Here is a 62,823-nt window from a genome sequence, read left to right on the forward strand (position 1 = left end):
TTTTTATTTTTTTTTTAAATAGCTCACCACCCAAAGGACATTCATTCCATTACCCATAAGTCTATTTATAAACAGTATGTTTATGTTGAACATTTTCTGAAACTGACCAAACTAAAAATTAGACATGCATCTACCCCTGTAACTGACAATGAATCTGTAAGTCTATGTCGTTGTTTTTTTGTTTGACTTGTTTACGTGTTCGCTATGCGGGGGAAATGATAAGACAAGTGGAACTACGTGGCTAATAACTGTTGTAACGGGGATCATTATTGTAGCAACACATCTTTGGGGGTGAAGGCATTCCCGTGCGGTGTTAGCTAAGTTTTCATGTTACCGGATGTAGTTCGTAAAGGTTGATATATGCATGTTAGGATGAAGCGTGAATTCATGCCAGGAATAATAAGTGTGAAGTTTGATTTCCTCCCTTCTGTAATAAGCAGCCAATGAGGTATTTTTTCCTTTATTCGTGTGTTCAATCTGATACTGTTATAGCTCCGGCTAAACTGTTTATGTATGTAAGCACTTCAGAGTTATACCAAGCTAATAAGTCACTCATAAGACAAGGTGTAAGAGTGTGCTTAAACTGTATTTTCATTTACTTTATAGTACTCACGGAAAAGGTGATCATTCTGACTAAACTACAGAATAAAGCCGGCAGTTAAAAATCAAGGAACGGTTGTGCTCATGGTTACTGGAGGGAGCTACACCCCCAATGATGACTGGGATCGGAATGTTGGCGCAAATTTTAGTAGCAGGACAAGACACCCCCTTTGTGACTAATGACTGACATAAGGGCATGTACATAATATGTCCATCTAGCTTATATGATTACAATGGTCGTAATGCTTCTTGACTGTGTCATAAAGTGTATTTTCATAGTCCAGTAAAGTGACAGGATGCTCATATAATGCTTCTGGACAGTGTCAGTGTATTTTCTACAAGTTATTCAAAATATGATTTTAAAAAAACATGACTATAAAGACTTCATTACAATAAAGGATTTAACTCTAAATCTTACTATTGATTCAAATGTATTTTTTCCCCAGCCAAGAAGGTTGGTTTGAAAGTTTGTATCTGCAGCATCCCTCAAGGTATTCACCTCTACCCCTGGATGAAGCAGATGCATTACTGTCACTGAAAAATATAGAATAGACCAGAAATCAGAATACAAATATGCTACAATGCAGTGACACTGCCAAAGAAATCTGAAAACTAAAACTTCATACCAAATATTTTATGTCAATAGCAAAATTATGCCAAAACTCACTGTTTAGGTAACATTTATCTCTAGATAAAGGAAGAAACCATACTTATAAATGTTACAAACCTGAAAACAGGATGACTAAGGAGACATGGACAATCAACATTTTTCTGCGTCTTTCTTTTTCCCAACGCAGTTAAGCAAAAATACACACGGGGAATTCAGAGGGGCGTTCTACTACGCTCCCATTGGCTAGCTAGCATTGTCTCACTCACAGGCGATCAGCGCAGAGACAGTGACCTTCCATAACAAAGGGGTTGAATACTTGACTCAAGACATTTCAGCTTTTAATTTGTAACAATTTCTAAAAACATAATTCCACTTCGACATTATGGGTTATTGTGTCAAGGCCAGTGACAAACTCAATTGAATCCATTTTAAATTCAGGCTGTAACAACAATCTGGAAAAAGTCAAAGGGGTGAACTCTTAACATTGAGCCAGCATTCTAAGAAAAATCCACATACATTTTTCATACATCACATTCCCATTCCTTTGACACAGAACAGCATCATGATTGATGTTTGTGCATAAAATGGGGTTGATTCCTGAATTAAAAACAGAGGAAGACAAATACTCAGCCAAAAGATCCAGTGAGGTTGGTTCTGGTAATAATCTGGTGTGGTCTTCTGAGCATTGTAGTTGTCATAAGACACTGTTCTGAGTCGTGGGTTTGTCCCCCATACAGGGTTGTGTTCATTAGGTACCAAACAGAACAAAACAGACAAACAGAAGGACTACCTGGACTTGTCCAATAGCTAAAATGTTTTGTTAGGAAGTGAGGGTATTTGCACTAATGAATACGACCCAGGTGCTGTGTGTACCCCATCCAGGTGTATCAGGGGTACCTAGCTCAGATGGGCAGCAGGCCCGTCTCATTGGCCAGCCTCCAGTACCTCTCCCTCAGGAGGAAGGCGCCAGCTTTGGGGTGTCTGTGCCGACTGAAGATGCCCTTCTTGTTGCCCACCACACGGGTCACCGCTGCAGAGATGGGAAGAGAAAAGGTTAATTTCCTGAACAAAATGTGTATGTTTGTTTCAGCCGTCTAAAAGTATAAAGCCTATAGATCTGTACATTACTTTCTTACGGTCGTCAAATTCAACACCATTGTATTAAGTGGAAAAGGAACAGACCGCTTCTGCCTTCTCTTGGAGATTGTCTACATGGGATAAGGTCTTGCGTCAAACAGTACATTATTTTTCACTCCCCTGTATTCACATGGGGCCAGACCAGCATGTAAAGTGAGGAGTGGGTGGGTAATTTGTTTAAGACCAGCAGTGTCAACATGGTATTCTGGAATGTTTATGGTCATGAGTCTTGCCCTGGAAGCATAACTGATTGGTTTCCACTAGATGGGCCAGCTACAAAGTCAAAACTTACTATATAGTAAAAATTCATGAAAACAAAATAGCTTTTTGGTCCTCATTTAAGGTAATTTTTTATTTATTTAGCCAGGTAGGCAAGTTGAGAACAAGTTCTCATTTACAACTGCGACCTGGCTAAGAATAAAGCAAAGCAGTTCGACAGAGTTACACATGGAATAAACAAAACAGTCAATAATACAGTTAAAGAAAATCTATACACAGTGTGGGGGGAGTGGCCTGTCTAAGAGTAAGAATGAACCCTCCTGGTGTGCCACACCCACTCCTGCTGGCTGAACTTACCCAACACTGGGAGCTTTAAATACATTTCACATAAATACTAGCACCTTCTCTAGCACTCTATTACCCCACCATCACATTACTAACCATTTGTGCTACTGCACCCTTTTTCCTTACCTAGTCATGAAGAAACTCCTTCCTGTCATTTGTTCAATATACACAAAACTAAACAAGCAAAGGTATGATAACCAGCTTCAATTGTATATTTAACAAGAATGGTTGTTCTGACAATTTCAATAAACTCTAGTACTATAGATTTGTATTGATTCCTCCTTACTTTGTGCTGTCATGAAGTCTGCAAAGTTCCAGATGAGCTCTCCAATGACATACTCCTTCCTCTTTTGGTCAAACACATCATGGTAGTTCTGTAAGACCATCTTCTGGTACTCTTCAGTAAACATCATGGGAGGATCCTGTGGGGAACATAAAAATGTGGCTTTTCATTTAACTTTTGTTTCTACAGGTTCTCATTGAGACAAAGTATTTTACAAAAGAGATGTGGGTTGATCATTCAAGCTCAACCACTTAAGTTCCAACTTGTGTTCTAGCCTCAGTAGGTGTTTAACACATTTTTCAAGCATATTTGAAAAACTGGTATCCAGACCATTATTCGCCTCAGAGGCATTGAAATCTCAGCAAATACACACGTGTTTACCTTATACCTCACGTCCTTTTAAGTCTGTTTCTGTCCTGTGAGGACATGACATGGAAGCGGTTGTGCAAGAACAAAGAAGTTCTGGAACACTCACCGTGTGTAGCCCTGGAACCACGTCGGCTCCATATTCACTCTGGATGATGGGTTTCTGGTACTTCCCGTACCAGTTCTCAAACTGGGTGTTGAGCTGGAAGGGGATGACCTCCAGGTGACCTGGGTCGTGGTACCAGGAGAAGTAACTGTTAACACAGATCACATCCACATAGGGAGCCTGGGGAAAGACCGGGTTCAATGTGAGAAGAGCAGAAATACAAGGTAAACAGTGGTCAATACATTTTCATTGTAATGTATGACATTTAAATGTCATAGTTGTTGGAGCCTGGGTATGAAATCAGGTTTCAATGTGAGATGAAATAAACCTAAAAGGCTAGAACTACAGATACAATGTTGGTGTTACAAAATAGCTTTTAATTGAATTCCCATTGTAATGAATGGAATTTGAATGATAATTGATGTGCTTAGTGACTAAGCTAAGTGGCACAACTGATCAATTACTGTCTGGATAGTTGGAGTAGAACTTCCCCAGAAATTGTTACATTTATCTTAGACTTTGCAGCAGGGAGTCACTGTGGCTGCAGAGTCAGACCTCAGTAAGCAGTAAGACAATATTGAATCAGGGCCTAGGTATGCCTTCAAAATAGCCCTACATATATTCCAACAAGGGCTTTAGAATCAAGCACAGTCAAAAAGGGAGACTAAAGACTACTGACTTTTCAGTTGGTCTTTCATCAATTCCTTGCATCCTCTTCTCAAAGCGCATTGGAGGATAAGGTCCAAAATTCTCCCTCTGACCTCCTCGACTGCGTTTTGAGAAGGAAGTGAGAGAGGATACAAAGAAAAATGAATTGAGCCATAGTTTTATGAAGAAAGAATCCTTCATAAACATCACTGTTTCTCTGTTAAGTCTCACCCCTTTATCCCTGGCAAAGTTACTGTCTGTGATGAAGGTAACAGGTCGAGTTGGGTCCAGAGATTTGGTATGCGCCATCAGTGTCCTGAAAAGAAAACAACATAAGAGAGAAATTGTTTACTGTTCCAAGATGGGGTAAGGGATCAGAGGGTTGAGGTAGGGATACAGAGACTGATGAGTACAGGAGAAAGGACCAGGAAGAAAGAAATTATTTTAAACAAGTATAAAAATGACTCCGTCTCATAGTATCAGGCTCTCTTTGTTGACTATGACCACAAAACATGGTTAATAAGTATTGTAAATGGCAATGAACTGTATGAGGAAATTCCTGCTGTTGTGCCCATCCGTTTCTGCCAGTAACTCCCTGGCCTGAGCTACACCTGTTAATGCTCTGTTAAGTACTACTGACGCATTCCACAGGCCAGCATGGCACTCTACCAAGACATGCGCAGACTCAAAAATCCATCTCTACCATTTAATGAACAAGCATGCATAATGCACACATCCACCACCGACTTTGTTTACTTGGGTTTTCTAGATGTAAAGCAAATACCAATGCTGCTTGAAATACTTGGGGAATTGTAGCCTTCCCTCCATTCTAAAAGCTGCTCCACAATAAGAACACAGCCTACAATATATACATTATGCTCCTTTTCCCTTCACTATTAACCCTTTACACTCAGGGAAATTGGACCATGTTGAAATTTTTCTAACAGGAGAAATATGAGAAGCATATTCAAAACCATGGTAGCAATTGGAACACTGGAGATTATGGGTAAAGTATTAGACCAATGGTGAGGACAACAGTTCACCTGACAAGACTGAATCCAAACATTACTGTTGATTTTATGTGCATTTTACATTTACTGCACTTTGGTTTCATTGTGTTAGACAAACACCGCAAACTCTGGAAACATTCAGTAGAATAATAATTAATGGGAAATTTTGGGGTAGGTGCAACATAAGACGAAAAAAATGACAAGGGTTTGAGTAAGAAGTTTAACTGGTGTCTCCAAGTGGCCACACCTCTCCAAAGTGTGCACAGTTTAAGTCATTTTAATGCATGAAAGAGCCCGAAACGGTTGTGCTTCAATAAGCTCTCCTAGCTGTGCTGTTGAGGAACTGAAGCAAGAACACTTTGTTTGGAACCCAGCCCTGCATCCCCGCCATCACACAATTACTGTTGTTTACACAATCCAAAAACAGTCTAGTATAAATCGCAATCTGGGTCAGGTGGGCAAAATATGATAGCCTATTCTAAGCCAATATGGAATATGAAAGTTATGACATCTTATCTTACATGGTTTTCACAAGGCACGTCAGAGAATAAGATTGTAATTTTGATGCACATAAAATGGAGTTGAGTGTATTCAGGTGCGTGTTCCACTGCAAATGTCCTTCAGAATGGAGGAAGACACGTCATTGACACAAACCTGAGGCCCATTGCTTAGCATTCTAAGGTCCAAACACCTATTCCCCCTCAGGAGACTTAGATATGGTATGGTCCTCAGATCCTCCAAAGGTTCTACAGCGGCACCATCGAGATCATCCTGACTGGTTGTATAATCGCCTGGTATGGTAACTGCTCGGCGTACGGCCCAGTACATACAGTATCATAATATGGAAATGTGAAGAGCACATTTGGACTCACGGATGTGTGGTTCACTTGTATGACATGAAAGCGGTGTTTATTATAATCCTCAACATCTAATCTTTCAGAACAGTCTACTTGATTTACAGCACTCCTCACTCAGAATTCTTTTGCAAAAGTAACCCAATTAACAGGAGGGATGGGGCATCTCTGGTTGTGTGTGGTGCACACATTTAAAATGTATGTTAGTTGAATCCCATACAGTGCTGTAAAGCTGACACTGACATTTATAATACATTACTGTACATCCACTGTGTTCCAATTTAGGTCATTATTATTGACCAAATATGCAATTTTTATACTGTAAACAGGCTGGGCTGCAAGCGTAAAGGGCTACCTCGTTTGGAAATGTGAGAACTAAGAAGAGTTTCAGTGTAACTAACAGTCCTTGTTCCTTACGTCACTCTTGCATCCTTGTTACTTAAAATTAACATTCACGTCATGCACATTTATGGAATGTGAATGATTGCTAACATTCTCTTACTTGAAATAGAATCCAGCAGGGGGCATCTCAGCGGCCGGCTCATTGGCTACAGACCACATGACCACGGAGGCGTGGTTCTTGTCCCTCCTCACCAGTTCATCCATGACCGCCAGGTGATGCAACAGGGAGGCGTTCCCAAAACTACGGCTGGGGGACAAGAGACAGGATAGTGTTAGTGGATGTCCCAGAGACACAGAAGACCTGACGCTAGACTTTATTGATGATGTATTGGCAGAGCATTGATAATATTTTAAAAGTTCAATGCTGTATATAAACTTGCCAATAATGGTCAATTAAAAACTGAGTAGTTAATGGTTTAGACATGCAAGCAAAAAAGGACAGGCTAAGGACAGGCTTGCATGTCTAAACCATTAAAAGCATCTTAAAATGATTGGCACACTCATTGTGCGAAAGAACACCGAGGTTCTCAAACGTTGCTGACACCTGGTGACCGTGTAACCTTTAACTGACCCTTCAGAAAGGTCACAGGAACCGCAACTGTCACTATGACTTACATATCTTTGATGCCCACCCCGGGACACTCGTCAATGACCACGATGCCATGGCGGTCTGCCATCTGCAATATCTCCTCAGCGTAGGGGTAGTGGCTGGTCCTGAACGAGTTGGCCCCCAGCCACTTCAACAGGTTGAAATCCTTCACCATCAGGGCCCAGTCCAGGCCTTTGCCTCGGATCTGACACACAGCAAGCAATGAGAACAGAGTTGACAGACCAATTTCTATTGAATTACAGTCCCATATGCATAAAACCAGATCACAAAAAAAGTTCTAAACACTGAGAACCTAATCAGATGATAATAACTTAAATGCCACTTTAACCTTTATTGCTTAAATTCCTTGGCAAATATGACTGAACACTTGCTGGAAGTCAGTTGCATACACAATACAAAACTGACACTGCCCACTTTTCAGGTTCAGAGTTTTGCTGCCCTCTAATGGTACTACTCAGTACTCACATCAGCATCCTCATGTTTGTTGACTCCATGGAAATAGAAGGGTTTGTTGTTGATGAGGAATTGTGTGTTGGTGACCTGCACAGTGCGGATGCCCACAGGCAGAGCATACACATCCTCATAGACAGAACCCTCACCACTTGTCATGTGAACCTGGCAATGAGGGATGTACAGCGCATTTGGAAAATATTCTGACCTTGACTTTCTCCACATTTTGTTACAGCCTTATTTTTAAATGGATTAAATAGTCCCGTCCCCCCCTTAATCTACACACAATACCCCATAGTGAAAGCAAAAACACATTTAGACATTTTGGTAAATCTATTAAAAATAAAACTGAAATATCACATTTACATAAGTATTCAGACCCTTTACTCCATACTTTGTTGAAGCACCTCTCTCCAGAGATGTTCAACCAAGATCAAGTCCGGGCACTTGTCCTGAAGCCACTCCTGCGTTGTCTTGGCTGTGTGTTTAGGATAATTTTCCTGTTGGAAGGTGAACCTTCGCCTCAGTCGGAGGTCCTGAGCAGGTTTTCGTCAAGGATCTCTTGTACATCTTTCCCTCGATCCTGACTAGCCTCCCAGTCCCTGAAAGATATATCTCCACCGCATGATGCTGCCACCATCGTGGGATGGTGCCAGGTTTCCTCAAGACGTGACGCTTGGCATTCAGGACAAAGAGTTCAAGCTTGATTTCATCAGACCAGAGAATCTTGTTTCTCATGGTGTAATTGTTGCCAAAGGTGCTTCAACAAAGTATTGAGTAAAGGGTCCTTTAGGTAGCTTTTGGCAATCTCCAAGTGGGCTGTCATGTGCCTTTAATGAGGAGCGACTTCCGTCTGGCCACTACCATAAGTGCCTGATTGGTGGAGTGCTCCAGAGATGGTTGTCCTTCTGGAAGGTGCTCCCATCTCCACAGAGGAACTCTGGAGCTTGTCAGAGAGACAATCAGGTTCTTGGTAACCTCCCTGACCAAGGCCCTTCTCCCCCGATTGCTCTAGGAAGAGTCTTGTTAGAGACTTCCATTTAAGAATGATGGAGGCCACGGTTTTCCTGAGAATTTTTTGGTACCCTTCCCCAGATCTGTGGCTCGACACAATCCTGTCTCGGAGCTCTACGGACTATTCCGTCACCCTAATAATGGCTTGGTTTTTGCTCTGCCATGACTGTCAACTGTGGGACCTTTATATAGACAGGTGTGCCTTGCCAAATCATGTCCAATCAATAGAATTTACCACAGGTGGAGTCCAATCATGTTGTAGATACATCTCAAGGATGATCAATGGAAACAGGATGCACCTGAACTCAATTTCAAGTCTCATAGCAAAGCGTCTGAATACTTATTTATATTAAAAGGTATGCGTTTTTATTTTGAATAAATTAGCAAACATTTCTAAAAACCTGTTTTCCCTTTGTCATTATGGGGTATTGTGTATAGATTGATGAGGGGGTAAAAAACTATGTAATCAATTTGAGAATAAGGCTGTACTGTAACAGAATGTGGAAAAAGTCAAAGGGTCTGAATACACTAGTTAGGTGAAACGTTCAGATTCAGGACATTGCAAATAGAAATGTAATAGAGCTTACACAACTCAATTCTATGGGTCAGATTTATTTTACCAATCAGGTCAATTAAGAACAAATTCTTACTTACAATGACAGCCAGATAATTATATCTGCTGTACAAGACATTTGTAACATTCTGTAATTTTGCAACTTTCTGAAAAGGCTACAAAATAATTTGTGTAGCCTTTGTTACAAAGACACAGGAAGTGGATGTGTGTGGGTGGTGTGATTGAGTTGTCAAACTGATGCTGTGTTCATGTGAGCAGTGAATCAGTCATCACACGGATAGGGTGATACATGAGTAAAAACTGGGCAAATGCTTTTATTTCTGCGTATATTTTGATGTAGTTTGCATTGATAAAAGGTTTGACAAAAGAGACCGTAAAGGAACAGTAGACTCTAATTAAATAGAACTATGAATGCAGCCCAACTTACCCCCATAGAATACAGATACCCTGGATTCTCATGCATTAGATACGGCCACCACAGGTTGGCGTCCGTTATTTTGAGGACCCCAGAGGGTCCAGTGGAAGAGGCCACACAACGGCCATCTTTGTCCGAGAGAGTCACCGTCACCGTGGGGTTGGGACTGCCCAGCACCGACACCTGGTAGGAGAGCAGACCTAGGCCACATAACAGAACAGAAGAGACCAACACCTTAGTACACTAGTGCCATTTTCACACTACTCCATAGTTGATGGAATCATGCAGAAAAGGACAATGAAAAGGAAATATCCGTGTCAGTACAGTTTTAGTCAGCACGATAGTGTGAAAAGGGTATGGATGAACAGGCCTAAATAATTGAATGAGTGATCAAGTGAATGAGAAAATCTGTTTTCTTCTTTTGCACTCACCAATGTTGTCAGCAAAGGTTGTCAGCACTGTGATGTCATCCACATACGCCTTAGGAGTGGTATACAACATTACAGGCCGATGTAAACCAGCATAGTTGAAGAAATCAAAGTTTGTGTTTTGCACAACATAGTCAGCAGGATACCTGTAGACAATAGACATAGATTTTCCTCCATTTGTAATCCAAAACATGATTTCCCCTCCTAACACCAGAAAAGGAATCAAAAGCTAGTTAGCCTCAACCTGTCATTTTAGATTTGGTCTGTAGAAAATCTTAAAATGTGTGTCTGGCAATGTGAGATTAGTCCCAATTTAAAAATGATAACATAGCGCAGCGTTTGCCAGACTGTCCTGGGACGAGTGACAACTCATCCTGAATTTAATCCTGCTGCTCTATCGATCTCTCCATACATTGATTGTGGGGGGGGGGGGGGGGGGGGGGGGGGGGGGGGGAGCTAGTGGGTGTGGCTTTTGGCCGGAGCAATGTGGATCTACATTTTGTTTTTTGACATCGCATTACACAGCTGATACAAATATTCAACTCAAACTTATGATTTGATTCAGCTATGTAGTGTGAAGGCAAAAAACAAAATGTGCACCCCTTGGGGTCCCAAGGACCGAGTTCGGGAAACGCTGACAATGCTAAATGTATTTATATACTGCTCAAAAAAATAAAGGGAACACTTACCCAACACATCCTAGATCTGAATGAAAGAAATAATCTTATTAAATACTTTTTTCTTTACATAGTTGAATGTGCTGACAACAAAAATCACAAAAATAATCAATGGAAATCCAATTTATCAACCCATGGAGGTCTGGATTTGGATTCAAACTCAAAATTAAAGTGGAAAACCACACTACAGGCTGATCCAACTTTGATGTAATGTCCTTAAAACAAGTCAAAATGAGGCTCAGTAGTGTGTGTGGCCTCCACGTGCCTGTATGACCTCCCTACAACGCCTGGGCATGCTCCTGATGAGGTGGCGGATGGTCTCCTGAGGGATCTCCTCCCAGACCTGGACTAAAGCATCCGCCAACTCCTGGATAGTCTGTGGTGCAACGTGGCATTGGTGGATGGAGCGAGACATGATGTCCCAGATGTGCTCAATTGGATTCAGGTCTGGGGAACGGGCGGGCTAGTCCAGTGCTGACACACTCCAGCCACATGAGGTCTAGCATTGTCTTGCGTTAGGAGGAACCCAAGGCCAACCGCACCAGCATATGGTCTCACAAGGGGTCTGAGGATCTCATCTCGGTACCTAATGGCAGTCAGGCTACCTCTAGCGAGCACATGGAGGGCTGTGCGGCCCCCCAAAGAAATGCCACCCCACACCATGACTGACCCACCGCCAAACCGGTCATGCTGGAGGATGTTGCAGGCAGCAGAACGTTCTCCACGGCGTCTCCAGACTCTGTCACGTGCTCAGTGTGAACCTGCTTTCATCTGTGAAGAGCACAGGGCGCCAGTGGCGAATTTGCCAATCTTGGTGTTCTCTGGCAAATGCCAAACGTCCTGCACGGTGTTGGGCTGTAAGCACAACCCCCACCTGTGGACATCGGGCCCTCATACCACCCTCATGGAGTCTGTTTCTGACCGTTTGAGCAGACACATACACATGTGTGGCCTGCTGGAGGTCATTTTGCAGGGCTCTGGCAGTGCTTCTCCTGCTGCTCCTTGCACAAAGGCAGAGGTAGCGGTCCTGCTGCCCTCCTACGGCCTCCTCCACGTCTCCTGGTAGCGCCTCCATGCTCTGGACACTACGCTGACAGACACAGCAAACCTTCTTGCCACAGCTCGCATTGATGTGCCATCCTGGATGAGCTGCACTACCTGAGCCACTTGTGTGGGTTGTAGACTCCGTCTCATGCTACCACTAGAGTGAAAGCACCGCCAGCATTCAAAAGTGACCAAAACATCAGCCAGGAAGCATAGGAACTGAGAAGTGGTCTGTGGTCCCCACCTACAGAACCACTCCTTTATTGGGGGTGTCTTGCTAATTGCCTATAATTTCCACCTGTTGTCTATTCCATTTGCACAACAGCATGTGAAATTTATTGTCAGTGTTGCTTCTTAAGTGGACAGTTTGATTTCACAGAAGTGTGATTGACTTGGAGTTACATCGTGTTGTTTAAGTGTTCCCTTTATTTTTTTGAGCAGTGTATATATCAAATCTCTTCATGTCACCTGGTGGGGTCGTCTATATGTTGGATAGTCCCCGGGGGAAGGGTTTGGAGAGTCAGGGTGTTGTTGACAGCTATGGTGATCCTGCAGGCCCCACCTGGGTTGTTACGGAGGACCTCCACTATCTCAGCCTCAAAGGGAAGATGGCCGCCCTCGTGCTCCATCACTTTAATCCCATTCACCCACTGGCAGGGAAGGAAAAGAGAGAAGCAATACTGTTATTCCCATGTAGCCAGAGTGACAGTCTTTACACAATATACCTTTTTCAATGCATGTACATTGCAGATGAACTGATGCGAGGTGGTTGTGGAGTTATCCTACGAGCGAAACAGAATGGCAACTTAAGCAGAAGTGTTAGAAAATTTGTGAGATACTCACGACCACTGAGTAGTAGTGTGCACTCCCAACTCTCAGTACAACTCTGGTTCCCTCAGACACCCATCCAGAGGGTACCAACACTTCTCTCTCGTACCACACCCAGCCAATGAAGTCCCTCAGCCGTGGGTCCTGGGTGATGTCATTGTAGCTGGCGGGCACTGGCATGTCAATCACTGGACCACTCTAAATTAACAAATACAGGTAAAGAGCAAAAAAAAAAAAAAGAGGAATTGAGAGCAAATTATTTGAAACAGGCTATCCCTTTAAAATCATTGAGAGTTTACACAAAGCATTAGCTAATACTAGCTATACATTAAGCAGCGATATGTGAATTATTCCATAGTAGCCATATACTTTGGCTTGCAGAAAGGGTCGGTTTTTGCTGATATACTTTTCTGACTCGAGAACAAAAGTAGTATCTTAAAAATGTCCGTGTTCAGTTGCAGGTGGTTCACCCAAAACCAGAGAATATTCAGAAAAACAGTTCCATCGCCATTTTAGTTACCAGACATCTTGCATTTCTAGTCGTTTCTGTGAGACGCGGACACGTGTAGAAGTAAATGACAGCCATAGAGATTAGTGATGCACCAATATTTTCCATGCCAAAAAATAACCGATATTTCAAATTTTAGTGGCCTTTTAAACATTCTAGTACAGTCAAATAGTTCACACATATACACACACAGCGGTCTAAGGCACTGCATGAGGCGTCACTACAGTCCCTGTTTCGAATCCAGGCTGTATCACATCCGGCCGCGATTGGGAATTCAATAGGGTGGCACACAATTGGCCCAGCGTCGTCCGGGTATGGCCGGGGTAAGCTGTCATTGTAAATAAGAATTTAACTGACTTGCATAGTTAAATAAAAAAAGGTCGCGTGCACTCACACGTTATTTTGTTGGCATTTACGCATGTCCACATTACCAGTAAAACAATCAAAACCTATTTCTTTCACTTACTTGCTGTGCTGTTTCGTTGTTCAGTCATTTCATTCTTAACTACAATTCCATCATACATGTCAAGCAGTGAAGTTTCAGCTCTGTCTGTCCGTGGTCCCTCTTCCTGTGCGCACTGTCACCGTGTATGTAAAATTTCACGTAAACAATTTGTCTGCATCGAAGTAGCGGTCCTTGTATGGTGGCGACACATTAAAGAGAATGCCACCGAATCCCTTGTTCACAGCCTGTGTCGGCAGTTTTGTTGACCAGGTGTTTCAATGCCATGATAGAGGGTATCACATCTGCTGCAGGTGCAGTTGGTGAGCTTTTTTCTCAAGTCATTTCGAATGGCGCTAGCTAGTATGTTCATGTTTCCAAGTTTCAAACATGTTCTCAAATGCCATTGAAATGGCAGCAGCGGTATGACAACCAGCACATTCATGAGCATGCAATGTGACTTTCCTCAGTACGAAATCCTTGACTACCCACTGTGCTGTCAGAGTCCGCATGCTCATGGGGCTGATATTGCTGATCCAAATGTCAGTGGTGAAGCTAATAGCAGTGATGCTATTACTGTGCAACTCTGGTAATGCAAGATCTGAACAATAGCGCACTAGGTAGTGTGTACCAGTGCTCCACCAGTCGGCGAAAGCCAACATTACCCACGACAGAACGGGTAATGAATTCCATCATCTTGGCGTTAATGGATTTTGCCTTTGAGTTGTCTCACTGACATTTTCTTACTCCTTCAAATGACTGCTCGGTCCACACAGCAGACATTGTGGGTTAGGTTAGGAATGCAGTGTTGCACATGTAACGCAAAATTTTACTTTGCGTCATATAGGTATGCACGTCAGCTTTGACATCAGTTCTGCACATCGGCGTTAAACTAGACATCGGGCCGATGTCGGCATTTTTAACTAATATAGTCCGATTCCAATACGTTCACCGATATATCGTGCATCCCTAATAGAGATAGAGGACCCAACAATATATGTCCCATTATGGCATCTGAGAGCATGGGCAGCGCCATTGAGGCCATCTCCATTTTGAAGTAGGCCTGGTCAATTTTCTTCTACCAGTTTGTACACAAACTGAAATGTTTCATACTGCCACCTATAATGTGTCGTTTCAACAGGCATAAAGCCAAGGTTGGCAATTTACTGCCACCTGCAACTACAGAACGTTTTCTCACGAGTATAATTCATTGACTAATCCCTCCTGATGACCTGGATGGAATTATGTGATCCTTCCTTAACCCATAGGATGTCCCACCCTGTTGACTACTTCAAAAAGTCCAATGGCGCTGCCCATGCTAAAGTGGGCTTTTGGGCCCTCGAGTCATCTGTGATGACAGCGCGTCAGTGTGACCAAAACAAAGAACTACACACATGCAAGAATATACCATCTTTCTGAATATTCTCTGGTTTTTGGAGAACCGCCTGCAACTGAACACGGACATTTACAAGATACCTTCTTTGTTGTCGATTCGGTAGAAAGGTGTATCTGCAAGAACCAGGTTAGTTGAAAAATTGCCTGCACGACGGACGACCACAGAACTGCAGGAATTGTTAGCCCCTTATCGGGGATGGAGAATTTTTTATATTTGTGTTCAATCTTCAGGTATATTTTTTGGGGGGAGGGGGGTACTAACAACGTGCATGCCCCACCCACCTGAGGATCTGTCTTTTTCCAGCCACCCATTTTCTGAGTTTGAGGTATGCAAAATTCACTTAAATCTCTGGATTGATTGCTTTAATTTTAATGTCATACTCTTTCTGGTGCCTTTCGTTTCTCGTTTTAACATTACGACCGTGGAAATGTTTATAATGACCTGTCAAACATACCCCTGTAAAGGATTAAATGTTTTCAATGGAATACTTTGGCTTTCTGTTGAATCTATAAGAACGCTAATTAAAGCTCCAGTGGTGATTTAACGCAATTTGTGGAAGAAAAAAAAAAAAGTTATATTTAGAGCCAAGCGTGGTGATTTTTTATCCGAGGGTATCCTGCTATTGACACACACACACACACACACACACATGTTGAATTAGGAAACAGAACTTGACAAGACAGTGCAGGTGATTGCAGGTAGGCCTAGACGAGTAAGTGTTGTGTGGTTACAGCCCTGTTCCACCCCTTTAAGTTAATATACTCATATGGAAATAGGTTCAGTTTATTTATGCAAATGTACTTATTTTAAACAAAATATCTCATACAATAAGAAAATGTGATCTATAAATATCCCCTCTCTACATATAGTTTCTCGGGCAGGGCTGGCAAACTATTACGGACTACAAAGGGAAACCCAACCGCGAGCTACCAGACGGGCTAAATGCCTTCTATGCTCGCGTCGAGACAAGCAACACTGAAGCATACATGAGAGCACCAGCTGTTCCGGACAACTGTGTGATAACGCTCTCCGTAGCCGATGTGAGCAAGACCTTTAAAAACAGGTCAACATTCACAAGACAGATTACCAGGACGTGTACTTGGAACACACGTGGACCAACTGGCAAGTGTCTACACTGACATTTTCAACCTCTCCCTGACCGAATCTGTAATACCTACATGTTTCAAGCAGACCACCATAGTCCCTGCGCCAAAAAAAAGCAAAAGGTAACCTGCCTAAATGACAACCGCCCCACAGCACTCACGTCGGTAGCCATGAAGTGCTTTGAAAGGCTGGTCAAGGCTCACATCAACACCATCATCCCAGAAACCTTAGACCCACTCCAATTTGCATACCACCCCTACAGAGCCACAGATGATGCAATCTCAATCACACTCCACACTGCCCTTTCCCACCTGGACAAAAGGAACACCTGTGAGAATGCTGTTTATTGACTACAGCTCAGCGTTCAACACCATAGTGCCCACAAAGCGTATCATTAAGCTAAGAACCCTGGGACTAAACACCTCCCTCTGCAACTGGAACCTGAACTTCCAGACAGGCCACCCCCAGGAGGTAAGGGTAGGCAGCAACACATCTGCCACGCTGATCCTCAACACAGGGCCCCCTCAGGGGTGCGTGCTTAGTCTCCTGTACTCCCTTTTCACCCACGACTGCGTGGCGAAGCACAACTCCAACTTAATCATTACGTTTGCTGACAACAGTGGTAGGCCTGGTCACCGACAATGATGAGACTGACCTCCTCCCTATAGGCTGAGACCTGGCAGTGTGGTGCCAGGACAACAAGACAAAGGAGCCGATCGTGGACTACAGGAAAAGGAGGGCTGAACGCCCCCATTCACGTCAACAGGGCTGTAGTGGAGCGGATTGAGAGCTTCAAGTTCCTTGATCACCAAACTGTCATGGTCCAAGCACACCAAGACAGTCGTGAAGAGGGCACGACAACACCCTTTCCCCCCTCAGGAGACTGAAAAGATTTGGCATGGGTCCACAGATCCTCAAAAAGTTCTACAGCTGCACCATCGAGAGCATCCTGACCGGCTGCATCACCGCCTGGTATGGCAACTGCTCGGCAGGCGCTACAGAGGGTAGTGCGTACGGCCCATTCCATCACTGGGGCCAAGCTTCCTGCCATCCAGGACATGCATACAGCGGTGACAGAGGAAGGCCCCCCCCCCCCCCCCAAAATTGTCAAAGACTACAGTCAACGAAGTCATACTGTTCTCTCTGCTACAGCATGGCAAGCAGTACCAGAGTGCCAAGTCTAGGTCCAAAAGGCTCCTTAACAGCTTCTACCACCAAGCCATAAGACTTCTGAACGATTAATCCCCCGCTGTTTTTACACTGCTTCCATTAGCTGTTTATCATCTATGCATTGTCACTTTACCCCCTACCTACATGTAGAAATTACCTTGACTAACCTGTACCCCTGCACATTGACTTGGTACCGGTACCTCCTGTATATTGCCTCATTATTTTATTGTGTTACTAACTAAAGTAAAAATGTTCTTAACTCTTATTTTCTCAAAACTGCATTGTTGGTTAAGGGCTTGTAAGTAAGCATTTCACGGTAAGGTCTACACCTGTTGTATTCGGCGCATGTGACAAATAACATTGATTTCATCTCATCCATTATATATGAGTACATTCTAAGAAAAATTTTACATTTGACAAATTGGATAGCTGAATTCCCACCAAAATCCTTGAATTCATTATTTATCCTTGCCAATAAAATGTGCTATAATTAAGTCAATATCGGATGGATTATAAAAATTGAGTCGTCATCCATTATCCAAACAAGTGTTTTTTAAACTGAACAATTTCGATGACTGCTGCTAACGATAACAACAATTGCTTCTAATAGACCAGATGCATGTCCTTGAACTGATTATTTTAAAATCGTACACAGAATGATAATTTAGGTGCTAATGGCAGCCTGCAGTACACCAGTTACCTTTCAACTTGAGTTACTCAATGAGCGGGGGCAGCACTGAGCTAGCCTGCAAAGTCACTTCCTGGAGTGGCTCAAACAGCGCATGTTAGCTCGTGCTTAACTGGGAACTCGGAATAGTACGAGGTCGAATCGTGACGGCAGTGATCTTCACGTCAGAGCTCTAGCATGCCGAGATGGATGACCATTCAAAGCTATAATTTTTTTCACCCAGTTTGAGATTTACAAGTTCCCAGTTTTGAACACAGCATGTCTTCATGAGATGCCATCTGAAGTCTTCAATACGCTATTGAGTCGAATAATTTTATAACTAAACTAAGAGTACAAAACCAAGCTGTCGTTTCTAATTGGAACAATTTTGTCATAGTGGGCAAAACAAGCAAGTAGGGGTGTGTTCTTAAATTTCAGAGCACTCTCGTCAGTGTGCCAGAGTGCAGAATAACTGATTAATTTACAAACGCTTAACGCCTGTTACACATGTCCAGTGTCAGTAAACGTCGGCAGAAAAATGTGGTAGTGAGGGGAAAGGCCAAGCGGATGCTTCAAATGTATACATCCGGTGAAATATTTGTCTCATTGTTCTGTGATCGAGTCTTCACATAAGAATATAGCGTGTCACGTGATTGAGGGCTTAGTCCTAATGACGGGTTTGCGATTTTAAAATAGGTTCATGGACATCTGGTGTATTAAAAGCAATGATTGTTTTGAAATGTCTATTTATTTACACTAAGATTGACCACGAATATTTCCATTTTGGATTCAATTAGAAGGGGCAGTCAGTTCTCGGCTTTGTCCAGTCACCTTTAACTAGTCAAGTCAGTTAATAAGAACGAATTCTTATTTACAATGAAGGCCTTGTTAGTGGGTTAACTGCCTGCAGAATGACAGATTTGTACCTTGTCAGCTTGGTTCGATCAAGCAACCTTTCGATCAAGCAACCTGCCACACCATGTAGGATTACAGTCATTGCTTTTGACCCTTTCAAACTAGCCATGGTATATCGCCGTTGTAATGTATAACTACTCAAATACATGGCGAAACAAATAGTTCTAGATGTTTGTGAATGTCAATTTATTTATTGAACTTAAATGTATTTACTCTATGTAGTTGCAACAGACTAGTAAACTGTTTTTTGCAGACTAAAGATAGAGAATTCTGCAAATAAAAGTTTAATTCAAATTTCCCAAACAGACCACTCATTGAAGGGAGTTTATAGCGACCCATAACTAATTATGCACAAGCAAGACCCGTAATCCACCTGCACATACTTTTGAGCACGATTAACGACAATATCCATGTTACATAGTTATGGTCTATTTACACAATGGATGTTTACATACCTCTGCAAGGCGACTTTTGTACCATGCTTGTTCAAAGCCCAAGTTCCTGTTGAGCGAGAGGTCGGCCCTGAAGTTCCATAGTCCATTCAGCTCTTTGATCTCTCGCGACGACGACTCTCGAGGAAAGAGCATTCCACTGTCCTTGAAATCACCGACATTCCACACTGAAGATAGGGATAAAAAATACTTTACTAACCGTCTAAACCCCTCCATCTTTTATAGCTCCCACATTAGCGAACAACAAACAGCTTTATGCTTGAAGAAGAGAAGTCACGCGACCAGCCATAAGTCACGTGATCATAGTCTTTGATTAATTCAAATGTTCCCAAAACATGCTAACATTCTCAAACTATTTCTTTACCATTGTATTTTAATAAGCATTAATCCACAAATAATTTTTTATATGATTTTTTGTTGTTGTAACAATTCGATGCATCAACAATAATGCAATGCTTAGCTCTGGCCACTACGCAGAGCCTCACACAGGCAATGAATGATGCTCCTCATAAAGATCAAGACATTTGTGTGCAAAATGGAAAAGTCTAAACCGGGATCGTTGTGAAGGCAAACGTCACCCCCATTGAAGTTGAAATTGAAAACGGTTAAAGAATGTCTGCCCCTAAAAACTAACAAATCCCTTTGAAAACGGCCGATATGAGTCAGAAACATTTATTCTAAATTTACTAAGTGTAAATAGGATCATTTTGGTCATCAAGTCAGTCTCGTCTTAAACGGAGTTTGGATCCTAAGTGTATCACAACTAGTAAATGAAGGTTGGGTTTGGATAACTCCAGATGCAAAGAAATCGCCCCTCCGCTACCCTTCGTTGTTGCTTTATCGCCCCCAAGACATTCAAAGGATCACAGCCGTTTGAGACTGAAAAGCCCTATGTAGATTAACCATGCATGCTTCCAGGTATTTTATTTTAAACTTTATTTAACTAGGCAAGTCAGTTAAGTACAAATTCTTATTTCAACGTGGGTTAACTGCCTTGTTCAGGGACAGAAGGACAATATTATTATAATATTTTTTTTCTTCTTTTTTTTAACCTTGCCAGCGCGAGGATTCGTTCGATCTTGCAACCTTTCGTTACAAGTCCAACGCTCTAACCACTAGACTACCTGCCGCCCCTGTAAGCGCTATGGTATGCATGCCCTTCCTTACAGAATAGGTGGTTGGAGATCGTTGCTCCCCAGTGGTGGTGAGTATAACGGTAGCTAGACCGTAGACTGCTGGTTATGTATATTTTGAAAATCATTATCACTATTGTTAGGGCTGCGTCAATTCAATTCTGGTATCAGAACAAAATTTAACACTAGGCTACTGAATATATTTTCAGCTGTTTATTAATAGAATTAGTCAAGCAGAATAAATGGTAAATGCAATCTTCGTATATAAGGGTTCACTGTAACACCTCGCAGGGCAAACAGAGAACTGAAAATGACATCATAAGTTCTTCATTAAATACTCTGACAGAGATAGTTCCCGCTCACTGCTGGCCTGTCAGAGGGAGGATGAGCGTGGTTTAAACTTACTCATCCTATCGTCTTGCTAAAGATATGTGTGCCTCCATCATTGCCAAGTTGCAAGCTTGTGGCGTTGCAAATAGTGTTGTGTCAACAGTAGTGTGTGATTTAGAAGAGCTTACTACTGTGCTGCACTCCCAAATTAAACAAGATGTTCTGACAGTTATGCATAGGGACAACCCCTCAACATCTGTTGTAAAGGATAGTTTTGAGAACTTTGAAAACCCATTTGTCAGTTTTAACACAGAAACCAAGAGAACAAAGTACTTCAACCAAAAATGGGGTCTTGTGGAGCCAGTAGAAGTAGTGTTGGGAGTTAGATATGATAGCAGGCGAAATACACAAACAGGCATGTATGAGTCCAGTGAAAGATACTTTTGTATATATTCCTATACTGGAAGCATTGACATTCATGTCGCAATTCTGAAATCTGTAAGTTATTGGAAAATACACCTAGGGAAACATCTATGGAAGACACTTTTGTGATGGAAAGTTACTTTAAGACTCATCCCTTGTTCACAAAACATAGAAATGCTTTACAGATCCAATTGTACTATGATGACTTTGAAACTGCCAACCCGCAGTTGGATCCAAGTGTGGTGTTCACAAGATTTATTCTGTCCTCAGTGATCTGCCACCCTTGTTTAACTCTGCTGTTATGAATATTCATTTAGTGTCATTATTTCCTTATCAAGATCTAAAGAAATATGGCTTTGATGCCATTCTAGAGCCCTTGGTTAATGATGTTAAAAAACTGGAAAGTGATGGTCTAAATTTGCCTTTTTTAACTGATAGTTTATGGCACTATCTGCCAAATAACTGGAGACAATTTGGGGATGGTCCTTGGTTTCACAGAGCCCTTCAGTGGTCATTACTTTTGCTGGTTCTATTTGATAGAAAAGTCTAATGCTCAGACGGTTTAGAGAATGAGAATGACCCTAAGATTGTCTTGCGTGGTAAAGATCAATTTGAAATGCATTTGAATCAGTTGCAATCAGACCCACAGCTCCCAAACCCACAGCTGCAAATAGCCAGGGCATGCAAATAGCCAGGGCATGACTGCAAATAGCCAGGGCATGACTGTATCTGAAGCATTTGATAATTGAACATCACACACTTTTCTCAAACCGTTGTACCCATGTAAAAACTTGATACCCAAACATCACTTTAGGATACATTACCCAGCATGCATAAGACAAATCGGTCCTTTATTTCATGAAGCAAAGCACAAACTCTTTAAGGTATCTTTACTTTTACTCAAGTATGACAACTGAATACTTTACCACTGTTTGTACATTATGAAACACTCTGGAAGCAGAGAAGTTATGTGGTAGAGAGCTGAGGCACTCTGTCTGTCTTCTACTACTTCTGTGAAGAGAGTCTGTTAGTCTGGCTTTGAGCAGTTGAACAAAACGCACCGGTAGATACACTGTGTTCATTTTATATGATACTTATTGTTACTTTTAATATCAACTGTGTCTCAGTGACCTTTGTGCCTGTGTGTTCTTTCCATTTTCGAGCTGCGGGTGTTCTCAGACCTCCAGTTTAAGGATGGCAAGCCTATGGTGGGTACATTCCGGCCGGTGCAGCCCCTGAATGGCCGCGTGGTGTACCGGTCGGGAGGCGCTGTGGTAGTGGCCAGCACTGCAATCCTCATGGCCTCCGTCACCATGGCGATGGGACTGTCACAGCCCAACTAGAGGAAGGAAGGCATTCTGAGCGAGCCGCACCACGACATGCATGAACACAATGAGTTCTCAAAAACCAAACAACCAACTGACAAACTAAAGTACAGCACCAACCAACAGCCATGCCCTAAACATTCAGCCTGAAAACCAAAATGCCCCAGGCCCTTACGATACATCATAGTGATTCATGAGTTCTAGAGTTCTGTAGCTCGAGTTCTAAAGTTCCCAAGTCCTACAGTCCATAGGTTCAACCTCCCTCCTTGTCCAATGTCAGATCAATTTAGAGTCCTCAGCATAAATTTACAATACAAAATGTGAGGAGCCGCTGCTCAGTGCTCAGGTCGTTGGGTCGCTGCACTAGAGTCTAAACATAGACGCCAATAAATCCATGACCTAGTTGGTACTAGACTGGCACGTGACCATGTTCTTAGAACGGAATGTGTGAATGGTGGGTCATAGCTAATAATAGATAGCACTCATAAATACTCTCCAGTTAAAACCTAGGAGAGGAGAAGAGAGAGATGCTATGGCCTTGCATTGCCCTCTGCAACTCCTATTTCCACCACCACTGTCACCAGTCAGGTGGGGATTCTATGCCACCCACCACGGGCAGGGCAAATTATCTGAAGGGTGAGGGGAACGGAGGTCCCCTAGCTCCAGGTGAATCAACCACCATAGGGTAATAGAAGGGCACAGGCTAATGATGATCGCAACGTACCATGCTGTTCTGTATGTTACCGAGTTAAGAGACTGAACTGTCCCTGTCCCGACTCCCAGATCCCAGTCACACATGAGTTCCACGAGGAGGAGATGGAGGATAATAATGATGCAGTGATGGGGCGAAGAGCTTGTCGGCTGCCTGCAAAACTGCTCTGACAATAGGTTATGAGGCAAGTGACGGGGATTCTGAAGACGCAGTTTCTAGAAGCTAAATACAGCTAAGTTTAAGATAACTAATTCATTGATTAATAAATAGATAGATTAATCAATTGATTTGAAAAATTGACTGATTGATTGATACTTATTAAACCATTGTCATTACAGTGTTCTTACCAATTATCCATATCAAATGTTGTAACAGAACTACAGTACAGTACAGTACCATACAGACTGTACAACTGTAGCACAGCTTTCTACCCAGCCACCATGGACACTTCAGTAACTTTATACTCCTTCTTCACCAGCTAGGCCAATTAAACTGTCTCAGGTTCATCTTAGCGAACATGCGACTTGTGTTCATGGCTTGTATTGTAGGGTCTCGGATGCATTGAATTATACCCACTGTGAATTATTACTACATTCAATATTTTGACTTCTCATTTTGTTTATTCACATGGCTTCTATCTAGCTAATTCAAGCAAGAGATTTGTGGGTTTCTTGGGAATAAGACAAGATTGAAGCGGGAATATATTAGAAATATTCCATTGTTTCATAACACACCAATGTTATATTTTTATACTCTGACATTTGTACACACTGCTCCCGCTTCCCTCTCTGGCGCTTGAGGGCACCAGGCTGTCCTTCATTACGCACACCTGTCACCATCATTACGCGCATTAGCGCTCATTGGACTCACCTGGACTCCTTTACATTGTTGATTGCCCCTCTATATCTGTCTCCTCCTCAGTTTGTTCCCCATGTCAGCATTGATGTCGTTACGTTTTCCCCTGTCCAGACGCTGTCCTTGTTTGTTTCTTGTCTATTATCCATTAAATGTTCACTCCCTGTACTTGCTTCTCATCTCCCAGCATCGGTCCTTACAGTATATGTACATTGTATATATGTATATTGACAAAAAAAGACACACTCTTGATGTTATTTATATATAGCTAGGTATTTAAAAGTTTATATATTGACGTCTATCAGAAAGAAGAACCAACCCCAAAAAGTTAAATTGACTGCATTATCAAGTGGTTTCTGACCAATTCAAAATACCTGTACTCTTGGAATGATGTATGTTGACGTTCAAAAGTATTGAATAGTTTTGTTTGTTTGGTTGTAATGCTTGAAAATGTTATAAGTGATATGGAGAATGTGTTCTGATTGAACAATAAACTACTGACATGCCTTTTCAATGCTTTGGTCTGTCTGGTTCATTGTTAAATTGTTCATTGTTCGACGAGCAGGTGTCCACATATTTTGCTCATGTTGTGTATGTCCGATTGGCATGAGCAAGAAAAGTGTGTCTGCACACGTGCATGTGTAAGTATGTCTGCTCTTTTAATTCAATGACAAACACAGGTTCCTGACTCAGCTTCTGAGTTACTGCTGATCCCTACTGTACCCTGAAAGGTGCTAATCTAAGACCAAGTGTTCTAGCTCTGATTAATTTTATCTGGCGGCTCAAAGTCTGTGGTTCGGACTTATCAGTTTCTGCTTGTCTAGTCGGTCTGTCAGAGGGTCTGATCTCGGTCCTCTAATCCTTTTCTAATTGACTTGTTCTGGGTGTTTGGGTGCTGTCTTTGGCTCACACACACATACACACACACACACACACACACGCTCACACACACGCACGCGCACACACACACCACACACAGAATCCTGGTAAGATGATGTGACAGAGACGGTCGCCTTGTTGCTAGATCCTACTCAACTTTGCGGTTTTCTATTGTTTTTAGGTTTTCTTTTTACTTAATTTGCTCAGAACATTTCTGGTATTAATTATTATGATTGCCAAGACTTTTGAACATCAGATCGTTTGTTACTCACCTCAAATTCGGCTTTCCAGAGCTGAACCCTTTGTTTGGATTCTCTGAAACAGTCCCACCCATACCTGGCGCCTTACCCAGGAAGAGGCGCCGGCGTTAATGTGGTAGGAGAGGTGGCGTTTTAGTGAGGCTGAAAAAATGGGCTTCCTAGTATTTTACTAGTCAATGTTCAGTATCTGGACAATAAGGTGGATCAATCAATCAATCAAATGTATTTAGAAAGCCATTTTACATCAGCCGATGTCAAAGTGCTGTACAGAAACCCAGCCTAAAACCCCAAACAGCAAGCAATGCAGACGTAGAAGCACGGTGGCTAGGAAAAACTTCCAGAACCGAGGAAGAAACCTAGAGAGGAACCAGGCTCTTAGGGGTGACCAGTCCTCTTCTGGCTGTGCCGGGTGGAGTTTATAACAGAACATGGCCAAGATGTTCAAACATTCATAGATGACCAGCAGGGTCAGATTATAATCACAGTGGTTGTAGAGGGTGCAACAGGTCAGCATTCATTCAGAGTTAGAGACAGCAGGTGTAGTAGAGTCCAAAACAGCAGGTCCAGGACAAGGTAGCATGTCCAGTGATCACGTCAGGGTTCCATAGCCGCAGGCAGAACAGTTGAAACTGGAGCAGCAGCATGACCCGGTGGACTGGGGACAGCAAGGAATCATCAGGCCAGGTAGTCCTGAGGCATGGTCCTAGGGCTCATGTCCTCAGAGAGAAAGAGGGAGAGAGAGAGAGAGAGAGAGAGAGAGGAGAGAGAGAGAGAGACGAGAGAGAGAGAGAAAAAGAGAGAGAGAGAATTAGAGGAACTTAAATACTTAAATTCACACAGGACATCGGATAAGACATGAGAAATACTCCAGATATAACAGACTGACCCTGACACAAACTATTGCAGCATAAATACTGGAGGCTGGGACAGGAGGGGTCGAGAGCCACTGTGGCCCTGTCCGACAATACCCCCGGACATGGCCAAACAGGCAGGATATAACCCCACCCACTTTGCCAAGGCACAGCCCCCACACCACTAGAGGGATATCTTCAACCACCAACCTACTTCCCTGAGACAAGGCCGAGTATAGCCCACAAAGACCTCCCCCACAGCATGACCCGAAGACCTCACCCACAGCATGAACCCGAGGGGGGCGCCAACCGGGACAGGAAGATCACATTAGTGACTCAACCCACTCAAGTGACGCACGCCTCCTAGGGACGGCATGGAAGAGAACCAGTAAGCCAGTGACTCAGCCCCCGTAATAGGGTTAGAGGCAGAGAATCCCAGTGGAGAGAGGGGAACCAGCCAATCAGAGACAGCAAGGGCGGTTTATCCTCTCCAGTGTCGTTCATCTTCACACCCCTGGGCCAGACTACACTCAATCATAGGACCTACTGAAGAGATGAGTCTGCAATAAGGACTTAAAGGTTGAGACCGAGCCTGCATCTCTCACATGGATAGGCAGACCATTGCATAAAAATTGAGCTCTATAGGAGAAAGCCCTGCCTCCAGCTGTTTGCTTAGAAATTCTAGGGACAGTAAGGAGGCCTGTGTCTTGTGATCGTAGTGTACCTGTAGGTATATACGGCAGGACCAAATCGGAAAGATAGATAGGAGCAAGCCCATGTAATGCTTTGTAGGTTAGCAGTAAAAGCTTGAAATCATCCCTAGCCTTAATAGGAAGCCAGTGTAGAGACGCTAGCAGTGGAGTAATATGATCGCATTTTTTGGTTCTACTCAAGATTCTAGCAGCCATGTTTAGCACTAACTTTAGCAAGAGCACTAAGTTAATTTAGTGCTTTATCCTGGTAGCCGGAAAGTAGAGCATTGCAGTAGTCTAATCTACAAGTGACAAAAGCATGGATTCATTTTTCTACATAATTTTTGCACAGAACATTTCTGATTTTTCAATGTTACGAAGATGGAAAAAAGCTGTCCTTGAAATATTCTTGTCAAAAGAGAGATCAAGGTCCAGAGTAACACCGAGGTCCTTCACAGTTCTAATTGAGATGACTTTACAATCATCAAGATTAATTGTCAGATCCAACAGAAGATCTCTTTGTTTCTTGGGACCTAGAACTAGCATCTCTGTTTTGTCCGAGTTTAAAAGTAAAACATTTTCCACCATCCACTTCCTTATGTCTGAAACACAGGCTTCCAGGGAGGACAATTTTGGGGCTTCACCATGTTTCATTGAAATGTACAGCTGTGTATCATCCGCATTGCAGTGAAAGTTAACATTATGTTTCCGAATGACATCACCAAGAGGTAAAATATATAGTGAAAACAATAGTGGTCCTAAAATGTAACCTTGAGGAAGAACACAATTTACAGTTGATTTGTCAGAAGACAAACCATCCACAGAGAGAAACTGATATCTTTCCAATAGATAAGATCGAAACTAGGCCAAAACTTGTTCGTGTAGACCAATTTGGGTTTCCAATCTCTCCAAAAGAATGGGGTGATCGATGGTATCAAAAGCAGCACTAAGGTCTAGCAGCACAAGGACAGATGCAGAGCCTTGGTCTGATGCCATAAAAAGGTAATTTACCACCTTCACGAGTGCAGTCTCAGTGCTATGATGGGGTCTAAAACCAGACTGAAGCATTTCGTATACAATGTTTGTCGTCAGGAAGGCAGTGAGTTGCAGCGCAACAGCTTTTTCTACAATTTTTGAGAGGAATGGGAGATTCAATATAGGCCGATAGTTTTTAATATTTTCTGCGTCAAGGTTTGGCTTTTAGTGAGTTTGGTAAACATCCAGTGGATAGGGAGCCGTTTATTATGTTCAACATAGGAGGGCCAAGCACAAGATGTAGCTCTTTCAGTAGTTTAGCTGGAATAGGGTCCAGTATCCAGCTTGAAGGTTTAGAGGCCAAGACAGTTTCCATCAATGTTTCAAGAGATATAGTATTTAAAAACATGAGTCCCTCCCTTGATCCTAGGTACTGGCAGTGTTGTGCAGACTCAGGACAACTGAGCTTTGAAGAAATACGCAGATTTAAAGAGGAGTCCATAATTTGCTTTCTAATGATCTTTAGTTCACTTTGCGACAGATTATTTTTTTATTTTTTGGATTGTTCTTATTCTGCTCAATTAAGTTGGAAAAATAGGATGATCGAGCAGCAGTGAGGGCTCTTCCATAATGCACGGTACTGTCTTTCCAAGCTAGTCGGAAGACTTACAGTTTGGTGTAGCGCCATTTAAATTCCAATTTTCTGGAAGCTTGCTTCAGGGCTCAGGTACTTTCTGTATACCAGGGAGGTAGTTTCTTATGACAAATGTTTTTTTGTTTTCAGGGGTGCGACTGCATCTAGGGTATTACGCAAGGTTAGATTTAGTTCCTCAGTTAGGTGGTTAACCGGTTGTTGTCCTCTGACGTCCTTGGGTAGGTGGAGGGTGTCTGGAAGGGCATCTAGGAATCTTTGGGTTGACCAAGAATTTATCCTTGGTTGGGATCTGAGCAGATTATTTGTTGCGATTGCAAACATAATAAAAAGGTGGTCCGATAGTCCAGGATTATGAGGAAAAACATTAAGATCCACAATATTTATTCCACGGGACAAAACTAGGTCCAGAGAATGACTGTGACAGTGAGTAGGTCCGGAGACATGTTGCACATAACCCACTGACCCACTGAGTCAATGATGGCTCCGAAAGCCTTTTGGAGTGGGTCTGTGGACTATTCCATGTAAATATTAAAGTTTTTGCTGTTGAATCACATGGTTGAGTTGTGTGATTTTCACATATGATTTTCACATATGACACAAGCTCTAGGCTGTTTTTAACCTCTTACATCTAGACGTTCCGCTAGCGGAACACCTGCTCCAATATCCAATGATGGGCGTGGCGCGAAATACAAACTCCTCTAAAATCCGAAAACTTCCATTTTTCAAACATATGACTATTTTACACCATTTTAAAGACAAGACTCTCGTTAATCTAACCACACTGTCCGATTTCAAAAAGGCTTTACAGCGAAAGCAAAACATTAGATTATGTCAGCAGAGTACCCAGCCAGAAATAATCAGGACACCCATTTTTCAAGCTAGCATATAATGTCACAAAAAAACAAAACCACAGCTAAATGCAGCACTAACCTTTGATGATCTTCATCAGATGACAACCCTAGGACATTATGTTATACAATGCATGCATGTTTTGTTCAATCAAGTTCATATTTATATCAAAAACAAGCTTTTTTACATTACCATGTGACGTTCAGAACTAGCATACCCCCCGCAAACTTCCGGTGAATTTACTAAATTACTCACGATAAACGTTCACAAAAAACATAACAATTATTTTAAGAATTATAGATACAGAACTCCTCTATGCACTCGATATGTCCGATTTTAAAATAGCTTTTCGGTGAAAGCACATTTTGCAATATTCTGAGTAGATAGCCCAGCCATCACGGCTAGCTATTTAGACACCCACCAAGTTTAGCCCTGACCAAACTCCGATTTACTATTAGAAAAGTTTGAATACCTTTGGTGTTCTTCGTCAGAATGAGCTCCCAGGACTGCTACTTCAATAACAAATGTTGGTTTGGTTCAAAATAATCCATAGTTATGTTCAAACAGCGGCATTTTGTTCGTGCGTTCAAGACACTATCCGAAGTGTAAATAAGGGTCACGAGCATGGCGCATTTCGTGACAAAGATTTCTAAATATTCCATTACCGTACTTCGAAGCATGTCAACCGCTGTTTAAAATCAATTTTTATGCCACTTTTCTCATAAAAAAGCGATAATATTCCGACCGGCAAAGCGTGTATACGTACAAAGAGAGAGAAAATAAAAGCATGGGATCCCCTCGTGCACGAGCCTGAGTTTCATAGTACTGTGACTGGCCACTATCCAAACGCGCTACTTTTTTTCAGCCAGAGCCTGCAAAGCCACGATTCAGCTTTTTGCCGCCTTCTGAGATCCCATGGGAGCCGTAGGAAGTGTCACGTAACAGCAGAGATCCCCTGTAATGGATAAAGATAATCAAGAAGGGCAAGAAATGGTCAGACAGGGTACTTCCTGTACAGAATCTTCTCAGGTTTTGGCCTGCCAAATGAGTTCTGTTATACTCACAGACACCATTCAAACAGTTTTAGAAACATTGGGGTGTTTTCTATCCAAAGCTAATAATTATATGCATATTCTAGTTTCTGGGCAGGAGTAATAATCAGATTAAATCGGGTAAGTTTTTTATCCGGCCGTGAAAATACTGGCCCTAGCCATAACAGGTTAACCACTTCCGGTTGTCACAGGAAGCTCTTACTCAACACACGTTGTCTTTGGGGTAGACATAAACAGAATCCTGAATATGAAGTCTCTACCTTAAGAATTGACTGAATGACACATGGTTGAGTTGCGTGATTTTCACAATGTGCAGGTTATATGACAATAGCTCTAGGGTGTTTTTAACATCTTCCGGTTGCTCCAGGAACCTTAGAATCGACACAGGTAGACCTCACAGTAGCCTGATGGATTGTTATAGAAGACAGGTTCATAAGGCATTCATTACCCACATAGGCTTCAGGTTGAATTTTGGAGAATAGTCAATGTATTCCTATGGGGAGAGAAGTCATTGCACACAGTTTGATCTAAACACCTTCTTTTCACTGTGAAGGGTTAATGCCACAGGGTCAAGGTTAGGCTTGCACAGATCGGGAGGACCTCAGGAACGCTCCTGGTTCCTCTCCATCGCTCATTGTGTTGATTTCATCATGTCAACTTTGGTGATATTTTTTGCTGTTGAATCATATTGCAAATACGTGATTTTCACTATCTGCAGGTTGGCCATATGACAATAGCTCTAGGCTGTTTTTAACAACTTCCGGTTGTCACAGGAAGCTCTTGCTCAACACACGTTGTCTTTGGGGTAGACATAAACAGAATCCTGAATATGAAGTCTCTACCTTAAGAATTGACTGAATGACACATGGTTGAGTTGCGTGATTTTCACTATGTGCAGGTTATATGACAATAGCTCTAGGCTGTTTTTAACCACTTCCGGTTGTTACAGGAAGCTCTTACTCAACACACGTTGTCTTTGGGGTAGGCATAAACAGAATCCTGAATATGAAGCCTCTACCTTAAGAATTGACTGAATGACACATGGTTGAATTGCGTGATTTTCACTATGTGCAGGTTATATGACACAAGCTCTAGGCTGTTTTTAACCACTTCCGGTTGTCACAGGAAGCTCTTACTCAACACACGTTGTCTTTGGGGTAGGCATAAACAGAATCCTGAATATGAAGTCTCTACCTTAAGAATTGAATGAATGACACATAGTTGACTTGCGTGATTTTCACAATGTGCAGGTTATATGACAATAGCTCTAGGGTGTTTTTAACATCTTCCGGTTGCTCCAGGAACCTTAGAATCGACACAGGTAGACCTCACAGTAGCCTGATGGATTGTTATAGAAGACAGGTTCATAAGGCATTCACAACCCACATAGGCTTCTGGTTGAATTTAGGAGAATAGTCAATGTGTTCCTATGGGGAGAGAAGTCATTGCACACTTTTTGATCTAAACACCTTTTCACTGTGAAGGGTTAATGCCACAGGGTCAAGGTTAGGCTTGCACAGATCGGGAGGACCTAATGGTTCTCTCACTGTCACCCAAAAGCACTTGACATATTGGTGCAGGCATCATTTTGGGCCTAGTTTTCTCACGGTCGCTGCGCTCAGACCGAGCGAGCTACGGTCAAGCGGGGCGTCTCATTGAACTCGGCACAGCCTAGGCTCTCTTTGTGTCTTTAAACACCGCACTGTGTCACTCCGTCCTTGCTGTGTGTGTGTGAGAGAGAGCTTTTCTTTGACATCTGATGGGATAAATGACTGATTTACAGTTCATGAGGGTTTCCTAGTCACACATATGAAGTTGTGGAAAGATCTGACCTTTTTAACCCTTCAAAACAGCCCCTATAACACCATTTTAAGGCACTTCTGGTTGACACAGGAAGCTGAACGTTAGGCTCTTATAGAATATTGAGTTTTAGGTCTTTCTGTTAAGAACTGACTTATTTACAGAGGGTTGAACAAGTGTGTGTTGTTTCAGAAAATCACAGAAATCTCACAGAGCTCCGAAACCCGCCTTAACGGACTCATGTGAACACGCTGCAACTGGATCTGTAACTTTTTTGAAAAAAAAACTCCTATCGTTGAATATCACCAATGTGCCATTGTACAATTTCTCTGAAATGAACATAGGTAAATGCATGGTTATTTTTCTCCTGACACCGTAGGCTCATGTAGTTTGATGTGAAGCGGTCAAATCAGCACTCTATTTTCCTGTTTGACTTTCAATCCCAGAAAAATGGCCTTAACTCGAAAAGCATCGAGGCCTCGACTCCATCCTGTTCGGGGCCAACTGCCCATTATGCCAAACCCACGCTGACCGAGTTTCGTCTTCGAATTCTTTTCCGTTTAGGAGAAAAAGCCGTGTCGTGGTCGGTGATATACGTTACATTTGCAATATGATTCCGTTCGCCCTCCCGTGGAATAATCCGGGACTGCAAAGAAATGACCAAAATTTGAATATTTTATTAAATGGAAACGGAAGGTCCGAGAGACTCCGTTTGATGACTTCCTGGAAGATCCGGCCCCTGTGAGCGGCCCGACGCCGTCCGCGGATTTATCGGGCGTAGTCGGACGTCTAGTAAGGGAGCGTACATTTGCAATATGGACTTTCTCACTGACCATACGGCTTACGCACGTGAGTTCCCTTCATGTATGGAAGGGGCACCACCAAGCAAGCGGAACCATGAAGACCAAGGAGCTCTCCAAACAGGTCAGGAACAAAGTTGTGGAGAAGTACAGATCAGGTTTGGGTTATAAAAAAATATCAGAATCTTTGAACATCCCACAGAGCAGCATTAAATCCATTACCAAAAAATGGAAAGAATATGGCACCACAACAAACCTGCCAAGTGAGGGCCGCCCACCAAAACTCACAGACCAGGCAAGGAGGGCATTAATCAGAGGCAACAAAGAGACCAAAGATAACCCCGAAGAAGCTGCAAAGCTCCATAGCGGAGATTGGAGTATCTGTCAACAGGACCACTTTAAGCTGTACACGCCACAGAGCTGGGCTTTACGGAAGAGTGGCCAGAAAAAAAGCCATTGCTTAAAGAAATAAGCAAATACGTTTGGTGTTCGCCAAAAGGCATGTGGGAGACTCCCCAAACATATGGAAGAAGGTACTCTGGTCAGATGAGAGTAAAATGTAGCTTTTTGGCCATCAAGGAAAACGCTGTGTCTGGAGCAAACACAACACCTCTCATCACCCCGAGAACACCACCAGTTTTTCATCGGAAGAGACTGGGAAACTGGTCAGAATTGAAGGAATGATGGATGATAAATACAGGTAAATTCTTGAGGGAAACCTGTTTCAGTTTTCCAGAGATTTGAGATTGGGACAGAGGTTCACCTTCCAGCAGGACAATAACCCTAAGCATACTACTAAAGCAACACTCGAGGGGTTTAAGGGGAAACATGTAAATGTCTTGTAATGGCCTAGTCAAAGGCCAGACCTCAATTGAGAATCTGTGGTATGACTTAAAGATTGCTGTACACCAGTGGAACCCATCCAACTTGAAGGAGCTGGAGCAGTTTTGCCTTGAAGAATGGGCAAAAATCCCAGTGGCTAGATGTGCCAAGCTTATAGAGACATACCCCAAGAGACTTGCAGCTGTAATTGCTGCAAAAGGTGGCTCTACAAAGTATTGACTTTGGGGGGTTGAATAGTTATGCACGCTCATGTTGTGTAAATCTAATGATACAAACCCACAAAAAATACATTTTAATTCCAGGTTGTAAGGCTCAAAATAGGAAAAATGCCAAGGGGGTGAATGCTTTCGCAAGCCACTGTAGTTGAGCTACTTGTGTCAGCCTTTCGTTCATATCAGCCACCTTGTTGTAGTCCGGCATCTGATTCAGTTTGGCCATGAGTTGTTGGAAATCCATGCCCTCGTTCGGTGATGCATCATTACCTTGCACGAAGAGACTCCTGGCGGGTCCGCGGGTCCCACAAACTTACTGCATCAATAAAAAAATAAACAGTCAATAGCCACTTGTCTCCTTTGCTGTATTTTTCTAGGCTTGGTTAGCTACCAAGCTATCCATTCTTCCACCAATGTTGGGTAGCTAATGTTAGCCAACTATGCTTTGGTGGCTAGCCAACATTAGGTTGTTTTAGTGAAAACCGCAACGTGCAAATTCTTACTCCTACAATTAAAATCCATGTACATGATCATGTTAGCTACAACATTCGTTAACTAACTAGGTAGTAACAATAGTTATATACTATATTGGCTGCAGTAATTTAACTTAGCTATCTAGCTAGCTAGCTACCTCTGAAAATGTTACAGCTGCTACAGTGCTAACTAACAGAGATAGTTATGCTCGCTAGCTAGATTGATTGTTGACAAAAAATACGACTGCTTCTTAACTTGTTGCTGAGTCGTATTTGGAAGGTTGTGGCCATGGGGTGTAGAGTATTGCAGACTCGAAGTACCATTATAAACGTTATCCATAACCATTTCCATGGCTTGGTGCGATGAGTAGAAATTCCGGGAGTTGTTCATTGTTAGCTATTATTTATTGACGATTCGCTGTAAAAATGTATTTAATGTCCCTATCATGTCAAAGTGCAAGGCAGATGATCTCAAATCCAGGACTTAAAAAAATATATATACTTTCAGTGAAGCCGCTCAACAACTACATCATACCAGTCATCCAACAGATTCCCATTCAGAGCGACACACAGAAGCATCCAGGGTCAATGCCCTGCTCAAGGGCATGTTGACCGATCTAACACCAGGCCAAAAAACGTGAACCCAAATCCTCCAAGATCCCCCCACAGTTCCCCAATAGCTGTCCCTCAACCATTCGAGACCCCTCCCACAGCCCCCCCAGGAAGAAAAATAAAAAATACAATTAATTCCATTCCCCACCCCAAATAACCCCCCCAATGCACCAACAACCAAGAGAATGAACTAAAGAGAAAAAAGAAAGACAGAAAAACTGCAAACAATGCACTTTTTTATAATAAATTTAAAACAAAGGACATCAAGGACAACTAAAATCATAACAGCAATGCCAACTGTATATGTTTGTGTGCATGTCTGGCACTATTACATGTATGTGTGTGTTCTTGTATGTGTTTATTTGAATGAGAGTGTGTGTATATGCATGTGTACAAACACCTGCACGGCATCAGCCTCAGGCAAACCGGCATTAGTTGTAAAAACTCTGCCACTTAGTGTCATGCAAATGTACTTTTTATTATGTTTTATTTTGACTTTTATCTTTGACCATCATTCTCTCTCTCACACACAGCAACTCCACTCCCACTTGTCTCCAATTCCACATACCAACCCTCAGCTTCTCTCAGCACATCCCATCTATCTCCTCTGGCCACCCACTTCGGGTTTCTACGCAACACATATATTTCAACTATGCTGTGATGTTTAACATACAATTTCAATCTATCTAATCGAATCCACAGATTGCGAGTTGAAGATAAATACTTTTACTCAGAGTATTAGTAATTGACTCACCCGGTCTCTACAGATCTAACAGTACTATTTCTATGGTAAATTTTAGATCAATGTTATGCATTTTCAACCATTCCTGAACCTGAGACCAGAAACAGACTACATGTTGACAATACCAAAATAAATGGTCTATTGATTCTATATCCTCACAACAAAATCTGCAGAGCTTCGATGATTGTATGCCCTAAATATTCAACATTTTGTTGGTGGCAAGAATTCTATATAATAATTTTAGCTGAAAAGCACAAAGTCTTGAATCTTGCGTTGTTTTATATATCAACTCATACCATGGAATTGGTACATCAAAAATCTCTTCCCAACTATTTTGCAATCTGTATGGCACGGTTGTCAACATCCTGGTCCTCAAATGAAACTGGTATTCTTTCCTATTTATGCTATTATTATTCCTCTGCCAGTTTTGATCCTTTATATCGGGCAGACAGACCAGTTCCCTACCTCCTCCCGCTGCCACCCGCCTCCTTCAATTTTTGGGGCAATGCTGTAATCAATTGGTTGTACTCTTGGATTGAGCAGACCTTTCCGTACAACTCCATGAAGGACATAACTCTACCATTCCAATTTATAATATAATTTAAGAACAAAATACCCTTTCAAACATCTTTCCCATAAATACAGGTATTTTATCAACCAGCACATTTGAGTTCAGCCATAATATTTGTTCTATCTTTTCAGGGGGATAAAATTGAAATTGTAGCCAGCTCTGCAATGCTTGTTTGAAAAAGACAGATACTTTGAAAAAAGTATAATTTTCAATTAATCGAAATTAGACATGGCAATCTGCACAAAGGCAAAAAGGCCATTTTTAAACAATGGATGAGCTTTTCTTAGTAATCTACTTGAGAACCATTTAGGGTTCAAATAACATTTTTGAATGAGTGAAGCTTTTAGAGAGAGGTTTAGTGCTTTTTATATTTAATAATCTCAACCCACCCAATTCATATTCATTATATAGATAGGCACGTTTAATCTTGTCTGGATTAGCGTCTGAGATAAAGCTAAATATTTTTTGCTCATGTGATTTTAAAACGAATCATCAGGAGTAGGCCGCGCCATAAGTAAGTGAGTAAACTGAGATATGACTAAGGGAGTTAATCAGGGCAATTTTTCCATAAATAGACAGGTATTTACCTCTCCATGGTTGCAGGATCTTGTCTAGTTTTACAAGTTTTCTATTGAAATTCATTGTAGACAGCTTATTTATATATTTTGTGATATGAATACCGAGTATGTCTACTTCACCATCAGCCCATTTTATAGGTAAACTGCAGGGTAATGTAAAAGTTGTATTTTTTACGGATCCAATACGTAATATTGTACACTTATGATAATAAGGTTTTTGTCCAGAGAGTACAGAAAAGTTATCTAGATCTTCAATGAGACATTGCAGGGATCTAGCTTGCAGACTTAATATAAAACTTGAGTCATCGGCATACATGGACACCTTTATTTTTAAGCCTTGGGTTTCTAATCCTCTAAATGTTGTTATTGGATCTGATTTTAATAGCTAGCATTTTGATGGCCATAACGAAAAGATATGGTGACAGCGGACACCCTTGTTTAACTCCTCTTGACAATTCAAAACTCTCTGAGAAGTAGCCGTTATTTACTATTTTACACCTGGGGTTGCTATACATTATTTTTACCCATTTTATAAGAGAATTACCAAACTTGAAAAAATCCAGGCATTTATAAATAAAATCCAGTCTACCTTTTTAAAATCCGCTATAAATACCACTCCTGGCTTCTTAAATGTTTCATGATGTTCTATTATTTCTAGTAGTTGTCATATATTATCTCCAATGTATCGTCCATGTAAAAAAACCTGTCTGATCAGCATGAACAATACCTGGTAAAAAACATTTTAATTCTGAGTGCTATGCATTTCGCTAGTATTTTTGCATCACAACATTGAAGTGTAAGGGGCCTCCAGTTTTTTAGATAGACTGGGTCTGTATATTTGCCATCTGGGTCTTGTTTTAATAATAGAGAAATCAGACCTTCCTGCTAAGTACCTGACAGACTACCATTTCTATAGGAGTAGTTAAAACAATCTAACAATGGAGCTTTTAGTATATCAAAAAATAATTGATAAACCCAGGACTTGGTCCATGAAAGAGTTTGGCCACTGCCACAGACTTTTGAGAAATACAGCATACTATGAATATAATTTCATAAAGCTACGTTCTATGATATATTCACTCATCAATGGACAGTTGAATGGCAAGACACAGGCACCTTTCCCAAGGAATTGCCATTGCAGCAAGAACAGACCCAGAAGTTATTTTGGCAGGATGAATATGGTACATGTGTTTATTATTATGGAGTTGTTTGTGTCTCCTTTGTAAAAAGCATTCATAATCTTGTCTCCCAGTATCCTGTAACTAACAAAGCATAAAGTTGGCTACTATATTAGAAACTTCTATTAGAAAAGTATTTTGTTAGTGTGATGTTTCTAACTTTCATGTAGGCTACTTGGGATTTTACCACCATCTTTTTATCTGTTCAACAACACAGATCCAGGTCAAGATCACACAGCTTGCAACAAATACATAGAGATTTCCATAGAAATGGGGTGAAAAAGTTGATTACTCCTTCATGCACAGGACGGACAACCATGTACAGCAACATCAGAATGAAGTTCACAAAATGCAAGAGATTATGTGGACACAGAGACTGAAACTGGGGCCAGATTCTCTGAGCAATTTAAATTGGCATATTTCATCCTAATAGACATGGCTGTAGTGGAACCTATGCACAATCTTTTACTGGGGACACCAAAACACATTTTTACCATCTGGAAGAATATTGATGTGGTGGATGATGGAATACTAAGAAATATTCAGCTTAAAGTTGATGCACTGAAAGCACCTGCAGACATAGGCCAACTAACAGTGAAAATCTCATCAGGGTTTTTTCATTTCAATGAAGAAGAATGGAAAAGGTTGACATGTGTTTGCTCCTTATTAGTTCATAAGGGACTTTTGGAGAATGCCCATTATGATTGCTGGACCCATTTTGTCAAAACCTGTACCTTCTTTGTATCACAATGGAGCGAGTTGGAGAGGTTAATCTCCACTTGCAACAGTTCTGTGAGAGCTTTGCAAGGCTGTATGGAAAACAGTATTGCACACCAAATATGCACCTCCATAGACACTTGAAGAAATGCATTTTGGACTATGGTCCAGTATATGGTTTCTAGTGCAAATAGTTTTTATAGGTAAACAGAAGACCAACCATCACAGCATCTCAGTTCAATTAATGAGAAAGGTTTTAACTGCCCAAGAGGATAAGCGCATGGTCTGACCTACTGACTTGGATGATATAACAAACTTGTTAGCAGGCAGTCAATAGAGAGATGATATACATGTAGGTCCTGATGGTAACACGTACTTAGATGCTATTGGTCAGAGTGAGAATAAGGACCAGACCAATGTTGAATTTGCAGTGAGCTCGGACATTTGCCTGCCCCCTAAACAGCTGTTTGTCATAGCAAGTGAAGATCAAATCAAATTAAGCTTTATTTATACAGCAAATATCAGAAAGGGAATGCATCGCAATGTACTTTACAGGAAGAAACAAACAAATAAAAAACAATGAAACTAAAAGCTGAAATATTTACTACACAAACATAAGATAACAAACTAACTGTACAACTAAAAAGCACCCTAAGGAAAAGCTAAGCTAAAAATATGTTTTAAGATATCTTTTAAACATGTCCACAGTTTCGACCCCACTCAGGTTCTCTGGCAGGCTATTCCAGAGGCTGGGGGCATAATAACTAAAGGATGCCTCTCCATGCCTCTTGGTTCTAGGCTTTGGGATAGTTAAAAGGCCAGTGCCAGAGGACCTGAGGGACCTACTGGGTACACAACTTAAAAGCACATCTGACATGTATTGGGGTGCACAATCGTTGATTGATTTAAAAACCAATAGAAGAACCTTCAAATGTATTCTAAAACTCACAGGCAGCCAGTGCAGAGACCTTAAAACCGATGTAATGTGTGCTCACCGTCTGGTATTGGTCAGTACACGTGCTGCAGCATTCTGTATGTTTGCAGTTGACCAATGGCTTTCTTGGGTAGACCAGACAGGAGAGCATTACAGTAGTCAAGACTGCTTGTAACAAAAGCATGGATGAGTCTTTCTGTTTCAGCCTGAGAGAGAAGCGGCCGCACCTTGGCAATGTTCCTCAGCTGGTAAAAAGCTATTTTGGTCACATTCCTTGTGTGATTAAAATTGAGTTCAGAATCTAAAATAACACCTAGGTTTTTTACCTGCTGTTATATATTTATTGCCCTTGAATTAAAATGTCCGGCTAGATTCTCCCTCTGCTCTTTGGCTCCAACAATATGTACCTTGGTCTTGTCTTGATTTAGCTGGAGGAAGTTGTGAGCCTTCCAAGTATTTAAATCACTAATACGGTCTAATAATTTATCCATGGAGCCAAAATCCTCTGGTGACACGGAAATGTAAACTGTGTATCGTCTGCATAGCAGTGAAAATCAATTCTGTGCTTTCTGATAATGCTGCCAAGGGGTAACATACAGTACCAGCCATTTTGTACACACTACTCATTCAATGCTATTCTTTATTTTTACTCTTTTCTACATTGAAGAATAATAGTGAAGACATCAAAACTATGAAATAACAGATATGGAATCATGTAGTAACCAAAAAAGTGTTAAACAAATCAAAACGGCAGGCAGGCTCAGCATCAGGCAGAGTGGTCAGGCGGGCGGGTTCAGGATCAGGACAGGCAAGGGTCAAAAACCAGGAGGGTGAGAAAAAGTGATGCTGGGAAAAACCAGGAGCTGACAGGATAAACGCTGGTAAGCTTGAACTTCTCTGGGCTAGGTGGGACGTTAGCGTCCCACTCTATTCAACAGCCAGTGGAATCGCGTGGCGCGAAATACAAATACCTCAACAATGCTATAACTTCAATTTCTCAAACGTATGACTATTTTACACCATTTTAAAGATAAGACTCTCGTTAATCCAACCACATTGTCCGATTTCAAAAAGGCTTTACAGCGAAAGCAAAACATTAGATTATGTCAGGAGAGTACCCAGCCAAAAATAATCACACAGCCATTTTCAAAGCAAGCAAATATGTCACAAAAACCCAAACCACAGCTAAATGCAGCACTAACCTTTGATGATCTTCATCAGATGACACTCCTAGGACATTATGTTATACAATACATGCATGTTTTGTTCAATCAAGTTCATATTTATATCAAAAAACTGCTTTTTACATTAGCATGTGATGTTCAGAACTAGCATACCCACCGAAAACTTCCGGTGAATTTACTAAATTACTCATCATAAACGTTGACAAAATACATAACAATTATTTTTACATTGGTGCGTGACGTTCAGAAAATGTTTTCTCCCCATAACTTCCGGTGAATAGGCACATTCATTTACAGAAGAACTCATAAACGTTGACAAAATTTATAACAATTATTTAAAGAATTAAAGATAATCTACTCCTTTATGCAACCACTTTGTCAGATTTCAAAATAACTTTACGGAAAAAGCACATTGTTCAATATTCTGAGTACAGAACTTAGCCTTCAATGCTAAGCTATACAGTTAGCCTACAACCACGGCGTCGACAAATCTCTAAAAATATGTTCGAAATATTTTCTTACCTTTGCTGATCTTCGGCAGAATGCACTCGGAAGGGCACCCACTTCCACAATAAATGTTCATTTGTTCTGCAAAGTCCATAATTTATGTCCAAATACGTCCGTTTTGTTGACCCATCCAGAACACTTTACAATGCCATGTGGCATGGACGCAAATCCATAGACGAAATGTTCAGAAGTTTCATTACCGTTTGTTGAAACATGTCAAACGATGTTTACAATCAATCCTTTAGGGTATTTTTTTACGTAAAATTGCGATAATTTTACAACTGGGCAATAGGTATTCATCCCAGAAGAAAAATAACGAACAGCGAAGTCACGTGCATGCGCGTCACGAGACACCTGTCCTCAGACTGGCCAGTGATTGACTGAGCCATAATTTTCTGCCCGGTAACAGGTGACGGATGAAACCAGTTCCTAAAGATTGTTGACAGCCAATGGAAGAGTTAGGAGGTGCAACGTAAATCCTATGTCACTGTAGTTTTTCAAGGGATTCAAAAGAAAAACTACATTTCTAATTTCTCCCACTTCCTGATTCAAATTTTCTCAGGTTTTTGCCTGCCATATGAGTTCTGTTATACTCACAGACACCATTCAAACAGTTTTTGAAACTTCAGAGTGTTTTCTATCCAAACCTACTAATAATATGCATATTCTATTTTCTGGGCCAGAGTAGTAACCTGTTTAAATTGGGTACGTTTTTCATCCGGCCGTGAAAATACTGCCCCCTAGCCCAGACAGGTTAATAGAAAATGACTCAAGGAAAAGTGAAAGTCACCCAATAAAATATTACTTGAGTAAAAGTCTAAAAGTGTCTGGTTTAAAATGTAATTAAGTACAGTGATAGAAAAAGTACTGAATTGCCATATTTGAGATAAAATCAAAAAAAGTGTAAGTAAATGTTATCAATCAAATTCCTTATATTAAGCAAACCAGACAGCACGATTTTCTTGTATTTTTTTTATTTACAGATAGCCAGGGGCACACTCAAACATAAATTACAAACACAGTATTTGTGTTTAGTGAGTCATTTTTGTTGGGATGTTTAGTGAGTAGGGATGACAATGCGTTAAATTGATAAGTGTGTGAATTTAACCTGCTGTCCTGCCTGAGCATTCGAAATGGAACGAGTACTTTTGGGTGTCAGGGAAAATGTATGGGAGTAAAAAGTACACATTTTCTTTAGGAATGTAGTGGAGTAAAAGTAGTCAAGTATTTATATTTTTAAGTACAGATACCCCAAAAAACTACTTAAGTAGTACTTCAAAGTATTTTTTACTTTTTACTTTACCTATTTTTACTTTTACACCACTGGCCAGCAAGATGTTGGGTTAATGAGCTGCTCTACCTGGTCTCTGCTGAGAGGGATGGGCTTCTCGAACACAGTCCAGATCACAGACTCAGTACAGCTGGGGGTGGTGAGGGAGCCCTTGTAGCGGTAGTAGTTGGTTAGGTTATGCTGGGGATGAATCAGCTGTTCTAGAGAAACTGAGACCAGAGTTGTATTGGCACCTGCAACAACACAGCATACATTGAGAAACATTGAGCAATGAAATAAACAGACAAATTGTATTTGCTACACTGAAGTCATATTAATCTTAGCAAAACATTGGTGTCGGGAACTGCAAACAAACAGAATGCGGGAGAAACAGAACAAATTGAGACAAATTATTTATGCAATACACATGTTACATACTGTACAAAGTTACATTCATCGTAGCATGTATTCATGAAAACATTGGCATCTTGGGGCTGATAGGACAAGACACAGAGGAAAGCATTGAAGAGATTAGGGAAGACATCTAATCACCTCAGCCTTTCTTGTTGATTGTTGCACATCAACAAAATAAAACTACTGTATGTAATGATGAACAGTATCTGCTACACAGGAACTAAAATACACAGAATTAATTATGTATTACATGTACAAAGATACATTATCCTAGCAGATACTCATTTCAGTCTCAGCTATGAGTGTATGCAATTTTGTAAATCAAATTTATGAGACATGTCATATTGTTAACAAGATGGATCTGAATAACACATGCGGTTGCTTGAGGAAGCATTAGTTATGACATTTATTCACCAGTCGTCATGATGCGTTGGAGGGCACTTACAACAGGATCATATTTTCTGTTGGCACTGAGGGATTCCTGAAAACGATACGAAATAAGAATCATGACACGTACATACAGTGCCTTCGGAAAGTATTCAGACCCCTTGACTTTTTCCAAATGTTGTTACTTTACAGCCTTATTCAAAAAGTGAATAAATAGTTTTTTTTACTCATCAATGTACACACAATACCCCATAATGAAAAATATCTATATTTTTGAAAATGTTGCTAATTTATAAAAAATATTACATTTACACAAGTATTCAGACCCTTTACTCCGTACTTTGTTGAAGCACCTTAGGCAATGATTACAGCATCGAGGATTCTTGGTTATGATGCTACAAGCTTCGCACACCTGTATTTGGGGAGTTTCTCCCATTCTTCTCTGCAGATCCTCTCAAGCTCTTTCATGTTGGATGGGGAGAGTTGCTGCAGTTATTTTCAGGTCTCTCCAGAGATGTTCGATCAGGTTCAAGTCCGGGCTCTGGCTGGGCCACTCAAGGAAATTCAGAGTCTTGTGCCGAAGCCACTCCTGTGTTGGCTTGGCTGTGTGCTTAGGGTAGTTGTCCTGTTGGAAGGGGAACCTTCGCCCCAGTCTGAGGTCCTGGGCGCTCTGGAGCAGGTTTTCATCAAGGATCTCTCTGTACTTTGCTCCGTTCATCTTTTCCTCGATCCTGACTAGTCTCCCAGTCCCTGCCGCTGATGCTCATCCCCACAGCATGATGCTGCCACCACCATGCTTCACTGTAGGGATGGTGCCAGGTTTCCTCCAGACGTGATGCTTGGCATTCAGGCCAAAGAGTTCAATCTTGGTTTCATCAGACCAAATAATCTTGTTTCTCATGGTCTGAGAGTCTTTAGGTGCCTTTTGGCTAACTCCAAGTGGGCTGTCACGTGCCTTTTCCTGAGGAGTGGCTTACGTCTGGTCACTCTACCATTAAGGCCAGGTTGGTAGAGTGCTGCAGAGATGGTTGTACTCCTGGACGGTTCTCCTATCTCCACAGAGGAACTCTGGAGCTCTGTCAGAGTGACCATCAGGTTCTTGGTCACCGACCTGACCAAGGCCCTTATCCCCCGAATACTCAGTTTGGCCAGGCGGCCAGCTCTAGGAAGAGTCTTGGTGGCTCTAAACATCTTGAATTTAAGAATGATGGCCACTGTGTTCTTGGGGACCTTCAATGCTGCGGAAATGGTTTGGTACCTGATGAGGGAATTATATAATAAAGGTAAATTAATAAAGAATCCATCCCTGAAACGTAACTGATTAGTAATTAATAGTTATGTAGCATGTGTAATGAATAATTAAAGTACTGAAAGTTAGGCCCATAAGGTCTAGTAGAAGACCCGGGAGGAAGGGAAATGTGTGTGTGTGTGTGTGTTAGTTAGACTAAGGGAACTGTAGACATGTGTTTGACCCGACCTGGAGAGACTTAGGAGAAAACAGGGAGTAACCTTCAAGGTCCCCCTAATCTCGGGGGAAAGGAACAGACAGCATTGGATAGTGATTAACAGTGGTGATAACTCCGGGGAGGGATACAACTCACCTACTGTTCGTGTGTATGTATGTGTGTAAGACATCTACTGTTTGTGTGGAGGTATGTGCGTAAGTGGAGAGTTAGCATAAAATTAATGTCTTTGTTATTTGGACCTCAGAACGTTCACTGAATAAACTGTACGAGCCTTTTGCAGAAAGCTGAGTCCTTGCCTAATTATTCTTAACCCAGTGTCTTACAAACTTTGGGGATTAGCAAAGGCTTATTGATTGTTAATTATTATCATTGGGATAGAAAAATTCCAGTGACAGTACCCTTCAACACAACCCTGTCTCGGACAATTCCTTCGGCCTCATGGCTTGGTTTTTGCTCTGACATGCACTGTCAACTGTTGGACCTTATATAGACAGGTGTGTGCCTTTCGAAATAATGTCCACTCAATTGAATTTACCACAGGTGGACTCCAATCAAGTTGTAGAAACATCTCAAGGATGATCAATGGAAACAGGATAAACCTGAGCTCAATTTTGAGTCTCATAGCAAAGGGTCTTAATAAGGGTACATAATATTCTAAATCACATACAAGACAAAGATTTCCATTAGGGTTAATGGAGGGTCCTATAATGCATGATTAATATAATGTAATATCATTATCCTCCACATTTTAAGTCTTGCCATGGATATATCTATTCAAAGTCAAAGATTGACTGGGTATGGCAAAGAGTTTAGCAAATATGAATAAAAACATTGAGATGTTAACCTCATAGAAAAATCCAAGGACTGCAACTCCTATAGGGTCTTTCAGGGCATCTTCCAATGTTGAGTATTCCTCATTCATGTGAACAATATGCAGCTGTAGAAAAGAGTATCAATAGAAATGTGTTATAGATAATGTCACAAGCCATTCCCAATAGTAGCACTTAAACACCATCTGGGTGTCACGTCCTGACCAGTAAAGTTTGGTCAGGGCGTGGCAGGGGGTGTTTGTTTTATGTGTTTCGGGGTTTTTGGTTTATGTTCTATGTTAGTATATTTCTATGTTTATTCTAGTGTGTCTATTTCTATGTTTAGTTTCTTGGGTTGACTTTCAATTGGAGGCAGCTGTTCCTATTTAGTTGGGGTGTTTTTTCACGGGTTTTGTGGGTAGTTGTCTCCGTGTATTGTCAGTGTACCTTACAGGACTGTTTTTGGCGTTCTTTTGTTCAGTGTTCATTTTTCTTTCAATAAAGCAAGAAGATGTTTCATCTACCCGCTGCAGTTTGGTCCGATCATTATGACGAGTACGTTACAGAACTACCCACCAAAAAAGGACCAAGCAGCGGAGGAAGGAGCAACAGGAGAGCTATCTCGAGTCCTGGACATGGGAGGAGATACTAGCTGGAGAAGGATCATGGAGGAAGGCTGGAGAGGACCGGGAACGTTATGCCGGAACACGGCTTGCAAGGAAGCCGGAGAGGCAGCCCCCCCAAAATGTTTTGGCACACGGGGAGATTGGCTAAGTCAGGCAATATACCTGAGCCAACTCCCCGTGCTTATTATGGGGAGCAACTGATCAAGAAGACACCGAGCTATGCGGAAATGCGCACTGTATTGCCCAGACGCAGTCAAAGCCCGGTGCGGTCGATACCAGTTCCCCGCAAGTGCCGTGCTAGAGTGGGCATCCAGCCAGGGAGAAGTGCGCCGGCGCAGAACATCTGGCCACCAGTGCGTCTCCTAGGCCCAGGCTACCCTGCGCCTGCTCTATGCACGGCAGCCATCAGTCCTCAGCAAAGCCCAGTTTGCCCTGTGCCAGCACTCCGCCTGTGCAGGGCTACGCTGATAAGCCAGCCAGTAGGGGTTGTGCAGGCTGTGCACTCCAGACCTCCAGTGCGTTTTCAAGACCCGGTGTATCCTGTTCCTGCTCCTCGCACTAGCCCTGTGGTGCGTGTTATTGTTCTGGCGCCTACAAAGCCAGCACCACGCATCAGGCCTTCAGTGTGCAGTCCCCATCAGTTCCCCGTCCAGTGCTTCCGGCGGCGTCCCACAGTCCGGAACCGACAGAGATGGCCCACAGTCCGGAGCCGACAGAGACGGCCCACAGTCCGGAGCCGACAGAGACGGCCCACAGTCCGGCGCTGCCAGAGTCGCCCGCCAGTCCGGCGCTCCCAGAGTCGCTCCTCAGCCCAGAGCCTTCAGCGGTGGGCTACAGCCCTGAGCCTTCAGCGGGGGTGGACAGGTTAGAGTAGGGATTAAGCCCGGAGCCAGAGCCACCTCTGTGGGGGGAGGTTTGGGAAGGGGGGGTGTAGCACAGGAACCGTCGGTGACGGTGGCCACCATCCCTTCCCTCCCTTTATTTGGGGTTCATTTTGTGTTTTTGTTTGAGGTGCATACAGGGTGTGCACCTTTGGAGGGGGGGTACTGTCCCGTCCTGACCAGTAAAGGGGGTTATTTGTTATTGTAGTTTGGTCAGGGCGTGGCAGGGGGTGTTTGTTTTATGTGTTTCGGGGTTTTTGGTTTATGTAATATGTTAGTATATTTCTATGTTTATTCTAGTGTGTCTATTTCTATGTTTAGTTTCTTGGGTTGACCTTCAATTGAAGGCAGCTGTTCCTCGTTGCCTCTAATTGAAGGTCCTATTTAGTAGGGGTGTTTTTTCATGGGTTTTGTGGGTAGTTGTCTCCGTGTATTGTCAGTGTACCTTACAGGACTGTTTTCGTCGTTCTTTTGTTCAGTGTTCATTTTTCTTTCAATAAAGCAACATGTTTCATCTACCCGCTGCAGTTTGGTCCAATCATTACGACGAGTATGACACTGGGCTCAGGTTATGGATTGGTTATCAATGACAGAAATCGCAGAAACCTTTTCACTCTAAATTTGATTGTGTTTAATTGACCTTGAGAAAATGTCAATCAAAACTTGTTTACAAAAATAAATGCCTGTAATGACCTGTGTTTATATTGTTCTGCTGTTACAACCACTGTGTTTGTGTGTGTGCTTGCATGCGTGTGGCCATCCTACAGTGCATTCTGAAAGTTTTCAGACTCCTTGAATTTTTCCACATTTTGTTACAATACAGCCTTATTCTAAAATTGATCAAAAAATGTTTTTCCTCATCAATCTACACATAATACCCCATTATTACAAAGTGAAAACAGGGTTTTCAACATTTTTGCAAATGTATTAAAAATAAAAAACAGAAATACCTTATTTACATTTGAGACTCGAAATTGAGTTCAGGTGCATCCTGTTTCCATTGATCATCCTTGAGATGATTCTACAACTTGATTGGAGTCCAACTGTGGTAAATTCAATTAATTGGACATCATTTGGAAAGGCACACACCTGTCTATAAGGTTCCACAGTTGACAGTGCATGTCACTGCAAAAACCAAGCCATGAGGTCGAAGGAATTGTCCGTAGAGCTCAGAGACAGGACTGTGTTGAGGCACAAGACTCTTCCTATAGCTGGCCGACCCAGCCAAAATGAGCAATGGGGGGAGAAGTTCAGGGAGGTGACCAAGAACCCAATGGTCACTCTGACAGAGCTCTAGAGTTCCTCTGTGGAGATGGGAGAACCTTCCAGAAGGACAACCATCTCTGCAGCACTCCACCAATCAGGCCTTCATGGTAGAGTGGCCAGATGGAAGCCACTCCTCAGTAAAAGGCACATGGCAGCCCACTTGGAGTTTGCCAAAAGGCACCTAAAGACTCTCAGACCATGTGAAACAAGATTCTCTGGTCTGATGAAACCAAGACTGAACTATTTGGCCTGAATGCCAAGTGTCACGTCTGGAGGAAACCTGGCACCATCCGTATGGTGAAGCATGGTGGTGGCAGCATCATGCTGTGGGGATGTTTTTTGTGGCAGGGACTGGGAGACTAGTCAGGATCGAGGGAAAGATGAACGAAGCAAAATACAGAGAGATCCTTGATGGAAACCTGCTCCAGATTGCTCAGGACCTCAGACTGGGGCGAGGGTTCACCTGCCAACAGGACAACAAACCTAAGCACATAGCCAAGACAATCCAGGAGTGGTTTCGGGACAAGTCTATGAAGGACATTGATTGGCCCAGTCAGAGCCCGGACTTGAACCTGATCAAACATTTCTGGAGGGACCTGAAAACAGCTGTACAGCGAAGGTTCCCATCCAAGCTGACAGATCTTGAGACGGTCTGCAGAGAAGAATGGGAGAAACTCCCAAAATACAGATGTGCCAAGCTTGTAGCGTCATACCCAAGAAGACTCAAGGCTGAAATCACTGCCAAAGGTGCGTCAACAAATTACTGAGTAAAGGGTCTGAATACTTATGTAAATTCAATATTTCTGTTTTTTCCTGAAAACCTGTTTTTGTTTTGTCATTATGGGGTATTGTGTGTAGATTGATGATGAGGGAAAACAACTATATGATACATTATAGAATAAGGCTGTAATGTAAAAAAAAAAAAAAGTAAAGGGTTCTGAATAGTTTCTGAATGCACTGTACATGACATTACCTCCATGGGGTACTGCTCTCCGTCGATAGTGTGTTCCGACCCTGGTCCTCCGTTCTTTCCCCAGTGCAGGTGGAATTGCACTACCTTATAGGGCGTCTCCAGGTCTCCACCAATCACATACGGTTGGTGAGGCACGTTCACCTGAACTTGAGGGGAAAGACACAATGGAAATCAGACAACAAAGGACTAAAAACTTTATATATATTTATAGAAAACTGCATGCTTTTGGAGGGAGGTGGGGGGGGTCAATGACAGCATGTTTTGTCTTTGAATTAAAACATTTCCAGTTAAAAGGCATATTTCTAAATGTGCACATTTTTTACATAATTTTTTTATTTTATTTTATTTCACTTTTATCTAACCAGGTAGGCTAGTTGAGAACAAGTTCTTATTTACAACTGCGACCTGGCCAAGATAAAGCAAAGCAGTTCGACACATACAACAACACAGAGTTACACATGGAATAAACAAACATACAGTCAATAATACAGTAGAAAAGGTCTATATACAGTGTGTGCAAATTAGGTAAGATGAGGGAGGTAAGGCAATAAATAGGCCATGGTGGCGAAGTAATTACAATATACCAATTAAACACTGGAGTGATTGATGTGCAGAAGATGAATGTGCAAGTAGAGATACTGGGGTGCAAAGGAGCAAGATAAATAAATAAATCAACAAATACAGTAAGGGTATGAGGTAGTTGGATGGGCCATTTACAGATGGGCTATGTACAGGTGTAGTGATCTGTGAGCTGCTCTGATGGCTGGTGCTTAAAGCTTGTGAGGGAGATATGAGTCTCCAGCTTCAGTGAGTTTTGCAGTTAGTTCCAGTCATTGGCAGCAGAGAACTGGAAGGAGAGGCGGACAAAGGAAGAATTAGCTTTGGGGGTGACCAGTGAGATATACCTGCTGGATCGCGTGCTGCGGGTGGGTGCTGCTATGGTGACCAGTGAGCTGAGATTAGGCGGGGCTTTACCTAGCAAAGACTTGTAGATGACCTGGAGCCAATGGGTTTGGTGACGAGTATGAAGTGAGGGCCAGCCAACGAGAGCGTACAGGTCGCAGTGGTGGGTAGTATATGGGGCTCTGGTGACAAAACGGATGGCACTGTGATAGATTGCATCCAAATAGTTGAGTAGCGTCATCCCCGAAGTTGAGGATCAGTAGGATGGTCAGTTTTACGAGGGTATGTTTGGCAGCATGAGTGAAGGATGCTTTGTTGCGAAATAGGAAGCCGATTCTAGATTTAATTTTGGATTGGAGATGCTTAATGTGAGTCTGGAAGGAGAATTTACAGTCTAGCCAGACACCTAGGTATTTGTAGTTGTCCACATATTATAAGTCAGAACCGTCCAGAGTAGTGATGCTGGACGGGCGGGCAGGTGCGGGCAGCGATCGGTTGAAGAGCGTGCATTTAGTTTTACTTGCATTTAAGAGCAGTTGGAGGCCACGGAAGGAGAGTTGTATGGCATTGAAGCTCATCTGGAGGTTAGTTAACACAGTGTCTAAAGAAGGGCCAAAAGTATACAGAATGGTGTCATCTGCGTAGAGGTGGATCAAAGAATCACCAGCAGCAAGAGCGACATCATTGATGTATACAGAGAAGAGAGTCGGCCCGAGAATTGAACCCTGTGGCACCCCCATAGAGACTGCCAGAGGTCTGGACAACAGGCCCTATGATTTAACACACTGAACTCTATCTGAGAAGTAGTTGGTGAACCAGGCAAGGCAGTCATTTGAGAAACCAAGGCTGTTGAGTCTGCCGATAAGAATGTGGTGATTGACAGAGTCGAAAGCCTTGGCCAGGTCGATGAATACGGCTGCACAGTAATGTCTCTTATCGATGGCCGTTATGATATCGTTTAGGACCTTGAGCGTGGCTGAGGTGTACCCATGACCAGCTCTGAAACAAGATTGCATAGCGGAGAAGGTACGGTGGGATTCGAAATGGTCAGTAATCTGGTAACCTTTTACTGCGTAAATCCCTCTAGCGGGATCAAATTCGACAACATCCGGTGAAATCGGAGCGTGCCAAATTCAAAATACAAAATCGTAATATTAAACATTCATGAAAATACAAGTGTCCTACTTCATTTAAAATCAATCCTCAGGTACCCTAATATGTAAATAAACTATCAAATTTAAGACGGAGAATAATATGTTCATTACCGGAGATAAATAACGAAGTGCACGCTCTCATCCACACGCGCCACAATACTACAGCCAAAATGGGAGCCACCTAGAAAAACTACAAATTCTAGCTCATTTTTTTAAAAACAAGCCTGAAACTCTTTCTAAAGACAGTTGACATATAGTGGAAGCCCTAGGAACTGCAATCTGGGAGGTATTCCTTTGATGTTCCCATAAACAAGGATTTGGATGGGCAGACACCTCAACAACAAAAGAATTCTGGATGGATTCTCCTCGGGCTTTCACCTGCCATATCAGTTCTGTTATACTCACAGACATTATTTTAACAGTTTTAGAAACTTCAGAGTTTTCTATCCAATACTACATGATTCCATATGTGTTATTTCATAGTTTTGATGTCTTCACTATTATTCTACGATATAGAAAATAGTAAAAATTAAGAAAAACCCTTGAATGAGTGTTCTCAAACTTTTGACCGGTAGTGTGTGTTTTTAAGGATGTGCGTATGACCACAAACTTTTCTATAGACTGGCATAAATTAAACATACCAGAGTGTCCATTGTTTTTGATCAGGCCACTGAAGGAATCCTGGTATTTTCTGAACTGGAAGGGTGTGAGGCGATCATCTGGTAGGGTCTTCCTGTGGACGATGTTGATGGGGGATTGAGCTCTGCCTTCACAGTCTTTGTTGGCATGGTACCACTTCTCAGGTCCTGTAGAATGTTGAGGAGAGAAAATACTGTCCATCATCAAGCTCTGACAGCAAGCCACCAACGACAAATGTTCAAGTTTATGTTTGTCTGAGTAAAATTGTTTTGAATGGGTAAGTGTTTAAGTGGGAGGCGAGGGAGGGAGGGACAGGTATGGATGGATAGGTGGGTGTAGAGGAAGTGGATTTGTGGCTGTAACTGTCAACTCCCTCCTTTAACAACTTGAACTTGTGATGCCAAGTCAGATCCAAGTCAGTGCAGTGTGTTGTATGGAAAGTTCAGTCACGGTATATCATAATCACCATTACAAGGGGTGGCACAGGTATGCTGGGACTGGTAGCACCAATCTGGAACAACATGAGAAACACAAGAGAGAGGATCCAAGTCAGTGCAGTGTGTTGTATGGAAAGTTCAGTCACGGTATATCATAATCACCATTACAAGGGGTGGCACAGGTATGCTGGGACTGGTAGCACCAATCTGGAACAACATGAGAAACATAAGAGAGCCACATGGTCAGTAGTATACTCCATACATAAAATAGAATCAAATTACACAATCTGTTTTATGACTGTAATACATTGTTAAAGACCTACTCCAGGTTCCCTAGCACCTCATTTATCATCTGATTTACTTAACAAATCTAAATAGGTGGTCCAGGTATCCTCATGACATGGTACAAGTGGGGGGTGGGCCTTTCCTGTTTTGTCCGCTATTGCTCTTCTTTTGTTCCCGCACGCAAGGGAGGCCGATCACCTCAGAGTGCACCCATCAGACCAACTCCTTGAATTGCCAACTCCTTGAATTCGTGTCTAAAAAACTCTATTTTGCTCAAAACATGTTTTTTTATACCCTTTAAGACATGGCCCGGTAGTAAGTATTTTTTTAAACCTCCCGCTTTGGGCTGGATGTGTCAATAAGTAGTTCATACATGCATAATCTATGAGCATAATTATTGTCTTACCTGAATTAGTCATGAAATGCCTAGTTTGAAATCCACTGTTTTCTGACAGCTGTGCGACACCATTTTCCCTACATTTACCCCCACGAGGGCCAGCCCCCTAGAAATTCGAATTTCTGCCAATGAGCTTCAGAACCTCGCCATTTGAGTGACACTAGCAGGACGTGCACACAGTAGAGCAAGAGAGAGAGCAATTACGTGGTGCACATATCTGCACATTTGTGACGTAGTACGCAATTTTCGTGGCAGGTACTTCCAGAACTACTGGCTAAAAAGTATATAAAAGTTCTAGAGAATATCTTTAAAAGGGGCAATCAGCAGTTGCTAAATCCGTTTTTTGACTAAATTTATAATATGTACTAATTGATTCTTGAAGAATATAACTTAAATGCCTCATGAGCTCAGTTTAACCGTTGTACCCCATCAGAACACAAAATATAATCTTGTTTTACTCCAATGTTAGTAAACAAAGTAAATGTAAACAAACACTGTATAGCCTCAAAACATGGTTAAAGATATAATTTCGATATCATGGATGCATCCACATCGCTGTCCTTGAATTTGAAAGTGATTGTATCTCCAGCCCCATCCCTCAGCATTTTATGGAAACAGTGGTGGGGAATACGCTTTGTTATTGTTTCAACTGCTTATTGGCCCTTTAAGTGTGTGTACTTTACTGTATATACAGTGCCTTTGGAAAGTAGTCAGAACCCTTGACTTTTTCCACATTTTGTTAAAATTGATTAAATAAATAAAAATCCTCAGCAACCTACACACAAAACCCAATAAAGACAAAGCGAAAACAAGTTTTTTGAAATGTTTGTAAATGTATTACAAATAAAAAACAGAAATACCTTATTTACAGAAGTATTCAGACCCTTTGCTATCAATCAAATTTCAATCAAATGTATACTGCTCAAAAAAATAAAGGGAACACTTAAACAACACAACCTAGATCTGAATGAAAGAAATAATCTTATTAAATACTTTTTTCTTTACATAGTTGAATGTGCTGACAACAAAATCACACAAAAATAATCAATGGAAATCCAATTTATCAACCCATGGAGGTCTGGATTTGGAGTCACACTCAAAATTAAAGTGGAAAACCACACTACAGGCTGATCCAACTTTGATGTAATGTCCTTAAAACAAGTCAAAATGAGGCTCAGTAGTGTGTGTGGCCTCCACGTGCCTGTATGACCTCCCTACAACGCCTGGGCATGCTCCTGATGAGGTGGCGGATGGTCTCCTGAGGGATCTCCTCCCAGACCTGGACTAAAGCATCCGCCAACTCCTGGACAGTCTGTGGTGCAACGTGGCGTTGGTGGATGGAGCGAGACATGATGTCCCAGATGTGCTCAATTGGATTCAGGTCTGGGGAACGGGCGGGCCAGTCCATAGCATCAATGCCTTCCTCTTGCAGGAACTGCTGACACACTCCAGCCACATGAGGTCTAGTATTGTCTTGCATTAGGAGGAACCCAGGGCCAACCGCACCAGCATATGGTCTCACAAGGGGTCTGAGGATCTCATCTCGGTCCCTAATGGCAGTCAGGCTACCTCTGGCGAGCACATGGAGGGCTTTGCGGCCCCCCAAAGAAATGCCACCCCACACCATGACTGACCCACCGCCAAACCGGTCATGCTGGAGGATGTTGCAGGCAGCAGAACGTTCTCCACGGCGTCTCCAGACTCTGTCACGTCTGTCACGTGCTCAGTGTGAACCTGCTTTCATCTGTGAAGAGCACAGGGCGCCAGTGGCGAATTTGCCAATCTTGGTGTTTTCTGGCAAATGCCAAACGTCCTGCACGGTGTTGGGCTGTAAGCCCAACCCCCACCTGTGGACGTCGGGCCCTCATACCACCCTCATGGAGTCTGTTTCTGACCGTTTGAGCAGACACATGCACATTTGTGGCCTGCTGGAGGTCATTTTGCAGGGCTCTGGCAGTGCTTCTCCTGCTCCTCCTTGCACAAAGGCGGAGGTAGCGGTCCTGCTGCTGGGTTGTTGGCCTCCTACGGCCTCCTCCACGTCTCCTGATGTACTGGCCTGTCTCCTGGTAGCGCCTCCATGCTCTGGACACTACGCTGACAGACACAGCAAACCTTCTTGCCACAGCTCGCATTGATGTGCCATCCTGGATGAGCTGCACTACCTGAGCCACTTGTGTGGGTTGTAGACTCCGTCTCATGCTACCACTAGAGTGAAAGCACCGCCAGCATTCAAAAGTGACCAAAACATCAGCCAGGAAGCATAGGAACTGAGAAGTGGTCTGTGGTCCCCACCTGCAGAACCACTCCTTTATTGGGGGTGTCTTGCTAATTGCCTATAATGTCCACCTGTTGTCTATTCCATTTGCACAACAGCATGTGAAATTTATTGTCAATCAGTGTTGCTTCCTAAGTGGACAGCTTGATTTCACAGCAGTGTGATTGACTTGGAGTTACATTGTGTTGTTTAAGTGTTCCCTTTATTTTTTTGAGCAGTGTGTTTATAAAGCCCTTTTAACATCAGCCCGATGTCACAAAGTGCTATACAGAAACCCAGCCTAAAACCCCAAACAGCAAGCAATGCAGATGTAGAAGCATGGTGGCTAGGAAAAACTGCCTAGAAAGGCCAAAACCTAGGAAGAAACCTAGAGAGGAACCAGGCTCTGAGGGGTGGCCAGTCCTTTTTTGGCTAAGCTGGGTGGAGATTAGCCAAGATGGCCAAGATGTTAAAACGTTCATAGATGACCAGCAGGGTCAAATAATAATAGTCACAGTGGTTGTAGAGGGTGCAACAGGTCAGCACCTCAGGAGTAAATGTCAGTTGGCCGATCATTCAGAGTTAGAGAGAGCAGGTGCGGTAGAGAGAGAGAGTCGAAAACAGCAGGTCCGGGACAAGGTAACACGTCCGGTGAACAGGTCAGGGTCCCATAGCCGTAGAAAGAACAGTTGAAACTGGAGCAGCAGCACGACCCGGTGGACTGGGGACAGCAAGGAGTCATCAAGCCAGGTGGTCCTGAGGCATGGTCCTAGGGCTCAGGTCCTCATAGAGAAGAGAGAACGTGAGAAAGAGAGAATTAGAGGGAGCATACTTAATGCCAGGTCGCAGTTGTAAATGAGAACTTGTTCTCAACTGGCCTACCTGGTTAAATAAAGGTGAAATAATAAATAACAAAATATTATAATAATTCACACAGGACACCGGATAAGACAGGAGAAATACTTATATACTAGATATAACAGACTGACCCTAGCCCCCGACACATAAACTATTGCAGCATCAATACTGGAGGCTGAGACAGGAGGGTCGGGAGACACTGTGGCACCGTCCGACGATACCCCCCGACAGGGCCAACCAGGCATGATATAACCCCACCCACTTTGCCAAAGCACAGCCCCCACACCACTGGAGGGATATCTTCAAACCACCAACTTACTACCCTGAAACAAGGCCGAGTATAGCCCATGAAGATCTCCCCCACTCCTTAGTCGGCCCACAATAATGGAATGGTCTACTGTATCAAAAGCTTTGGCCAAGTCAATAAAAATAGCAGCACAACATTGCTTAGAATCAAGGGCAAGCCAGTCAATTGATAATTGAAAAGTTTTTCCAACGCTTTTGATAAACAGGGCAAAATAGAAATAGGCCTATGACAGTTAGAATCAGCTTCATCTCCCCCTTTAAATAAAGGACAAACCGTGGCTGCCTTCCAAGCAGTGGGAACCTCCCCAGAAAGGAGAGACAGGTTAAAATGTTTGGAGATAGGCTTGGCGATGATAGGGGCAGCAACTTTAAAGAAGAAAGGGTCTAAACCATCTGACCCAGATGTTTTTTTGGGGTCAAGTTTCAGGAGCTCCTCTAGCACCTCGGACTCAGTGACTCCCTGCTAGGAGAAACTTTGTAGTGGGGGAAAAGGAGGGAGAAGCATCGGGGATAGTCACATTAGAAGGGGTGGGAGATGAGGAAATGTTGGACGGGCAAGGAGGCATGACTGAGTCAAATAGGAATCCTGACTTAATGAAGTGGTGATTAAAGAGCTCAGCCATGTGCTTCTTGTCAGTAACAACCACATAATCAACTTTAAGGGACATGGGCAGCTGTGAGGAGGAGGGTTTATTCTCCAGGTCTTTAACCATTTTCCAGAACTTCTTGGGGTTAGACCCATAGAGAGAGAACTGTTCCTTAAAGTAACTACCTTTGGTCTTCCGGATAGCCTGAGTGCACTTATTTCTCATTTGCCTGAACGAGAACCAGTAAGCCTGAGTATGCGTGTGCCGAGTCTTTCGCCAAATGCAATTCTTGAGGTGGAGTAACTCTGCAAGATCATGGTCGAACCAGGGGCGGAACCTGTTTTTAATTCTCATTTTCTTTACGGGGCGTGTTTGTTAACAATACCATGGAAAATATAAAAAAAGATGGCCCAAGCGTCTTCGACAGAGGGGATCAAGCTGATTCTATAACATTTTACAGAGGCCAGTTCATGAAGGAAGGCTTGCTCATTAAAGTTTTTTAGCAAGCGTCTATGACAAATCAGGACAGGTCGTTTCACTGAGCAGCCATTACAAACACAGGCTGTAAACAGTGATCACTAAGGTCATTACAGAAAACACCAGACTGATACCTATCAGGACTATTTGTGAGGATAACATCAAGGAGAGTAGCCTTTTATGGGTGTTTGGAGTCATACCTTGGGGGATTGGTAATTATCTGAGAAATATTTAGGGAGTCCCATTGCTTTAGGACTTGGTGAGGTGGCTTAAGCATGTCCCAGTTTAGGTCACCTTGCAGGACAAAATCAGACTGGGTTTAAGGGGCCAGGAGAGTGCTTAGGGCAGGTAGGGTACAGGCCGGTGCTGATGGAGGATGATAGCACCCAGCAACAGTCAACAAAGAGCTATTTGAAAGTTTAATACATAAAACCAGTGAATAAAATTGTTTTGGGATAGACTTGTTTTGTGGAAACAACCAATCACTGAAGGTGATCCTTGGTAAAGATTGCCACTCCCCCATGTTTGGAAGATCTGTCTTGCCGAAAAAGGTTATAACCAGAAAGGTTAACATCAGTATTCAAAACACTCTTCCTTAACCACACATTTTTCGGCTCTAGTCAAGATTCTAGCAGCCGTGTTTAGCACTAAATTAAGTTTATATAGTGCTTTATCCGGGTAGCCGGAAAGTAGAGCATTGCAGTAGTTTAATCTAGAAGTGACAAAAGCAGGGATACAAGGATAATTTTTGGACAGAAAGTTTCTGATTTTTGCAATGTTACGAGGATGGAAAAAAATGTCCTTGAAACAGTCTTGATATGTTCGTCAAAAGAGAGATCAAGGTCCTGAGTAATGCCGAGGTCCTTCACAGTTTTATTTGAGACGACTGTACAACCATCAACAGAAGGTCTCTTTGTTTCTTGGGACCTAGAACTAGCACCTCTGTTATGTCCGAGTTTAAAAGTAAAACATTTGCCGCCATTCACATTCCTTATGGCTGACACACTTATGGCTGACACACAGCTTCACCATGTTTTATCGAAATGTACAGCTGTCCGCATAGCAGTGAAAGTTAAAATTAAGTTTCCAAATGACATCACCAAGAGATAAAATATATAGTGAAAACAATAGCGGTCCTAAAATGGAACCTTGAGGAACTACGAAATGTACAGTTGATTTGTCAGAGGACAAACCATCAACAGAGACAAACTGATATCTTTCCGACAGATAAGATCGAAACCAGGCCAGAACTTGTCCTTGTAGACAAATTTGGGTTTCCAGTCTCGACAAAAGAATGTGGTGATCGATGGTATCAAAAGCAGCACTAAGATCTAGCAGCACAAGGACAGATGCAGAGCCTTGGTCTGACGCAATTAAAAGGTAATTTACCACCTTCACGAGTGCAGGCTCAGTGCTTTGATGGGGTCTAAAACCAGACTGAAGCATTTCATATACATTGTGTGTCTTCAGGAAGGCAGTGAGTTGCAGCGCAATAGCTTTTTCAAAATGTTGAGAGGAATGGGAGATTCAATATAGGCCAATCATTTTTTATATTTTCAGGGTCAAGGTTTGGCTTTTTCAAGAGAACTTTATTACTGCCACGGCTGTCAAAAGGAGCAGACCAAAGTGCAGCGTGTGTTTCGTTCCACATATTTAATTAATCCGTGAAACTATGCAATACATCAACTAACTGAAATTTACAAAACAACAAACCGTGATGCAGAGGAGAAACAAACACTACTCACAAATAATCACCCACAAAAACAGGTGGAACAAATATCAGCTTAAATATGACCTCCAATTAGAGACAATGACGACCAGCTGCCTCTAATTGGAGATCATACCAAACAAAACCAACATAGAAATACAAAACTAGAAACTGAACATAGAAATACAAAACATCGACAAACACCCCCTGTCACGCCCTGACCTACTCTACCATTGAAAATAACCACTTACTATGGTCAGGACGTGACAGCCACTTTTAGTGAGTTTGGTAAACATCCTGTAGATAGGGAGCCATTTATTATGTTTAACATAGGAGGGCCAAGCACAGCTCTTTCAGTATAGTTGGAATAGGGTTCAGTATGCAGCTTGAAGGTTTGGAGGCCATGACTATTTCATCAATGTGTAAAGAGATATAGTATTAGTGAGTGTCTCCATCGATCCTAGGTCCTGGCAGTGTTGTGCAGACTCAGGACAACTGAACTTTTGAGAAATACGCAGATTTAAAGAGGAGTCGGTAATTTGCTTTGTAATGATCATGATCTTTTTGTCAAAGTAGAATTTATCACTGCTGAAGTGAAAGCCATCCTCTCTTGGGGAATGCTGATTTTTAGTTAGCTTTGCGACAGTATCAAAAAGACATTTCGGATTGTTCTTATTCTCCTCAATTAAGTTGGAAAAATAGGATGATCGAGCAGCAGTGAAGGCTCTTCGATACTGCATGGTACTGTCTTTCCAGTTTGGTGTAGCATCATTGCGTTCCAATTTTCTGCGAGCTTGCTTCATGGCTCGGGTATTTTCTGTATACCAGGGAGCTAGTTTCTTATGACAAATGTTTTTGGTTTTCAGGGGTGTGACTGCATCTAGGGTATTATGCAAGGTTACATTTTATATAAAAAAAAAAACATTATTTCACCTTTATTTAACCAGGCAGTTGACCTTCTTAAACATTTAGTTCCCCAGTTAGGTGGTTAACCGATTTTTGTACTCTGACGTCCTTGGGTAGTTGAAGGGAGTCTGGAAGTGCATCTAGGAATCTTTGAGTTGCCCGAGAATTTATAGCATGGCTTTTGATGATCCTTGGTTGGTTGTCTGAGCAGAATATTTGTTGCGATTGCAAACATAATAAAAAGGTGGTCCGATAGTCCAGGATTATGAGGAAAAACATTAAGATCCACAATATTTATTCCACAGGATAAAACTAGGTCCAGAGAATGACTGTGACAGTGAGTAGGTTCGGAGACATGTTGGACAAAACCCATTGAGCCGATGATGGCTCTGAAAGCCTTTTGGAGTTGGTTTGTGGACTTTTACATGTGAATATTAAAGTCACCAAAAAGGTGAATATTATTTGCCATGACTACAAGGTCCAATAGGAATTCAGGGAACTCAGTGAGGAACGCTGTATATGGCCCAGGAGGCCTGATAACGGTACCTATAAAAGTGATTGAGTAGGCTGCATAGATTTCATGACTAGAAGCTCAAAAGACGAAAATGCAGTCACTTTTGTTTTTGAAAATTGAAATTTGGTATCGTAAATGTTACCAACACCTCTGCCTTTGCGGGATTCGCAGGGGATATGGTCACTAGTGTAACCAGGAGGAGAGGCCTCATTTAACACAGCAAATTCATCAGGCTTAAGCCATGTTTCAGTCAAGCCAATCACATCAAGATTATGATCAGTGATTAGTTAATTGACTATAACTGCCTTGGAAGTGAGGGATCTAACATTAAGTATCCCTATTTTGAGATGTGAGGTATCACAATCTCTTTCAATAATGACAGGAATGGAGGAGGTCTTTTTTCCAGTGAGATTGCTAAGGCGACCACCGCCATGTTTAGTTTTGCCCAACCTAGATCGAGGCACAAACACGGTCTCAATGGGGAAAGCTGAGCTGACTTACACTGACTGTGCTAGTGACAGACTCCACTAAGCTGGCAGGCTGGCTAACAGCCTGCTGCCTGGCCTGCACCCTATCTCATTGTGGAGCTAGAGGAGTTAGAGCCCTGTCTATGTTCATAGATGAGAGCACCCCTCCAGCTAGGATGGAGTCCGTCACTCCTCAGCAGGCCAGGCTTGGTCCTGTTTGTGGGTGAGTCCCAGAAAGAGGGCCAATTCTATCTCCCCCGAGGGCCAGAAATCAGTTTTCAACCAGCGATTCAGTTGTGAGACTCTGCTGTAGAGCTCGTCACTCCCCCTATCTGGGAGGGGGCCAGAGACAATTACTCGATGCCGACATATCTTTCTAGCTGATTTACAAGCTATGTTGCGCTTGGTGACCTCTGACTGTTTCATCCTAACATCGTTGGTGCCGACGTGGATAACAATATCCCTATACTCTCTACACTCGCCAGTTTTAGACTTAGCCAGCACCATCTTCAGATTAGCCTTAACGTCGGTAGCCCTGCCCCCTGGTAAACAGTGTATGATCGCTGGATGATTTTTTAAAAGTCTAATGCTGCGTGTAATGGAGTCTCCAATGACTAGGGTTTTCAATTTGTCAGAGCTAATGGTGGGAGTCTTCGATGTCTCAGTCCCCGTAAAGGGTGGAGGAGAGACCAGGGAAGGCTCGGCCTCTGACTCCGACTCGTTGCTTATTGGGGAGAACCGGTTGAAAGTTTATGTCGGCTGAATGAGCGACACCAGTTGAGCATTCCTACAGCATTTCCTTCCAGAAGCCATGAGAAAATTGTCCGGCTGCAGGGACTGTGCAAGGGGATTTATACTACTATCTGTACTTATTGGTGGCACAGACGCTGTTTCATCCTTTGCTACACTTCAAGGAATAATGTTAATGTTACTCCTTAGCTTCGGCTGGTGGAGGTTGTGTAGAACCCGTGTAGAACCATGTCCAGATAAAGCGTCAGGGGTGAAAAAGTTGAATGAAAAAAGAAGAGTGAGGGAATAAAAAAAATATACAACCGTTAAGTTGGCAGGTAGCAAAGTACCGTTAGCAACAAACCGCACAGCAGCACGTAAACAATCCACAAGTTGTGATCGGAGACTTGAAATTAAGCTCAGGTGCATCCTGTTTCATTTGTTATTGTTTCAGCTGCCGATTGGCCCTTAAAGTGTGTGTATTTTAATGTGTATACAGTTGCTTTGGAAAGTATTCAGACAACTTGACTTTTTCCACATTTTTCCACTCCAGCAGCCTTATTCTAAAATTGATCAAATAAATAAAAATCCTCAGCAATCTACACACAATACCGCATATTGACAAAGCAAAAACAGGTTTTTAGAAATGTTTATACATTTATTACAAATAAAAAACAGAAATACCTTATTTACA

General features: G+C 42.3%; 2 protein-coding genes across 2 annotated transcripts in view; both read right to left on the reverse strand.

Moving 5' to 3' along the window:
• Positions 1–605: 605 nt before the first annotated feature.
• Positions 606–19,560, reverse strand: LOC115148427 (beta-glucuronidase). Its single transcript, XM_029690307.1, has 12 exons — positions 19,278–19,560; positions 12,636–12,818; positions 12,261–12,442; positions 10,075–10,217; positions 9,656–9,843; positions 7,656–7,805; positions 7,196–7,374; positions 6,681–6,827; positions 4,546–4,630; positions 3,670–3,846; positions 3,198–3,333; positions 606–2,240 (listed from the first exon to the last, which is right to left on the reverse strand). The coding sequence occupies exons 1-12, from the start codon at positions 19,488–19,490 to the stop codon at positions 2,113–2,115; spliced, it is 1,911 nt and encodes a 636-aa protein (XP_029546167.1). The 5' UTR covers positions 19,491–19,560; the 3' UTR covers positions 606–2,112.
• A 23,171-nt stretch (positions 19,561–42,731) lies between these two features.
• The window catches only part of LOC115149623 (carbonic anhydrase 4-like), a 25,754-nt gene continuing 5,662 nt past the window's right edge, over positions 42,732–62,823 (reverse strand). Inside the window, exons 2-6 of the mRNA XM_029692575.1 lie at positions 52,207–52,371; positions 49,509–49,654; positions 45,798–45,890; positions 43,515–43,581; positions 42,732–42,940 (exon numbers count right to left, since the gene is read on the reverse strand). Coding sequence (XP_029548435.1) covers positions 42,732–42,940; positions 43,515–43,581; positions 45,798–45,890; positions 49,509–49,654; positions 52,207–52,371 — 680 coding nt within the window. The remainder of the gene's footprint in view (positions 42,941–43,514; positions 43,582–45,797; positions 45,891–49,508; positions 49,655–52,206; positions 52,372–62,823) is intronic.

The sequence above is a fragment of the Salmo trutta genome, chromosome 15 (genome assembly GCF_901001165.1).
Source record: "Salmo trutta chromosome 15, fSalTru1.1, whole genome shotgun sequence".
In the NCBI taxonomy this organism is placed as follows: Eukaryota; Metazoa; Chordata; class Actinopteri; order Salmoniformes; family Salmonidae; genus Salmo; species Salmo trutta.

What these genes read in the sequence shown, in the direction of transcription:
- LOC115148427 (XM_029690307.1), bottom strand. Translation starts at nt 19,490, where the DNA reads ATGGAGGGGTTTAGACGGTTAGTAAAGTATTTTTTATCCCTATCTTCA. An exon ending in AACCTTTGCTGACAACATTG is followed by an intron (nt 9,844 to 10,074) that starts GTGAGTGCAAAA and finishes TATGTGGCCTAG; the next exon opens with GTCTGCTCTCCTACCAGGTG. An exon ending in GGTATCTGTATTCTATGGGG is followed by an intron (nt 7,806 to 9,655) that starts GTAAGTTGGGCT and finishes CCTCATTGCCAG; the next exon opens with GTTCACATGACAAGTGGTGA.